The 72089-nt window shown below is 44.8% G+C and overlaps 1 protein-coding gene across 1 annotated transcript; it reads left to right on the forward strand.

The window, feature by feature from the left end:
* The first annotated feature begins 70267 nt into the window (after positions 1-70267).
* On the forward strand, positions 70268-71984 carry LOC123159204 (polyubiquitin). The gene is made up of 2 exons (XM_044577034.1): positions 70268-70450; positions 71327-71984. The coding sequence occupies exon 2, from the start codon at positions 71327-71329 to the stop codon at positions 71786-71788; it is 462 nt and encodes a 153-aa protein (XP_044432969.1). The 5' UTR covers positions 70268-70450; the 3' UTR covers positions 71789-71984.
* Positions 71985-72089: the final 105 nt, after the last annotated feature.

Raw genomic sequence — 72089 nt, forward strand, 5'->3', positions numbered from 1 at the left:
GTTGTTGAAGATTTCTGCTTCTTCTTTGCTTTTGATCAATTGCTCAAGGGCATCATCAGCAAGATCTTCATCACTTGAAAGATCAATGGGATCATCGCGCAGAATTGCGGCAGGAGTCAAGGCTCTTTGATCAGATGGTCTAACAAGTTGCTTCTTCTTGTCCGTTCTCTTGGAGACACGGGACATATCTTCAGATTGCACACTAGCTTTAGGAGGTGCAGTGGCCAGTGGCTTCGCACGAGAAGTCTTTGGAGGTGTAGCTGAGGTTGAAGCCTTTAGTTTCTTTTGCTTCTGCGCCTTTGGAGGAGGAGCAGGGGCTTCATCAGTATCAGCATCATGATTAGAATGATCAACTTTGGCACCTTGGACCATGATGTAAGTGATGAGGCCGTCAAGGTTGGCGAAGGGGCCAATGACATTTGGTTCTGCATCACGAGAGCCGTCAGCACGAGGAGTAGAGGGACCAGGGTTGAAGTCTAATCCCAATGATTTCTTGTTTTCCTTTGCCGAAGCCTTTGCATGCTGGAAGTTGCGCTTGAAGAGGGAATCATCACGACACCAGAGTAATGAGGTGGGATTGGCACTCTTAGGCTGAGGTCCACGGACCAAGCAAGGATAGAAGCCTTGATTAACAGCTTCAACTCTGTTCTTGGGTTGAAGGCCTCGATAGAGAATATCGCCCCAAGGACTTTTGATAGCATACTTCTCTGCATATTCCTTGGTCACGAATTTGTACTTGAACCATTGTTCAGCCCAATAGCGCCGAATCCATTGGATTCGCGTCTTCCTCTGATGATAATTCTCTTCTGGATCTGTCTTGTAGAGTTCTGCTAAGTCTTCAGGCAGATCTTTGGATGTTCCTTCTCTGCGCTGTCTGCCACCCTTCCTTGCAGATTTTTCTGAAGCCATGAATTTCAAACTGAAAGGCTTCAAAACATTCAAAGGCTTCAGAGACTTTCGCTTGCTGGTCAAGCAGGAACTGGCTTCAGGAGAATTTATATGATGCTGTAAGTATTCTGCAAACGAATGCAGACTATGAGAACCAAGGGATTCTCCCACGGACATGTACCTGTGACAGCATTAGAGATGCGAGGGATGGGGAAGAGGTCATATGCATTCTCAGAAGATTTTGAAGATAAATCAGTTTGAAGACATTGACCTCATGATGCGAAGACATTCACTTATCTAGGTGAGTTGGTTCCAGATTTGTACCAATCCGTGAACAAGTACAAGTGAGGAATCAACCTAGATAAGAAATCTAAGTGAATCAACTAAGCAGTATGAGATGCAGACGAAATAGATCTAGATTTGAATAGACAAAAACTACTTTCGGTAAACAGGATGAATCTTGAAGATCAAAAAGGTGGTAAAAATAGAGTTATAATTACCACACGACGAACTGCTAGATGGGAAGAGTGGGAGACCGAGCAATTCAGCCCACTGTGCCCTAACTTGGCGACAGAGGACACCTACGGCGACTGCGGAGAGGACGATGTCCACGGCCGGCGTGAGGACGGCGTTGGAGAAGTTGCGGCAGCTAAGCGCTTCGTCGCCGGCGTCGTCGCGAGCTAGCGGTGGCGCTAGGGTTTTGACGGAGGTGGAGAGGTGGAAGAAGAATTTCTTTACCGCAGGGGACAGGTATTTATAAGTAGGTGAGAGACCCAGCGCAATTACGCAGGTGCCCCTGGCGGTTCACATCTGAGAGGCACGTGGCAAGCATGCAACATACTCAGAGTAGTCCCACGTTCCCACGGCCTCTAGGCATGTCGGAGAGTTGTTCCGGCTTCTCTGGGTTTCAACAGTAAAGATAAGCCATTTAAAACAGATTTAATGTTTGTCTCTTTGCCTTCTGCTGACTAGGACGCAGAGAAGACATTCAACAGTTTCAATAGAATGCATATGATTTGGATAGATAGATTTGAGATAGGAAGCATAGAGAGGTTAGGGTCCGATCACATTCACTTAGTTCAAAAGATTCAATCTTGAAGACATAGCTATAAGTGAACGCTGTAGAGGACAGAACACTAGCGTATATATATTAGAAAGCAATCAAATCATCATAGTGCAGAAAGTCATGAAGACAAATTGAAACTGATGACAAACCAAATGCAAAGTCATTGCAATATAACGCCTTGAGTGAAACACTTCAAACAAGAAAAGTTGGTGGTGGCGTTACCCACCGTATAGGAAGTATTAGACCCAGACACGACACACAATTATCGTGGCGCTTCGAAGTCAAATTCCATGTTAATGTATTCACACTCAGAGTGTAAATCTTCATTGATTAAAGACATACATTTCTTTGTGTGTTGCACATCTAAGTCATCAACATGCATAAGTGTTAGGATGTGTGCCTGATAACAGGACATTAGAGGATTCCAAGATATTTAGCTCACATCGTAACTTGCAAGACCTTTTCTCATCCAAGGGCTTTGTGAAGATATCTGCCAGTTGCTCTTCAATGTTGACGTGAATGATATCGATATCTTTCTTCATAACATGATCTCTAAGAAAGTGATGACGAATTTCAATGTGCTTTGTCTTCGAGTGTTGGACTGGATTGTTGGCTATTTTGATGGCACTCTCGTTGTCACAGAAGAGTGGTACTTGTTTCAGGTTGATGCCATAATCCTTGAGAGTTTGCTTCATCCATAGAAGCTGAGCACAACAAGATCCAGCAGCAATGTATTCAGATTCAGCAGTTGAGAGTGATAAGCAGAACTGTGTATCACTCTCAACTGCTGAATCTGAATACATTGCTGCTGGATCTTGTTGTGCTCAGCTTCTATGGATGAAGCAAACTCTCAAGGATTATGGCATCAACCTGAAACAAGTACCACTCTTCTGTGACAACGAGAGTGCCATCAAAATAGCCAACAATCCAGTCCAACACTCGAAGACAAAGCACATTGAAATTCGTCATCACTTTCTCAGAGATCATGTTATGAAGAAAGATATCGATATCATTCACGTCAACACTGAAGAGCAACTGGCAGATATCTTCACAAAGCCCTTGGATGAGAAAAGGTTTTGCAAGTTACGGTGTGAGCTAAATATCTTGGAATCCTCGAATGTCCTGTGATTAGGCACACATCCTAACACTTATGCATGTTGATGACTTAGATGTGCAACACACAAAGTAATGTATGTCTTCAATCAATGAAGATTTACACTCTAAGTGTGAATACATTAACATGGAATTTGACTTCGGAGCGCCACGATAATTGTGCGCCGTGTCTGGGTCTAATACTTCCTATACGGTGGGTTATGCCACCACCAACTTTTCTTGTTTGAAGTGTTTCACTCAAGGCGTTATATTGCAATGACTTCGCATTTGGTTTGTCTTCAGTTTCAATTTGTCTTCATGACTTTCTGCACAATGATGATTTGATTACTTTCTAATATATATACGCTAGTGTTCTGTCCTCTACAGCGTTCACTTATAGCTATGTCTTCAAGATTGAATCTTTTGAACTAAGTGAATGTGATTGGAACCTAACCTCTCTATGCTTCTATCTCAACACTATCTGTCCAAATCATATGCATTCTATTGAAACTGTCGAATGTCTTCTCTGCGTCCTAGTCAGCAGAAGGCTAAGAGACAAACATTAAATCTGTTTTAAATGGCTTATCTTTACTGTTGAAATCCGTAGAAGCCGGAACAACTCTCCGACATGCCTGGTGGGCGTGGGAACGTGGGACTACTATGAGTATGTTGCATGCTTGCCACGTGCCTCTCAGATGTGAACCGCCAGGGGCACCTGCGTAATTGCACTGGGTCTCTCACCTACTTATAAATACCTGTCCCTTGCGGTAAAGAAATTCTTCTTCCACCTCTCCACCTCCGTCAAAACCCTAGTGCCACCGCTAGCTCGCGACGACGCCGGCGACGAAGCGCTTAGCTGCCGCAACTTCTCCGACGCCGTCCTCACGCCGGCTGCGGACATCGTTCTCTCCGCCGTCGCCGTAGGTGTCCTCCGTCGCCAAGTTAGGGCACGGTGGGCTGAACTACTCGGTCTCCCACTCTTCCCATCTAGCAGTTCTTCGTGCGGTAATTATAACTCTATTTTTACCACCTTTTTGATCTTCAAGATTCATCCTGTTTATCGGAAGTACTTTCTGTCTATTCAAATCTAGATCTATTTCGTCTGCATCTCATACTGCTTAGTCGATTCACTTAGATTTCCTATCTAGGTTGATTCCTCACTTGTACTTGTTCACGGATTGGTACAAATCTGGAACCAACTCACCTATATAAGTGAATGTCTTCGCATCATGAGGTCAATGTCTTCAAACTGATTTATCTTCAAAATCTTCTGAGAATGCATATGACCTCTTCCCCTTCCCTCGCATCTCTAATGCTGTCATAGGTACATGTCCGTGGGAGAATCCCTTGGTTCTCATAGTCTGCATTCGTTTGCAGAATACTTACATCATCATATAAATTCTCCTGAAGCCAGTTCCTGCTTGACCAGCAAGCGCAAGTCTCTGAAGCCTTTGAACATATTGAAGCCAGTTGCTGCATGACCAGCAAGCGCAAGTCTCTGAAGCCTTTGAACGTATTGAGGCCTTTCAGTTTGAAATTCATGGCTTCAGAAAAATCTGCAAGGAAGGGTGGCAGACAGCGTAGAGAAGGAACATCCAAAGATCTGCCTGAAGACTTAGCAGAACTCTACAAGATAGATCCAGAAGAGAATTATCATCAGAGGAAGACGCGAATCCAATGGATTCGACGCTATTGGGCTGAACAATGGTTCAAGTACAAATTCGTGACCAAGGAATATGCAGAGAAGTATGCTATCAAAAGTCCTTGGGGGGATATTCTCTATCGAGGCCTTAAACCCAAGAACAGAGCTGAAGCTGTTGATCAAGGGTTCTATCCTTGCATGGTCCGTGGACCTCAGCCTAAGATTGCCAATCCCACCTCATTACTTTGGTGTCATGATGATGCCCTCTTCAAGCGCAACTTCCAGCATGCAAAGGCTTCGGCCAAGGAAAACAAAAAATCATTGGGATTAGACTTCAACCCTGGTCCCTCTGCTCCTCGTGCTGACGGCTCTCGTGATGCAGAACCAAATGTCATTGGCCCCTTCACCAACCTTGACGGCCTCATCACTTACATCATGGTCCAAGGTGCCAAAGTTGATCATTCTGATCATGATGCTGATACTGATGAAGCCCCTGCTCCTCCTTCAAAGGCGCAGAAGCAAAAGAAAGTAAAGGCTTCAACATCAGCTACACCTCCAAAGACTTCTCGTGCGAAGCCACTGGCCACTGCACCTCCTGAAGCCAGTGTGCAATCTGAAGATCTGTCCCGTGTCTCCAAGAGAACGGACAAGAAGAAGCAGCTTGTTAGACCATCTGATCAAAGAGACTTGACTCCTGCCGCAATTCTGCGCGATGATCCCATTGATCTTTCAAGTGATGAAGATCTTGCTGATGATGCCCTTGAGCAATTGATCAAAAGCAAAGAAGAAGCAGAAATCTTCAACAACTTGCCTCTCTTTGATGTGGCAATTATTCACAACTTCGTTGATGAATGGTTCGACACCCCCAATGTTAGCTTTGATGACTTGCAGCTTCCCATTAGCCTCAGCATCGCCTTCAATGGCGCCATTGCTTCTGAGCTGGCTATCGCTCTGAGAATTGTTGATCTCAAGAACAAGATTGATTTTGAGAAGGCTCAATTCAAGAAGCATGTGGCCAGTCTAAGTGTTCAAGATGTCAAAAACTTCAAGGTCATGATGCATGAGCTCAAAGAAGCCTTTCTCAAGAAGCGTCAAGAAGCTCAAGGCTCTCGCGAGCGTATGAAGCTTTTGGCTGATAAGTGTGTGCTTGACTACAATGAGGCTGAGAAGCGAAAGTCACTTGGCCGTCCTGGCATTGACCCCAGGATGGCTGCAAAGAAAAAGAAGAAGCTTCCTGCTGACCAGCCTGCACCCTCAAGCCAAGAAGCCCCTCGCATTGTCTTCCCAACAGCATGACTGGCTCGAAGCCAAAGGTCACCACAACCGCTTCAGAACAGAAGAAGACGAGGGCTGCAGAGGCTGAAGCCGGAAAGAGAAAGAATACTGAAGCCTCTGATGCCGCTCCCCTCAAGAAGAAGCGCAAGACCAAGAAGACTAGGGCTACTTCCACAGAGCCCTTAGTTGTTGAACCCATCTCAATGGTTCGCCCTGCGTCTGAACATCAAGAAAGACAGATGATAGTTCATGACCCTGCTCTCACAGAGGATCATGAAGCTGAAGATATTCCAGCAGCTGAACCCACCGCTGCTGAAGACATTGGTCATCATGACAATGTTGATGATGATGAAGTCCTTCCTCAGATCGAAAATGACTTGGTATCATCGCCTGTTCATACGAACAGCGAACTCATCAGCATTGGTCGTCCATTGAGGCCAATTGCTCAGGATGCATCGTGGGCTGATCACCCACAACAACTCCAAGACTCCCCCAGTACTCCCCTACAACAACAACAAGCTACCCCCAATGTGCAAGAAGAGGATGAAGACGTTCAGGCTCAGCCAACTCCATCTCCTAAAGTGAAGCCAGCTCTTCGCAGGCTTCGCAGAGGACAAAGGCCTGAAGTCCCTCTGCCGAGCGTTCTAGAAGGAGAAGTGCAATGTTCACCTGTTGCACGACAAGTATTTTCTGAACCTGCTCCAACTGTGAATGTCTCCGAGTCTGAAGCACATGCTGCTGAAGACATTCCGGCTGCATCAGCCGAAGAAAATCAAGAAGAAGTGCATGTACCAACCCCCCAGTGATTGAAGAAGAAGCAGTTCATGATCTGAACATGTCTGTGCCCGACCCTCCTGTTCGTCAAGAGGAGGTTGAAAATGTTGAGGCTGCCACCACCAACGTTAGTACAGCTAGTGACGTAGTCATGGTTGATGCTAATGTGGAGCCTGCACTAACTGTGCCTGAAACCAATGAGGCCACTGTGCCTGAAGCAAATGTGGCTACTGAACCTGAAGTCAATGAGGATGATGCACCTGAAGCCAATGAGGATGCTGCACCTGAAGACAATATGGCTCCCGAAGCACCTGTCGTGCAGCCTACCTCCGATGTTGCCCCACACAATTGAGCAAGCATACAGTCATGGTCAGCTCACTACTGTCCGATGGCCTGTTCTGGTGCCACAACCCTCTGCCTTAGGACCGCAATTTGACTATCATGTTGAGCATAGGCCTCAAGTGCAGAAGCCAAAGCCCAGATTGCCAAGGTTTCCAGGTACTGCCAACTCCCCCGGGTCCTTCAATGCAAATGGCTTCAAAAGCCACAATACCTTCTTTGACAGCACCAAGAATCCCTACTCCAAGCCAAGAATATCATCAGATCGGTTCTGGAGCTACCAGCAAAGAAGCTATTACTCATGCGTGTTATATGATCAAGGGCGCATTTTCCCTCATATGCGCCTTGACACCGAAGCCATTGCTGGACTGCCGTGCTTAGAAGAAGCACTTGATTGCTTTCGAGATGCTTGTCTGCTCCATTTTGTGACAGACAAAGAATATTGGAATGAAGAGCTATTGCTTCAATTCTATGCCACTCTGCACATTCGCGATTACTACAGAGACATCAAGACTTGGGTTCTCGAGTGGATGACTGGAAATGTTCATCATGAAGCCAAAGCTATGGATATCATTGAGCTTACAGGGCTAGCCACTCTAGGAGAACTGTATGAGCCTAACTGTAAGCTACACCGCAATGCTGTGGAGAGCATCTTTCATAAGCCAGAACCCAATATGAGCCAAATGCTGAGCATGATGAAGCCTTTGCCATCTGACGCTGAGTATCCCACACATTTCTTTGTTGAAGACCTTGAGTATCTGCCTCGAACCATATATCATATCATCAGGCGGACTCTATGGCCAGTCAAGGGACACTCATCAGCGGCCAAGCTTGAAGGAGCTATGAAGACTTTGGTCTTTTATATTCTCAATGGCATTAGTTTCAACACTCAGGAATTCTTCATCAGGCAACTTGCTGCTTCCGGCTCTGACCTATTTGGTATGAAGTTTTATGCTCCATGGGTCATGCGCCTCATCAAGTGACACTCATCTGTCAATTATCAGCCCTCTGCTCGCAATCATATAATATTTTTACCAGAGGTTGATATGTCGGTTGAAGCCATATACCCTGATCCTGCCAAGAAGCCTCTTTGTCTTCAGAATGCCGAGCACCAAAGCTTCACTCAACCCATTGAAGGTGTTCAAGAAGCAACCAGAATCTATCCACTTGCTGGTAACACTCGTCTGCCTCATCGAGCACCCACTGAAGCCACTGAAAGCAGCATTGCCCAAAGGCATCCGAAGCATTCTCGTGTTCTGAATGACCGAGAACTTCTCGTGGCCCTTCATCAGAAACAGGATAAACATCACTTTTGGCTCAAGAGACAGATGCAAAGCCTCTTGGTGGATGTCAATCACATTCGCAACCTTGCCACCAAGAATGCCTTTGTTGCTCATGAAACTTCCCGGAGATCATGGAAGAGTTTGACCATGCTCAGTGCTGAAGCGGATCTTCAAGATGATGGCTTCAATGAACGATTTCAGTTCGACTCCACTCCTCCACGGACTGCTACCCTGCGTCGAACTCCATCTCTTGAAGACTCTGAATATTCCTCCTCCGCGGCAACAGTTAATGCCAGAGTGATCGATGATGAAGATGATTCTACTTCACCACCTCCAACTACTGCGCGCATCGACACTACACCAAATTCATCTGCACCGCCAACCAACAACAATGACCCAGCTACTCATGACGAGTAGATGCTCTATGTCTTCAAACCTTTTTGGCCATTACTGACAAAAGGGGGAGAAGTGTATGAGTTGATAGTCTTCAAGCGGGTTCATATGGGCGGTTGCATTATATTTTGCTGCGTGCTTACAACTCTTGCATTTTGATACTTTTGGTTCTTTGAGATGTAACACCTAAACTTGATGGTCGTCTTCTACTTCTGCTACGTGTTTGCTTTACTCTGATGCGATGATAAATTCCGCATGTGCGATGATAACTTCCGCACTTAGATCATTTTGCAAACATCCATTTTTCATTATGCATGTCATTCTACTTGTTATATCAGTTCATGCATGAAGAATTATCTTCATAAGTTGAAGTGGATCTCCATAAATAAAACCTGCCATGTGCATTTGCATTCCAAAAGCAAATTACTTATATGCACATCTTCAGGGGGAGCCCTTGCTCCTTATGAAGACAGTTCCCTATCCTTACAATTTCACATACTTTATCCCCGTTGAAGACTTAAACCAGTTTGTCATCAATCACCAAAAAGGGGGAGATTGTAAGTGCATCTAGTGCCACCCCTAGTTGGTTTTGGAGTATTGACGACAAAGTTGGTTGAGGGACTAATGCGTTTGTGAGAATTGCAGGATAACGCAGGTTGTATCCCTCATTGATTCGGTTTACCTACCGGGGATGACCCCTAAAAATGTATGAAGACATTGAAGACAATGGTGGTATGAGAAGATATTCATATTGAAGACTATGACATGAGAAGACATTACGTGAAGACAATGGAGCGTGAAGACTGTGTGGTTTCATCATTTCCTTTCTTCTTTGTTGAGTCATAGGAACCACCGTACTGTTAAGTGGGGTCCAAGTGAACTAAGTCAGAGTGACTGAAGTGATGCTCAACCCAAATCCTATGTCTTTGAGCGAAGACAATGAGAGCAAATCTTATCCAGAGCTGGATGAGTCAGCTTTGCTTGTAGCCCAAGTAAAGTTGTCGTGTGTGTTTGAAATCTGACCGTTGGAACACGTGTCAGTTCCTTAGTGACCCAGGGTCATTTTGGACAAATCAGGTCGGGTTGCCTAGTGGCTATAAATAGCCCACCCCCTACACCATAAATTGGTGGCTGCTCAGAGTTTGTGCACGGCTTTTGTCGTTTGAGAGCAACCCACCTCGAAGCATTTGAGAGAGAGAAATCCTTGCGAGGACAAAGCCCAAAACACCCAGAGCCAAAGAGTGTTAGGCATCACTGAAGTCTTTCTGTCTATGTGACCTGAAGACTTATTACACTTGAGGACTATGTATCCTCCAACCGGTTAGGCGTCGCGTTCTGAGCATCCAAGAGTCATTGTGGATTGCCGGTGAACGAAGTCTGTGAAGGTTTGGAAGTCTCCCTTGAAGACTTACCAGAGTGATTGAGCGAGGACTGGGTGTCCTTAGCTCAAGGGGAATAAGGTGAAGACACGGTCTTCTGAGTTAGATCTCAGCCTCCCTAACCAGACGTACAGTTGTCACAACATCTGGAACTGGTCCAACAAATCTTGTGTCTTCAACAAGCAACTGGTTCTATCCCTTCCAACCTTACTTAAGTTTGTCTTCATGAAGTCATTGCTTATCTGTATATCTGTTTAACTTCATTGCTTGACTACTATTATTGATTGGCTTCACACTATCTTCCATCTTGATCCTTACTACCTAACTGCTATTAGTCCTGTGCTTTCACATCATTACATACTTGACTATGGCTTGTTTAGGGTAGTTTATCTTCCGCTGCATATCAATTAGGTTGTTTCTGTTGTTTGTCTTCGAAACTTCCAAGTTTTGAAGACTTCCATAAAAATCGCCTATTCACCCCCCCTCTTGTCGATACTAGCACTTTCACTTAGCATGAAGATTTTTTATGTCATCAACTAAGGACTGTGAGCGTGTCATTTCAGCGTCCAACAGGTCATCGCTTTTGTCTAACAGTTTTTGAGTATGTTCCATAGCCTTTTGTTGTTCAGTTGCAATTTTAGCAAGTGTTTTGTAGCTGGGTTTGGATTCACAATCAGAGTCATCTTCACTTGACGTTTGAAAGTAAGCATCGCGGGATTTTACCTTGGCACCACGTGCCATGAAGCAGTAGGTGGTAGAAGGATCGTCTTCGTCATTGGCTTCAGCGTTGGTGCGGAAGTCATTGTCTTCAGTGTTGAAGATGGACTTGGCGACATAGGCTGTGGCTAAAGCCAAACTTGCAACGCCAGGGTCAGACTCCTCTCTAGATTCCACCTCCGCCTCCTCAGAAGCTGACTCCTCCTCTGAATCCATTTCCTTGCCAACAAAAGCACGAGCCTTGCCAGATGAGCTCTTCTTGTATGATGAAGACTTGGAAGACTTTGAGGATTTCTTCTTCTTCTTATCATCAGAATCATATTCCTTGCTTTTCTTCTTCTTCTTCTCATTGTCCCACTGTGGACACTCAGATATGTAGTGACCAGTTTTCTTGCACTTGTGGCAGGTTCTCTTCTTGTGGTCATGTGTGGAAGCTTCATCATTCTTGGAGCTGGATCGTGAAGACTTTCTGACGCCCCTTTTCTTGGCGAACCTCTGAAACTTCTTCACCAGCATGGCAAGTTCCTTTCCAATGTCTTCAGGATCATCAGAACCGTAGTCAGATTCTTCTTCAGATGAGGAAACAACTTTTGCCTTCGAAGCACAAGTTCGGCCATAGTTTGGACCATAGATATCTCTTTTCTCAGAAAGCTGGAACTCATGTGTGTTGAGCCTCTCAAGTATATCAGACGGATCAAGTGTCTTGAAGTCAGGACGTTCTTGTATCATGAGGGCAAGGGTGTCAAAGGAGCTGTCAAGTGATCTCAGCAGTGTCTTGACGATTTCATGCTTGGTGATCTCAGTGGCGCCAAGAGCTTGAAGCTCATTTGTGATGTCAGTCAGATGATCAAACGTGAGTTGGACATTTTCATTGTCATTCCTCTTGAAGCGGTTAAAGAGGTTGCGAAGAACACTGATCCTTTGATCTCTGGGTTGAGACGCCTTCATTGACCTTGGATAGCCAGTCCCAGACTAGCTTCGACGTTTCCAGAGCACTCACACGGCCATACTGTCCTTTGGTCAGATGACCACAGATGATGTTCTTTGTAGTGGAGTCCAGTTGAATGAACTTCTTGACATCAGTGGGGGTGACACCTTCACCAGTTTTGGGAACGCCGTTCTTGACGACATACCAGAGGTCAACATCAATGCTTCAAGATGCATGCGCATATTATTCTTCCAGTAGGGATATTCAGTTCCATCGAACACGGGGTAAGCAGCGGAGACCTTGATTAACCCTGCAGTCGACATAGCTGAAACTCCAGGTGGTTAAACCGAATCACACAGAACAAGGGAGTACCTTGCTCTGATACCAATTGAAAGTGCTAGTATCGACAAGAGGGGTGGTGAATAGGCAATTTTTATGAAAGTCTTCAAAACTTGGAAGTTTCGAAGACAAACAACAGAAACAACCCAATTGATATGCAGCGGAAGATAAACTACCCTAAACAAGCCATAGTCAAGTATGTAATGATGTGAAAGCACATGACTAATAGCAGTTAGATAGTAAGGATCAAGATGGAAGATAGTGTGAAGCCAATCAACAATAGTAGTCAAGCAATGAAATCAAACAGATATATAGATAAGCAATGACTTCATGAAGACAAACTTAAGTAAGGTTGGAAGGGATAGAACCAGTTGCTTGTTGAAGACACATGATTTGTTGGACCAGTTCCAGTTGCTGTGACAACTGTACGTCTGGTTAGGGAGGCTGAGATTTAACTCAGAAGACTGTGTCTTCACCTTATTCCCCTTGAGCTAAGGACACCCAGTCCTCGCCCAATCACTCTGGTAAGTCTTCAAGGGAGACTTCCAAACCTTCACAGACTTCGTTCACCGGCAATCCACAATGACTCTTGGATGCTCAGAACGCGACGCCTAACCGGTTGGAGGATACACAGTCCTCAAGTGTAATAAGTCTTCAGGTCACACAGACAGAAAGACTTCAATGATGCCTAACACTCTTGGGCTCAGGGTGTTTTGGGCTTTGTCCTCGCAAGGATTTCTCTCTCTCAAATGCTTCGAGGTGGGTTGCTCTCAAACGACAAAAGCCATGCACAAACTGTGAGCAGCCACCCATTTCTGGTGTAGGGGGTGGGCTATTTATAGCCACTAGGCAGTCCGACCTGATTTGTCCAGAATGACCCTGGGTCACTAAGGAACTGACACGTGTTCCAACGGTCATATTTCAAACACACGCGACAACTTTACTTGGGCTACAAGCAAAGCTGACTCATCCAGCTCTGGATAAGATTTGCTCTCATTGTCTTCGCTCAAAGACATAGGATTTGGGTTGAGCATCACTTCAGTCACTTTGACTTAGTTCACTTGGACCCCACTTAACAGTACGGTGGTTCCTATGACTCAACAAAGAAGAAAGGAAACAATGAAACCACACAGTCTTCGCGCTCCATTGTCTTCACGTAATGTCTTCTCATGTCATAGTATTCAATATGAATATCTTCTCATACCACCATTGTCTTCAATGTCTTCATACATTTTTAGGGGTCATCTCCGGTAGGTAAACCGAATCAATGAGGGACACTACCTGCGTTATCCTGCAATTCTCACAAACGCATTAGTCCCTCAACCAACTTTGTCGTCAATACTCCAAAACCAACTAGGGGTGGCACTAGATGCACTTACAAATATTATTTATCATCTCTATCAGATCTCACTCTCGTAAGTGACCATGAAGGGATTGACAGCCCCTAATCGCGTTGGTTGCGAGGAGCTATCGTTTTGTGTAGGTACAAGGGACTTGTGCGTGGTCTCCTACTGGATTGATACCTTGGTTCTCAAAAACTGAGGGAAATACTTACGCTAATTTGCTGCATCATCCTCTCCTCTTCGGGGAAATCCAACGCAGTGCTCAAGAGGTAGAAAGAAGAATTTCTGGCGCCGTTGCCGGGGAGGCTCACGCAAGCAAGTCAACCATACCAAGTACCCATCACAATCCCTATCTCTCGCATTACATTATTTGCCATTTGCCTCTCGTTTTCCTCTCCCCCACTTCACCCTTGCCATTTTATTCGCCCTCTCTTTCCCAATATCCTCCTCTTTTTCCCATTGCCTTTTTCTAGTCCGTTTGTTTGCTCGTGTGTTAGTTTGCTTGCTTGTCGTCATGACTAGTCTCATATTTTCTCCGTTATCTCCCGAGAATGAAGTTCTAAATTTTAAGCAAAGGGAGGGAGAAAATCTAAAAGACGCTTGGTATAGAATTTCCAATGCTCAAAATGAAGGAAATATGCCCTAGAGGCAATAATAAAGTTATTATTTATTTCCTCATATCATGATAAATGTTTATTATTGATGCTAGAATTGTATTAACCGGAAACATGATACATGTGTGAATACATAGACAAACATAACGTCACTAGTATGCCTCTACTTGACTAGCTCATTAATCAAAGATGGTTATGTTTCCTAAGCATAGACATGTGTTGTCATTTGATTAATGGGATCACATCATTAGGAGAATGATGTGATTGACATGACCCATTCCGTTAGCCTAGCACTTGATCATTTAGTATATTGCTATTGCTTTCTTCATGACTTATACATGTTCCTATAACTATGAGATTATGCAACTCCCGTTTACCGGAGGAACACTTTGTGTGCTACCAAATGTCACAACGTAACTGGGTGATTATAAAGGAGCTCTACAGGTGTCTCCGAAGGTACATGTTGGGTTGGCGTATTTCGAGATTAGGATTTATCACTCCGATTGTCGGAGAGGTATCTCTGGGCCCTCTCGGTAATGCACATCACTATAAGCCTTGCAAGCAATGTAACTAATGAGTTAGTTACAGAATGATGCATTACTTAACGAGTAAATAGACTTGCCGGTAACGAGATTGAACTAGGTATTGGATACCGACGATCAAATCTCGGGCAAGTAACATACCGATGACAAAGGGAACAACGTATGTTGTTATGCGGTTTGACCGATAAAGATCTTCGTAGAATATGTGGGAGCCAATATGAGCATCCAGGTTTCGCTATTGGTTATTGACCGGAGACCTGTCTCGGTCATGTCTACATTGTTCTCGAACCCGTAGGGTCCGCACGCTTAAGGTTTCGATGACAGTTATATTATGAGTTTATGAGTTTTGATGTACCGAAGGATTTTGGAGTCCCGTATGAGGTCGGGGACATGAAGAGGAGTCTCGAAATGGTCGAGACGTAAAGATCGATATATTGGACGACTATATTCGGAGTTCGGAAAGGTTCCGAGTGATTCGTGTATTTTCGGAGTACCGGAGAGTTACGGGAATTCTTCGGGGAGTATATGGGCCTTATTGGGCTTTAGGGGAAAGAGAGAGGAGATGTTGGGCGCCCCCCAAGGCCTAGTCCGAATTGGACTAGGGGGAGGGGCTGCGCCCCCTCCTTCCTTCTCTTCTCTTCCCCCTTTCCTTGACTCCTACTCCTACTACTTGGAAGGGGGGGAATCCTACTCCCGGTGGGAGTACGACTCCTCCTTGGCGCGCCTCCTCCTGGCCGGCCGCCCCCTCCCCCTTGATCCTTTATATACGGGGGCAGGGGGGCACCTCTAGGCACAACAACAATTGATCCCTTGGATCTCTTAGCCGTGTGCGGTGCCCCCTCCACCATAGTCCGCCTCGATAATATTGTAGCAGTGCTTAGGCAAAGCCCTGCGGCGGTAGAACATCAAGATCGTCACCACGCCGTCGTGCTGACGGAACTCTCCTTCGACACTCGGCTGGATCGGAGTTCGAGGGATGTCATCGAGCTGAACGTGCGCTAGAACTCGGAGGTGCCGTACGTTCGGTGCTTGGATCGGTCGGATCGTGAAGATGTACGACTACATCAACCACATTGTCATTACGCTTCCGCTTACGGTCTACGAGGGTACGTGGACAACACTCTCCCCTCTCGTTGCTATGCATCACCATGATCTTGCGTGTGTGTAGGATTTTTTTTGAAATTACTACGTTCCCCAACAGTGGCATCCGAGCCTAGGTTTTATGCCTTGATGTTATATGCACGAGTAGAACACAAGTGAGTTGTGGGCGATACAAGTCATACTGCTTACCAGCATGTCATACTTTGGTTCGGCGGTATTGTTGGATGAAGCGGCCTGGACCGACATTACGCGTAGGCTTACGCGAGACTGGTTTTACCGCCGTGCTTTGCACACAGGTGACTAGCGGGTGTCTGTTTCTCCAACTTTAGTTGAACCGAGTGTGGCTACGCCCGGTCCTTGCGAAGGTTAAAACATCACTAACTTTACGAACTATCGTTGTGGTTTTGATGCGTAGGTAAGAACGGTTCTTGCTCAGCCCGTAGCAGCCACGTAAAATTTGCAACAACAAAGTAGAGGACGTCTAACTTGTTTTTGCAGGGCATGTTGTGATGTGATATGGTCAAGACGTGATGGTATATTTTATTGTATGAGATGATCATGTTTTGTAACCGAAGTTATCAGCAACTGGCAGGAGCCATATGGTTGTCACTTTATCGTATGAAATGCAAACGCCCTGTAATTGCTTTACTTCATCACTAAGAGGTAGTGATAGTCGTAGACGCAATAGATGGCATAATGACAATGATGCTACGATGGAGATCAAGGTGTCGCGCCGGTGACGATGGTGATAACGACGGTGCTTCGGAGATGGAGATCACAAGCACAAGATGATGATGGCCATATCATATCACTTATATTGATTGCATGTGATGTTTATCCTTTATGCATCTTATCTTGCTTTGATTGACGATAGCATTTTAAGATGATCTCTCACTAAAAATTATCAAGAAGTGTTCTCCCTGAGTATGCACCGTTGCGAAAGTTCTTCGTGCTGAGACACCACGTGATGATCGGGTGTGATAGGCTCTACGTTCAAATACAACGGGTGCAAAACAGTTGCGCATGCGGAATACTCAGGTTAAACTTGACGAGCCTAGCATATAACAGATATGGCCTCGGAACACGGAGACCGAAAGGTCGAGCGTGAATCATGTAGTAGATATGATCAACATATTGATGTTCACCGTTGAAACTACTCCATCTCACGTGATGATCGGACATGGTGTAGTTGATATGGATCACGTAATCACTTAGAGGATTAGAGGGATGTCTATCTTAGTGGGAGTTCTTTAGTAATATGATTAATTGAACTTAAATTTATCATGAACTTAGTCCTGGTAGTATTTTGCAAATTATGTTGTAGATCAATAGCTTGCGTTGTTGCTTTCATATGTTTATTTTGATATGTTCCTAGAGAAAATTGTGTTGAAAGATGTTAGTAGCAATGATGCGGATTGGATCCGTGATCTGAGGTTTGTCCTCATTGCTCCATAGAAGAATTATGTCCTTAATGCACCGCTAGGCGACAGACCTATTACAGGAGCAGATGCAGACGTTATGAATGTTTAGCTAGCTCAATATGATGACTACTTGATAGTTTTGTGCACCATGCTTTATGGCTTAGAATTGGGACTTCAAAGACGGTTTTTGAACGTCATGGACCATATGAGATGTTCCAGGAATTGAAGTTAATATTTCAAGCAAATACCCGAGTTGAGAGATATGAAGTCTCCAACAAGTTCTATAGCTAAAAGATGGAGGAGAATCGCTCAACTAGTGAGCATGTGCTCAGATTGTCTGGGTACTTCAATCACTTGAATCAAGTGGGAGTTAATCTTCTAGATAAGATAGTGATTGACAGAATTCTCTAGTCACCATCACTAAGTTACTAGAACTTCGTGATGAACTATAGTATGCAAGGGATGACGAAAACGATTCCCGAGCTCTTCGTGATGTTGAAATTGACGAAGGTAGAAATCAAGAAAGAGCATCAAGTGTTGATGATTGACAAGACCGCTAGTTTCAAGAAAAGGGCAAAGGGAAAGAAAGGGAACTTCAAGTAGAATGACAAGCAAGTTGTCACTCCCGTGAAGAAGACCAAAGTTGGACCAAAGCCTGAAACTGAGTGCTTACACTGCAAAGGAAATGATCACTGGAAGCGGAAATGCCCTGAATATTTGGTGTATAAGAAGGATGGCAAAGAGAACAAGGGTATATTTGATATACATGTTATTGATGTGTGCCTTACTAGTGTTTACAGTAGCCCCTGAGTATTTGATACTTGTTCGGTTGCTAATATTAGTAACTCGAAACAGGAGTTATAGAATAAACAGAGACTAGTTGAAGGGGAAGTGACGATGAGTGTTGGAAGTAGTTCCTAGATTGATATGATCATCATCACACACTCCCTATATTTTCAAGATTAGTGTTAAACCTAAATAAATGTTATTTGGTGTTTGTGTTAAGCATAAATATGATAAGATCATGTTTATTGTGATACGATTATTCATCTAAGATAGAGAATAAATTGTTATTCCGTTTACATGAATAAAACCTTCTATGGTCATACACCCAATGGTGATGGTTTATTGAATCTTGATCATAGTGATACACATATTCATAATGTTGATGCCAAAAGATGCAAAGTTAATAATGATAGTGCAACTTATTTGTGGTACTGCCGTTTGGGTCATATCGGTGTAAAGCGCATGAAGAAACTCCATAAAGATGGATTTTCAAAATCACTTGGTTATGAACCAGTTGATACTTGCGAACCGTGCCTTTTGGGCAAGATGACTAAAACTCCGTTCTTCGGAACAATGGAACGAGCTACTAACTTATTGGAAATAATATATACCGATGTATGGAGTTCAATGAGTGTTGATGCTCGTGGTAGGGTATCATTATTTTCTAACCTTCACAGATGATTTGAGAAGATATGTGTATATCTACTTAATGAAGCACAAGTCTGAAACATTTGAAAAGTTCAAAGAATTTCAGAGTGAAGTGGAGAATCATCGTAACAAGAAAATAAAAGTTTCTACAATCTGATCATAGAGAAGAATATTTGAGTTACGAGTTTGGCCTTCATTTTAAATAATGTGGAATAGTTTCACAGCTCATGCCACATGGAACACCACAGCATAATGGTGTGTCCGAACGTCGTAACCGCACTTTATTGGATATGGTGCGATCTATGATGTCTCTTACCGATTTACCACTATCGTTTTCGGGTTATGCATTAGAGACAGCTGCATTCACTTTAAATAGGGCACCATCAAAATCCGTTGAGACGACGCCTTATGAACTGTGGTTTGGCAAGAAACCAAAGTTGTCGTTTCTTAAAGTTTAGGGCTGCGATGCTTATGTGAAAAAGTTTCAACCTGATAAGCTCGAACCCAAATCGGAGAAGTACGTCTTCATAGAATACCCAAAGGTAACTATTGGGTACACCTTCTATCACAGATCTGAAGGCAAGTTATTCGTTGCTAAAATGGATCCTTTCTAGAGAAGAAGTTTCTCTCGAAAGAAGTGAGTGGGAGGAAAGTAGAGCTTGATAAGGTAATTTGTACCTTCTCCCGAATTGGAAAGTAGTTCATCACAGAAATCAGTTCCAGTGATTCCTACACCAATTAGTGAGGAAGCTAATGATGATGATCATGAAACTTCAGATTAAGTTACTACAAAACCTCGTAGTTCTTCCAGAGTACGGTTCGCACCAGAGTGGTAAGGTAATCCTATTCTGAAAGTCATGTTACTAGACCATGATGAACCTACGAACTATGAGGAAGCGATGATGAGCCCAGATTCCGCAAAATGGCTTGAGGCCATGAAATCTGAGATGGGATCCATATATGAGAACAAAGTGTGGACTTTGGTGGAGTTGCCCGATGATCAGCAAGCCATATTGTATAAATGGATCTTCAAGAGGAAGACGGACGTTGATAGTAGTGTTACTATCTAGAAAGCTCAACTTGTCGCAAAAAGGTTTTCGACAAAAATTAAAAAGTTGACTACAATGAGATTTTCTCAACTGTAGCGACGCTTAAGTCTGTCCGAATCATGTTAGCAAATTGTCACATTTTATGAAATCTGGTAAATGGATAAACAAAACTGCATTCCTTAATGAATTTATGAAAAAAGAGTTGTATATGATACAACCATAAGGTTTTGTCAATCCAAAAGGTGCTAACAAAATGTGCAAGCTCCAGCAATCCATTAATGGACTGGTGCAAGCATCTCGGAGTTGGAATATACACTTTGATGAGTTGATCAAAGCATATGGTCTTATACAGACTTTTTGAGAAGCCTGTATTTACAAGAAAGTGAGTGGGAGCTCTGTAGCATTTCTAATATTATATGTGGATGACATATTGTTGATTGGAAATGATATAGAAATTCTGGATAGCATGAAAGGATACTTGAATAAGAGTTTTTAAAAGAAAGACCTCGGTGAAGCTGCTTACACATTGAGAATCAAGATCTATATAGATAGATCAAGACTCTTGATAAGATTTTTCAATGAATACATACCTTGATAAATTTTTGGAATAGTTCAAAATGGAACTGTCAAAGAAGGAGTTCTTGCCTGTGTTGCAAGGTGTGAAGTTGAGTAAGACTCAAGACCCGACCATGGCAGAAAATAGAAAGAGAATGAAAAGTCATTCCCTATGCCTCAGTCATAGGTTCTATAAAAGTATGCCATGCTATGGACCAGACCTATTGTATACTCTGCCTTAGTTTGGCAAGGGAGTACAATAGTGATCTAGGAGTAGATCACTGGACATTGGTCAAAATTATCCTTAGCGAAATAAGGATATGTTTCTCGATTATGGAGGTGACAAAAGGTTCATCGTAAAGGGTTACGTCGATACAAGTTTTGACACTGATCCAGATGACTCTAAATCTTAATCTGGATACATATTGAAAGTGGGAGCAATTAGCTAGAGTAGCTCCATGCGGAGCATTGTAGACATAGAATATTTGCAAAATACATACGGATCTAAATGTGACAGACCCATTGACTAAACTTCTCTCACGAGCAAAACATGATCATACCTTAGTACTCTTTGGGTGTTAATCACATAGCGATGTGAACTAGATTATTGACTCTAGTAAACCCTTTGGGTGTTGATCACATGACGATGTGAACTATGGGTATTAATCACGTACAGATGTGAATATTGGTGTTAAATCACATGGTGATGTGATCTAGATTATTGACTCTAGTGCAAGTGGGAGACTGAAGGAAATATGCCCTAGAGGCAAATAATAAAGTTATTGTTTATTTCCTCATATCATGATAAATGTTTATTATTCATGCTAGAATTGTATTAACCGGAAACATGATACATGTGTGAATACATAGACAAACATAACGTCACTAGTATGCCTCTACTTGACTAGCTCATTAATCAAAGATGGTGTTATGTTTCCTAACCATAGACATGTGTTGTCATTTGATTAACGGGATCACATCATTAGGAGAATGATGTGATTGACATGACCCATTTCGTTAGCCTAGCACTTAACCGTTTAGTATATTGCTATTGCTTTCTTCATGACTTATACATGTTCCTGTAACTATGAGATTATGCAACTCCCGTTTACTGGAGGAACACTTTGTGTGCCACCAAACGTCACAACGTAACTGGGTGATTATAAAGGAGCTCTACAGGTGTCTCCGAAGGTACATGTTGGGTTGGCGTATTTCGAGATTAGGATTTGTCACTCCGATTGTCGAAGAGGTATCTCTGGGCCCTCTCGGTAATGCACATCACTATAAGCCTTGCAAGCAATGTAACTAATGAGTTAGTTACAGAATGATGCATTACGTAACGAGTAAAGAGACTTGCCGGTAACGAGATTGAACTAGGTATTGGATACTGACGATCAAATCTCGGGCAAGTAACATACAGATGACAAAGGGAACAACGTATGTTGTTATGCGGTTTGACCGATAAAGATCTTCGTAGAATATGAGCATCCAGGTTCCGCTATTGGTTATTGACCGGAGATGTGTCTCGGTCATGCCTACATTGTTCTCGAACCCGTAGGGTCCGCATGCTTAAGGTTTCGATGACAGTTAAATTATGAGTTTATGAGTTTTGATGTACCGAAGGAGTTTGGAGTCCCGGATGAGGTCGGGGACATGACGAGGAGTCTCGAAATGGTCGAGACATAAAGATCGATATATTAGACGACTATTGTAGCGACCCGACCCGAATGGGTCAAGTCTCTGTGCTTAAGTGTCATCCCTGGATCGGTATGCTGACACACACAGTACTCAAGGATTTATAACAGAGGTAAATCACATGTATAAAGTAGCGTAAATACTATTACCTCAATCCAAAATAGCGGAAGTAACAAGGTTGTGGATTCCCATCAACACCAACGACAAAGTTGAGTGTAGAAATCGTAACCCTAACGTATCACTTACTTGTCGTAAGATCCTGCAACATGAGACGTTGCAGCCACAAAGGGTCAGTACATTGAATGTACTGGCAAATTCACACCATAGAGCAATGATGAATAAAGGCTATCACTACATGCATATTTGGCTGGTGGAGGCTCTATGGTTATAATATTTTTGCGAAAAGCCAATTTTCCCTACTACAAAGGAATAAATTTATTTAACTATCATGGTGGTTGTTAAACATTGAGAATGGTTGACATCATTCTCAATCCCAATTAAAAATCATCATTAAAAACCCAACATCATTAATTAAAGTCACATGATGAGATTCACATGATAATCCAAGTACTAGATACTCAAAGCATCCATAACCGGGGACACAACTAATCATGATTAGTTTATACACTCTACAGAGGTTGCGCACTTTTCCCCACATGACTCGATCTCCTCCGTTGGTTTTCTCGCACTACATGGTGTTTGAGAAATGGATGACCGGGACATAGTCTTTCAGAAGCGCTAGCACCTTACGATGGGTAGATCGGTACACCTACTTTCCCCTACATCTGCTAGTCTACCACTGTAAGAGTTCTCACGACTTAGTCAACTATGCTAGAGCCCATAATAGCATGTGGCTGCACACGGAAGTTTCTAGCATGAATAATCTTATGATCCCTTTGAGCCTGGGTGGCGGTCCATAAAAAAATAGGCAATCCTGGTGTACCCAGGTGCCTAGACAGGCAATCCTAGAATAACCAGGTACCTCAATCCACCCAGATGTATATTAATGTTGCCACCTTAAATAAACCATTAATTAACAATCTCACATATGTCATGGAAAAATCACTCACCCAATCCACGTCTACTTGCATAGCATGGCAAAATAAGCAAACGTAGAAGTACTCCCAAGGGTTTGATAATAAAACATGTAATAGGTACTACCTCAATCTACTTCCCAAAAACCCACAATTTAATTAGATCCTAATCATGCAATGTTTGAGGGTTGAAACTAATGCATAAAAACTGGGTATGAAAGGGATATGATCAAAGTGTGAACTTGCCTGTACTGTTGATGAAGATGATTCGCACTCAAAACTCTTGATAGTTCTATTCGTCACACTCCGGTCAATCTATCGTAAGCAAGCAATAGTAACCACACATAAGCAATCACTCAAAAGCATCGGAAAGAACGAAGAAAACAATTCGCAAAACTTCGAAAACAAGAAAATAACTCTTGCAACAGAAAACAATTTCTAACAGTACCAAAATTAAGTGAATTTGGCCTTATCAGAAAGTTTAGGTCAAGAGCTTCGATTTGCAAAAAGAATCAACTAAATTGGAGTTATAAAACTCAAGTTACGAGGAAACGAAGTTCAAATACAAATCTGTTTGAATTCAAATTTTAAAACTTTCAAAAATATGTTGAAGTTGTTTTGCTGGATAGAGGGGATCATAACAAAGAAGTGGGCGTTGGTTTCGTTGAAAACGGAGCTCCGGTTCAAAAGCTACGATCAAACGAAGGTTTGAACTAGATTTGAAGTTGAATAAATTTTTATTGGAAAAAATATGTCACAAGGAGTATTTTGCAAAAAGAATCGATTAAAACGGAGTTACGGATAAAAAGTTGGAGGGTTTTGAAGTTCAGGGACTGTTCTGAAAATTCCAGGGGCTAATCTGCAAAGGTAATAATCACAGACGGGTCCCTGAACTAAATAAACAGAAAAAGAAAAGACTAAATAGTGAATGTTCGCTGCCGAATGCTAACTAATGAAAAACCGTTCGCTGAAAAGATCTAAACGGAAAACATTCATTATCTAACAAAACCTAAAAAAAATATAAAACCGATCTGGAAGAAAAACTGATCTATATACAGAAAAACCGGCGGGTTTTCTCGGTTTATACCGGATCGGTGAGATGAACCGGCGGCGACGGCGGCTTTCTCCGGCGAGGCGGGGCAGTGGCGACGGCGAGCTCCGGCGTGGCGCGGCTTTGCGACGAGGGGCGAGGGCGGCGAGGTGGCGTGGGCGGAGTGCGGTGACGGCGGTGGTGCAGAGCAGCAGCGGCGGCGGCGGTTGCGGGCTCCGGCGGATGCAGCAGCGGCGGGCGGCAAGAAGAGAGGGGGCGGGGCGGCGCGTCGAGGAAAAAAAAGAGGGGGCGGGGCGGCGGCCTCGCCTTATAAAGGCCAGGGGAGGGCGCGGCTTGGAGGAGGGGCAGGAGGAGGCCGGAGGCGGTACGGCGGGAGCGGCCGGCGTACTCGGGCGGGACTCCGCACGGGGTCGGTGGTGACGGCGCGCATGGGCTGGGCCGTGGCCTTGCTTGAGAGCTGGGCCGGCCCAGTCGGAGGAGGGAGTTTTTTTTAATAAAATGTTTTCTCAAACAAATAAAAACAGAATAGAACAAATATATTATATAGGTATATAATATATCCAAATTTCCAGAAAAAGATTTTCTACAACATGAACATTATTCTAGCTTCAAATAAAATACACACAAATTCAAATAAAGCAAAGAGTGCTTCTGCCCTAGTAAAATCCAGTAAAAAAATCATTTTTAAAATACCAAAATTAATTCAAATTTATTTCTCTCCAATTTTTCTGATGTAGGGAATCATGTTACCCTATTTTCCATATATTTTATTTTTGGAGAAAAATAATTTTAAATAAAACTCAAATAACTCCAAATTAAAAATAAATTCAAAAGAACTTTGAATTTAATTCTTTGAAACTCCCAACTCATATTTCATATGTTTTGAAGAAGTCATTTTATCTTCGCTTGTGAAAATCATTGAGTTGCATAAAGTTCCTGGGTTGGAAATATTTTCCAAATGAAATTGAAATATTTTCAACACCCCTTGTCATTTAAATAAATGGAAGAAGTCATGTCCTCTTCTCTCCAGGGTTTTGTGGTGAAAAGAATTTGAATTCACGGAGATCAAAATGCAAAATGAAAGTTTGGGAAAGTCCTTTTATTCCCTCTCATTTAACTTTCAAACAGTTTCGAATTCACTCACTTTCAAACAATCAATCAAATCTATCTATTTGTTTATAACATTCCAAAATTTAGAATTTTGGGATGTTACAACTATATTTGGAGTTCGGAAAGGTTCTGAGTGATTCGGGTATTTTCGGAGTACCGGAGAGTTACGGGAATTCGCCGGGGAGTATATGGGCCTTATTGGGCTTTAGGGGAAAGAGAGAGGAGAGGTTGGGCGCCCCCAAGGCCTAGTCCAAATTGGACTAGGGGGAGGGGCTGCGCCCCCTCCTTCCTTCTCTTCTCTTCCTCCTTTCCTTGACTCCTACTCCTACTACTTGGAATGGGGGGAATCCTACTCCCGGTGGGACTAGGACTCCTCCTTGGCGCGCCTCCTCCTGGCCGACCGCCCCCTCCCCCTTGATCCTTTATATACGGGGGCATGGGGGCACCTATAGGCACAACAAAAATTGATCCCTTGGATCTCTTAGCCGTGTGCGGTGCCCCCCTCCACCATAGTCCACCTCGATAATACTGTAGCAGTGCTTAGGCGAAGCCCTGCGACGGTAGAACATCAAGATCGTCACCACGCCATCGTGCTGACGGAACTCTCCCTCAACACTCGGCTGGATCGGAGTTCGAGGGACATCATCGACCTGAACGTGTGCTAGAACTCGGAGGTACCGTATGTTCGGTGCTTGGATCGGTCGGATCGTGAAGACGTACGACTACATCAACCGCGTTGTCATAACGCTTCCGCTTACGGTCTACGAGGGTACGTGGACAACACTCTCCCCTCTCGTTGCTATGCATCACCATGATCTTGCGTGTGCGTAGGAATTTTTTTGAAATTACTACATTCCCCAACACAAAATAGATCTACCAGGAAGCAATCTACTTTAGTTCTTCTTCGTAACTTTTATGTAGGTGCTAATCCTTGGTATAGATATAGCCTTGATACCTTTACCGGAGGGAATTTCTTGGGTAGCCATACTTTTGATTCTTATAATGCTTTAATAGATTTATTTGGCTCACCACCTCTTTTGATTAATGGAACTACGTTAACTTTGGAGCATGTTATGCAAAGACTTGAAACTATTGAGAATAAAGTTGCTACCATTGAATCAATTGAAAATCTTGATAAAAAGATCCACAATCAAATTACCCAATATGGATCTAAGGTAGGAATGACTTTGAAAAATATTAAAGAAAAAGAACCCATAATTAATGAGAAAATAAATCTAGATTCCACAAGAATCGATAAACTTGAGGGTATCATTACCAACTTGGGAACCGCTTTTTCTTCCGTTCAAAACACTCCAAGTTCGTCTACTAAAAATACTAAGCTTATTTATGTTCCTAAGAATAAGGGTGAATCATCTAGTAAGGAAACTGCGGATCTTAAATCTATAAGTGTTCATCCCAATCTTTTTACCCACATTAAGGAACCATTTGCTATAAATGATTTTTTTGATCTTTTGCCTGAAAATTTGACAATTATTAGAGAGAAAGAAAATTATAAAAGAGGTATATACCTCATCGAAGAATTGCCTACCAAAGATGGCAATACCTAGATCTATCCTTGCTTTTATGCCTAGCTAGGGGCGTTAAACGATAGCGCTTGTTGGGAGGCAACCCAATTTTATTTTTGTTTTTTGTTTTTGCTTATGTTTAGGAATAAATAACCCATCTAGCCTCTGTTTGGATGTGGTTTTATCTTTTAATTAGTGTTTGTTCCAAGTAGAACCTATAGGATAACCTACGATGATAGTTGATTTGATTCTGATGAAAAACAGAAACTTTGCGCGCATGAATATAATTTTGTTAAATCACAGAAACGTGATTTTTCATTGATTCTTTTTGCTGCTGTTCAATAAACAAAATTTCCAGGAATTCCTAGTTTGGTAGAATTTTTATATTTCCAGAAGTTTGCGTTAGTTACAGATTACTACAGACTGTTCTGTTTTTGACAGATTCTGTTTTGCGTGTGTTGTTTGCTTATTTTGATGAATCTATGGCTAATAAAATAGTTTATAATCCATAGAGAAGTTGGAATACAGTAGGTTTAGCACCAATATAAATAAAGAATGAGTTCATTACAGTACCTTGAAGTAGTATTTTGTTTTCTTTCTCTAACGGAGCTCACGAGATTTCTATTGAGTTTTGTGTTGTGAGGTTTTCAAGTTTTGAGTGAATTCTTTTGATGGATTATGGAACAAGGAGTGGAAAGAGCCTAAGCTTGGGGATGCCAATGGCACCCCCAAGATAATCTAAGGACACCAAAAAGTCAAAGATTGGGGATTCCCCGGAAGGCATCCCCTCTTTCGTCTACTTCCATCGGTAATTTACTTGGAGCTATATTTTTATTCACCACATGATATGTGTTTTGCTTGGAGCGTCTTGTATTATTTGCGTCTTTGCTTGTTAGTTTACCACAATCATCCTTGCTGTACACACCTTTTGAGAGAGCCATACATGAATTGGAATTTGCTAGAATACTCTATGTGCTTCACTTATATCCTTTGAGCTTGATAGTTTTGCTGATAGTGCTTCACTTATATCTTTTGAGTGTGATAATTTTTGCTCTAGTGCTTCACTTAGATCTTTTAGAGCACAGTGGTGGATTTGTTTTAAAGAAACTATTGATCTCTCATGGCTCACTTAGATTATTTTGAGAGTCATTAATAGCATGGTAATTTGCTTAATGTTAATATACTTGGTATTCAAGATATGTGAAACTTTCTTTTGAGTGCGTTGAATACTAAGAAAAGTTTGATGCTTGATAATTGTTTTGATATATGAAGATGGTGATATTAGAGTCATGCTAGTTGAGTAGTTGTGAATTTAAAGAATACTTGTGTTGAAGTTTGTGATTCCTGTAGCATGCACATATGGTGAACCGTTATGTGATGAACTCGGAGCATGATTTATTTATTGATTGTCTTCCTTATGAGTGGCGGTCGGGAACGAGCGATCGTCTTTTCTTACCAATCTATCCCCCTAGGAGCATGCGCGTAATACTTTGCTTTGATAACTTCTAGATTTTTGCAATAAGTATATGAGTTCTTTGTGACTAATGTTGAGTCCATGGATTATACGCACTTTTTCCCATCCTTCCACCATTGCTAGCCTCTCTAATACCATGCACTTTTCGCCGGTATCATACACCCACCATATACCTTCCTCAAAACAGCCACCATACCTACCATCATGGCATTTCCATAGCCATTCCGAAATATATTTCCATGCAACTTTCCACCGTTCCGTTTATTATGACACGCTCCATCATTGTCATATTGCTAGCATGATCATGTAGTTGACATCGTATTTGTGGAAAAGCCACCGTTCATAATTCATACATGTCACTCTTGATTCATTGCATATCCCAGTACATCGCTGGAGGCATTCATATAGAGTCATACTTTGTTCTAAGTATCGAGTTATAATTGTTGAGTTGTAAGAAAAATAAAAGTGTGATGATCATCATTATTAGAGCATTGTCCCAAGTGAGGAAAGGATGATGGAGACTATGATTCCCCCACAAGTCGGGATGAGACTCCGGGCGAAAAATTAAAAAAAAGAGGCCATAAAAAAAGAGAAAGGCCCAAATAAAAAAATGAGAGAAAAAGAGAGAAGGGACAATGCTACTATCCTTTTACCACACTTGTGCTTCAAAGTAGCACCAAGATCTTCATGATAGAGAGTCTCTCATTTTGTCACTTTCATATACTAGTGGGAATTTTTCATTATAGAACTTGGCTTGTATATTCCAATGATGGGCTTCCTCAAAATGCCCTAGGTCTTCGTGAGCAAGCGAGTTGGATGCACACCCACTTAGTTTCTTTTGTTGAGATTTCATATACTTATAGCTCTAGTGCATCCGTTGCATGGCAATCCCTACTCACTCACATTGATATATATTGGTGGGCATCTCCATAGCCCGTTGATACGCCTAGTTGATGTGAGACTATCTTCCCTCTTTTTGTCTTCTCCACAACCACCATTCTATTTCACATATAGTGCTATGTCCATGGCTCACGCTCATGTATTGCGTAAAGATTGAAAAAGTTTTGAGAATGTCATAAGTATGAAACAATTGCTTGGCTTGTCATCGGGGTTGTGCATGATTTAAATATTTTGTGTGGGGAAGATGGAGCATAGCCAGACTATATGATTTTGTAGGGATGACTTTCTTTGGCCATGTTATTTTGAGAAGACATAATTGCTTTGATTAGTATGCTTGAAGTATCATTATTTTTATGTCAATATGAACTTTTGTCTTGAATCTTTTGGATCTGAATATTCATACCACAATTAAGAAGATTTACATTGAAATTATGCCAAAGTATCACTCCGCATCAAAAATTCTCTTTTTATCATTTACCTACTCGAGGACAAGCAGGAATTACGCTTGGGGATGCCTGATACGTCTCCAACATATCTATAATTTTTGATTGCTCCATGCTACTTTATCTACTGTTTTGGACTATATTGGGCTTTATTTTCCACTTTTATATTATTTTTGGGACTAACCTATTAACCGGAGGCCCAGCCCAGAATTGCTGTTTTTTTGCCTATTTTAGTGTTTCGAAGAAACAGAATATCAAAAAGAGTCCAAACGGAATAAAACCTTCGGGAACGTGATTTTCTCACCGAACGTGATCCAGGAGACTTGGACCCTACTCCAAGAAGAAGAAGAGTCGGTCACAAGGGTGGGGGGCGCGCCCCCTGCCTCGTGGCCCCCTTGTTGCTCCATCGACGTACTCCTTCCTCCTATATATACCTACGTATCCCCAAACGATCAGAACAAGAGCCAAAAACCTAATTCCACCGCTGCAACCTTCTGTATCCACGAGATCCCATCTTGTGGCCTGTTCCGGAGCTCCGTCAGAGGGGGCATCCACCACGGAGGGCTTCTACATCAACACCATAGCCCCTCCGATGAAGTGTGAGTAGTTTACTTTAGACCTTTGGGTCCATAGGTAGTAGCTAGATGGCTTCTTCCCTGTTTTTGGATCTCAATACAATGTTCTCCCCCTCTCTCTCATGGAGATCTATTCGATGTAATCTTCTTTTTGCGGTGTGTTTGTTGAGACCGATGAATTGTGGGTTTATGATCCAACTTATCTATGAATAATATTTGAATCTTCTCTGAATTCTTTTATGTATGATTGAGTTACCTTTGCAAGTCTATTCGAATTATCCTTTTGGTTTGGCCAACTAGATTGGTAGTTCTTGCAATGGGAGAAGTGCTTAGCTTTGGGTTCAATCTTGCGGTGTCCTTTCCCAGTGACAGAAGGGGCAGCAAGGCACGTATTGTATTGTTGCCATCGAGGATAACAAGATGGGTTTTTTTTATCATATTGCATGAATTTATCCCTCTACATCATGTCATCTTGCTTAAGGCGTTACTCTGTTTTTAACTTAATACTCTAGATGCATGCTGGATAGCGTTTGATGAGTGGAGTAATAGTAGTAGATGCAGAATTGTTTCGATCTACTTGTCTCGGACGTGATGCCTATATACACGATCATACCTAGATATACTCATAACTATGCTCAATTCTGTCAATTGCTCAACTGTAATTTGTTCACCCACCGTAGAATATCTATGCTCTTGAGAGAAGCCACTAGTGAAACCTATGGCCCCCGGGTCTATTCTCATCATATCAATCTCCATTACTTTATTACTTGCTTTGTTTTTACTTTGCCTTTTACTTTTCACTTTGCATCTATATACCAAAAATACCAAAAATATTATTTATCATCTCTATCAGATCTCACTCTCGTAAGTGACCGTGAAGGGATTGACAACTCCTAATCGTGTTGGTTGCGAGGATCTATTGTTTTGTGTAGGTACGAGGGACTTGTGTGTGGTCTCCTACTTGATTGATACCTTGGTTCTAAAAAACTGAGGGAAATACTTACGCTACTTTGCTGCATCATCCTCTCCTCTTCGGGGAAATCCAACGCAGTGCTCAAGAGGTAGCAGTCATGTCTGTGTGTCTCCCAAACCCGTAGGGTCTACACACTTAAGGTTCGGTGATGCTAGGGTTGTAGAGATATTAGTATGCGGTAACCCGAAAGTTGTTCGGAGTCCCGGATGAGATCCCGGACGTCACGAGGAGTTCCGGAATGGTCCGGAGGTGAAGAATTGTATATAGGAAGTCCAGTTTCGGCCACCGGGAGAGTTTCGGGGGTCACCGGTATTGTACCGGGACCCCCGGGAGGGTCCCGGGGGTCCACCGGGTGGGTCCACCTATCCCGAAGGGCCCCATGGGCTGAAGTGGGAGGGGAACCAGCCCCTGGTGGTCTGGTGCGCCCCCCTTGGGCCTCCCTCTGCGCCTAGGGTTGGAAACCCTAGGGGTGGGGGGCGCCCCACTTGGCTTGGGGGGCAAGTCCCCCCCTTGGCCACCGGCCCCCCTTGAGATTCAATCTCTAGGAGGCCGGCGCCCCCCAGGGCCCCTATATAAAGAGGGGGGAGGGAGAGATGTGCACCCCTGCTCCTGGCGCCTCCCTCTCCCATTGTAACACCTCTCCCTCTCGCTGAGCTTGGCGAAGCCCTGCCGAGATCGCCGCTACTTCCACCACCACGCCGTCGTGCTGCTGGATCTCCATCAACCTCTCCCTCCCCCTTGCTGGATCAAGAAGGAGGAGACGTCTTCCCCAACCGTACGTGTGTTGAACGCGGAGGTGCCGTCCGTTCGGCGCTAGGATCTTCGGTGATTTGGATCACGACGAGTACGACTCCCTCAACCCCGTTCTCTTGAACGCTTCCGCGTGTGATCTACAAGGGTATGTAGATGCACTCCTCTCTCTCGTTGCTAGATGACTCCATAGATTGATCTTGGTGAACCGTAGAATTTTTTTATTTTCTGCAACGTTCCCCAACAGTTTTGATGCGTAGGTAAGAACGGTTCTTGCGAGAAGCCCGTAACAGCCACGTAAAACTTGCAACAACAAAGTAGCGGATGTCGCTTTTATTGTATGAAATGCAATCACCATGTAATTGCTTTACTTTATCACTAAGCGGTAGCGATAGTCGTAGAAGCAATAGTTGGCGAGACAACAACGATGCTACGATGGAGATCAAGGTGTCAAGATGGTGACAATGGAGATCAGGACGGTGCTTTGGAGATGGAGATCAAAGGCACAAGATGATGATGGCCATATCATGTCACATATTTTGATTGCATGTGATGTTTATCTTTTATGCATCTTATTTTGCTTAGTACGGCGGTAGCATTATAAGATGACCCCTCACTGAATTTTAAGGTATAAGTGTTGTCCCTGAGTAAGCACCATTGCTACAGTTCGTCGTGCCAAGACACCACGTGATGGTCGGGTGTGATAAGCTCTACGTTCACATACAACGGGTGCAAGCCAGTTTTGCACATGCAGAATACTCGGGTTAAACTTGACGAGCCTAGCATATGTAGATATGGCCTCGAAACACTGAGACCGAAAGGTCGAACGTGAATTATATAGTAGATATGATCAACATAGAGATGTTCACCATTGAAAACTACTCCATCTCACGTGATGATCGGACATGGTTTAGTTGATATGGATCACATGATCATTTAGATGACTAGAGAGATGTCTATCTAAGTGGGAGTTCTTTAGTAATGATTAATTGAACTTTAATTTATCATGAACTTAGTCCTGATACTTTTTTGCATATCTATGTTATTGTAGATCAATGTCCCGTGCTACCGTTCCTTTGAATTTTAATGTGTTCCTAGAGAATGCTAAGTTGGAAGATGATGGTAGAACTACATGGACTGGGTCCGTAACTTGAGGATTATCCTCATTGCTGCACAGAAGAATTACGTCCTTGAAGAACCGCTAGGTGCAAGGCCTGCTGCAGGAGCAGATGCTGATGTTATGAACGTCTGGCAAGCTCGATCTGAAGGCTACTCGATAGTTCAGTGTGCCATGCTTTACGGCTTAGAATCGGGACTTCAAAGACATTTTGAATGTCATGGAGCATATGAGATGTTCCGAGAGTTGAAGTTAATATTTCAAGCAAATGCCCGAGTTGAGAGATATGAAGTCTCCAACAAGTTCTATAGCTGCAAGATGGAGGAGAATAGTTTTGTCAGTGAACACATACTCAGAATGTCTTGGTACCATAACCACTTGACTCAGCTGGGAGTTAATCTTCCTAATGATAGTGTCATTGACAGAGTTCTTCAATCACTTCCACCAAGCTATAAAGGGTTCATGATGAACTATAATATGCAAGGGATGGAAAAGACAATTCCCGAGCTCTTCGCAATGCTAAAAGACAATCAAGAAGGAGCATCAAGTGTTGATGGTTAACAAGACCACTAGTTTTAAAAAAAAGGGCAAAGGGAAGAAGGGGAACTTCAAGAAGAATATCAAGCAAGTTGCTACTCCCGGGAAGAAACCCAAGTCTGGACCTAAGCCTGAAACGGAGTGCTTCTACTACAAAGGGACTGGTCACTAGAATCGCAACTGCCCGAAGTATTTGGCGGATAAGAAGGATGGCAAAGTGAAAGGTATATTTGATATTCATGTTATTGATGTGTACCTTACTAATGCTCGTAGTAGCGCCTGGGTATTTGATACTGGTGTTGTTGCTCATATTTGCAACTCGAAACAGGAGCTACGGATTAAACGAAGATTGGCTAAGGACGAGGTGACGATGCACGTCGTAAATGGTTCCAAGGTTGGTGTGATCGCCGTTGGCACGCTACCTCTACATCTACCTTCGGATTAGTTTTATACCTGAATAATTGTTATTTGGTGCCAGCGTTGAGCATGAACATTATATCTGGATCTTGTTTGATGCGAGACGGTTATTCATTTAAATTAGAGAATAATGGTTGTTCTATTTATATGAGTAATATCTTTTATGGTCATGCACCCTTGATGAGTGGTCTATTTTTGTTGAATCTTGATCGTAGTGATACACATATTCATAATATTGAAGCCAAAACATACAAAGTTAGTAATGATAGTGCAAATTATGTGTGGCACTACCGTTTAGGTCATATTGGTGTAAAGCGCATGAAGAAACTCCATGCTGATGGGCTTTTAAAATCACTTGATTATGAATCACTTGATGCTTGTGAACCATGCCTCATGGGCAAGATGACTAAGACTCCGTTCTCCGGAACAATGGAGCGAGCCACTGACTTATTGGAAATAATACAAACCGATGTATACGGTCCGATTAGTGTTGAGGCTCGCGGCGGGTATCTTTATTTTCTGACCTTCACAGATGATTTGAGCAGATATGGGTATATCTACTTAATGAAACATAAGTGTGAAACATTTGGAAAGTTCAAAGAATTTCAGAGTGAAGTGGAAAATCATCGTAGCAAGAAAATAAAGTTTCTACGATCTGATCGCGGAGGCGAATATTTGAGTTACGAGTTTCGTCTTCATTTGAAACAATGTGGAATAGTTTTGCAACTCACGCCACCTGGAACACCACAGCGTAATGGTGTGTCCAAACGTCGTAACCATACTTTATTAGATATGGTGCGATCTATGATGTCTCTTACTGATTTACCGCTATCTATTTTTGGTTATGCTTTAGAGACTACTGCATTCACATTAAATAGGGCACCATCTAAATCCGTTGAGACGACACCATATGAATTGTGGTTTGGCAAGAAACCAAAGCTGTCGTTTCTTAAAGTTTGGGGCTGCGATGGTTCTGTGAAAAAGCTTTAACTTGATAACTCAAACCCAAATCAGAGAAATGCATCTTCATAGGATACCCAAAAGAAACTGTTGGGTACACCTTCTATCACAAATTTGAAGACAAGATATTCGTTGCTAAGAATGGATCCTTTCTAGAGAAGGAGTTTCTCTCGAAAGAAGTGAGTGGGAGGAAAGTAGAACTTGATGAGGTAATTGTACCTTCTCCCGAATTGGAAAGTAGTTCATCACAGAAATCAGTTCCAGTGATTCCTACACCAATTAATGAAGAAGCTAATGATGATGATCATGAAACTTCAGATGAAGTTACTACCGAACCTTGTAGGTCAACCAGAGTACGGTCTGCACCAGAGTGGTACGGTAATCCTATTCTGGACGTCATGTTACTAGACCATGATGAACCTACGAACTATGAGGAAGCGATGATGAGCCCAGATTCCGTGAAATGGCTTGAAGCCATGAAATCTGAGATGGGATCGATGTATGAGAACAAAGTGTGGACTTTGGTGGACTTTCCCAATGATCGACAAGCCATAGAAAATAAATGGATCTTCAAGAAGAAGACTGACACTGATGATAATGTTACTGTCTACAAATCTCGACTTGTTGTGAAAGGTTTTTGACAAGTTCAAGGATTTGACTACGATAAGACCTTCTCACCCATAGTGATGCTTAAGTCTGTCTGAATCATGTTAGCAGTTGTCGCATTTTATGATTATGAAATTTGGCAAATGGATGTCAAAACTACATTCCTTAATGGATTTCTTAAACAAGAGTTATATATGATGCAACCAGAAGGTTTTGTCGATCCAAAAGGTGCTAACAAAGTGTGCAAGCTCCAGCGATTTATTTATGGACTGGTGCAAGCCTCTCGGAGTTGGAATATACACTTTGATAATGTGATCAAAGCATATGTTTTTATCCAGACTTTTGGAGAAACCTGTATTTACAAGAAAGTGAGTGGGAGCTCTGTAGCATTTCTAATATTATGCGTGGATGACATATTGTTGATTGGAAATAATACAGAATTTCTGAATAGCATAAAAGGATACTTGAATAAGATTTTTTCAATGAAAGACCTCGGTGAAGCTGCTTATATATTGGGCATCAATATCTATAGAGATAGATCAAGACGCTTAATTGGAATTTCACAAAGCACATACCTTGATAAAGTTTTGAAGAAGTTCAAAATGGATCAGTCAAAGAAAGGGTTCTTACATGTGTTACAAGGTGTGAAGTTGAGTCAGACTCAATGTCCGACCACTCCAGAAGGTAGAGAGAAAATGAAAGTCATTCCCTATGCCTCAGCCATAGGTTATATCTTGTATGCAATGCTGTGTACGAGACCTGATGTGTGCCTTGCTATCAGTTTAGCAGGAAGGTACCAAAGTAATCCAGGAGTGGATCACTGGACAGCAGTCAAGATCATCCTAAAATACCTGAAAAGGACTAAGGAGATGTTTCTCGTTTTTGGAGGTGACAATGAGCTTGTCGTAAATGGTTACGTCGATGCAAGCTTTGACACTGATCTGGATGACTCTAAGTCGCAAACCGGATACGTATTTATATTGAATGGTGGAGCTGTCAGTTGGTGCAGTTCGAAACAGAGCGTCGTGGCAGGATCTACGTGTGAAGCGGAGTACATAGCTGCTTCGGAAGTAGCAAATGAAGGAGTCTGGGTGAAGGAGTTCATATCCAATCTAGGTGTAATACCTAGTGCATCGGGTCCAATGAAAATCTTTTGTGACAACACTGGAGGAATTACCTTGGTGAAGGAATCCAAATTTCACAAGAGAACCAAACACATCGAGAGACGCTTCAACTCCATCCGCGATCAAGTCAAGGAGGGAGACATAGAGGTTTGCAAGATCCATACGGATCTGAATGTTGCAGACCCGTTGACTAAGCCTCTTCCACGAGCAAAACATGATCAGCACCAAGACTCCATGGGTGTTAAAATCATTACTATGTAATCTAGATTATTGACTCTAGTGCAAGTGGGAGACTGAAGGAAATATGCCCTAGAGGCAATAATAAAGTTGTTATTTATATTTCAATATATCACGATAAATGTTTATTATTCATGCTAGAATTGTATTAACCGGAAACTTAGTACATGTGTGAATACATTGACAAAACAAAGTGTTCCTAGTATGCCTCTACTTGACTAGCTCGTTAATCAAAGATGGTTATGTTTCCTGACCATAGACATGTGTTGTCATTTGATGAACGGTATTGATACGTCCATTTTGCATCATGCTTTTATATCAATATTTATTGCATTATGGGCTGTTATTTCACATTATGTCACAATACATATGGCTATTTTCTCTTAATTTACAAGGTTTACATGAAGAGGGAGAATGCCGGCAGCTAGAATTCTGGGCTGGAAAAGGAGCAAATATTGAAGGCCTATTCTACGCAATTCCAAAAGTCCTAAAACTCCACGGAATACCTTAAAATAAATAAAGAAAAATCGTCACCAAAGATGAAGGCCAGGGGGCCCACACCCTGCTCACGAGGGTGGGGGGCGCGCCCCCTACCTCGTGGGCCCCCTGATGGCTCTCCGACACCCATCTTCTCCTATATGAAGTCTTTCGATGAGAAAAATATAGAAGGCAACCTTTCGGGACGAGACTCCGCTGCCACGAGGCGGAACCTTGGCGGAACCAATCTAGGGCTTCGGCAGAGCTGTTCTGCCGGGGACACTTCCCTCCGGGAGGGGGAAATCATCACCATCGTCATCACCAACGCTCCACTCATCGGGAGAGGGCAATCTCCATCAACATCTTCACTAGCACCATCTCATCTCCAAACCCTAGTTCATCTCTTGTATCCAGTTCTTGTCTCCAAGTCCGGGATTGGTGCTAGTAGGTTGCTAGTAGTGTTGATTACTCCTTGTAGTTGATGCTAGTTGGTTTATTTGGTGGAAGATCATATGTTCAGATCCTTTATGCACATTATTACCCCTATGATTATGAACATGAATATGCTTTGTGAGTAGTTATGTTTGTTACTGAGGACAAGGGAGAAGTCTTGCTATTAGTAGTCATGTGAATTTGGTATTCGTTCGATATTTTGATAAGATGCCTCTAGTGGTGTTATGTGAACGTCGACTACATAACACTTCACCATTATTTGGGCCTATAGGAAGGCATTGGGAAATAATAAATAGATGATGGGTTGCTAGAGTGACAGAAGCTTAAACCCTAGTTTATGCGTTGCTTCATAAGGGGCTGATTTGGATCCATATGTTTCATGCTATGGTTAGGTTTACCTTAATACTTTTGTTGTAGTTGCGGATGCTTGCAATGGAGGTTAATCATAAGTGGGATGCTTGTTCAAGTAAGAACAGCAACCAAGCACCAGTCCACCCACATATCAAATTATCAAAGTACCGAACGCGAATCATATGAGCGTGATGAAAACTAGCTTGACGATATTCCCATGTGTCCTTGGGAGCGCTTTTCCTATCATAAGAGTTTGTCCAGGCTTGTCCTTTGCTACAAAAAGGATTGGGCCACCTTGCTGCACTTTATTTACTTTTGTTACTTGTTGCTCGTTACCATTTATCTTATTACAAAACTATCTGTTACCACTTATTTCAGTACTTGCAGAGAATACCTTGCTGAAAACCGCTTATCATTTCCTTCTGCTCCTCGTTGGGTTCGACACTCTTACTTATCAAAAGGACTACGATAGATCCCCTATACTTGTGGGTCATCAAGACTCTTTTCTGGCGCCGTTGCCGGGGAGTGAAGCGCCTTTGGTAGGTGGAATTTGGTAAGGAAAAATTTATTTAGTGTGCTGAAATTTTCTGTCACTTGTTACTATGAAAAGTAATTGTCTGAGGGGCTTGTTCGGGGTATCTTCACCCCGCCCAGTAGAGCAAAGAGTTGCTCCTCAACCTACTCAACCTATTGAAAATGAAACTCCTTTTGAGATTCCTTCGGGTTTGATGGAAAAACTGCTAGCTAACACTTTTACAGGAGATGGAACAAAGCATCCTGATGAACATCTACGCTATGTGGATGATGCTTGTGGACTATTCAAGCTTGCAGGTATACCCGATTATATTGTTAAGAAGAAGGCATTCCCTTTATCTTTGAAGGGAGACACATTGACATGGTATAGGCTATGTGATGATATGAGATCATGGAACTATAAAAGATTGAAATTGGAATTTCATCAAAAGTATTACCCTATGCATCTTGTTCATCGTGATCGCAATTATATATATAATTTCTGGCCTCGTGAAGGAGAAAGCATCGAGCTTGGGGGAGGCTTAAATCAATGTTATATTCATGCCCCAATCAGGAGCTCGCAACAGAAGTGATTATGCAAAGTTTTTATGCTCGGCTTTCTGATAACAATCGCACCATGCTCGATACTTCTTATGCTGGCTCTTTTATGATGAAGACTATTGAATTTAGATGGAATTTATTGGATAGAATTAAATGCAACTCTGAAGATTGGGACCTCGACGAAGGTAAGGAGTCAGGTATGACACCTAAGTTTGATTGTGTTAAATCTTTTATGGATACAGATATTTTCCGTAAGTTTAGCACTAAATATGGACTTGACTCTGAGATAGTAGCTTCTTTCTATGAATCTTTTGCTACTTATGTTGATCTCCCCAAGGAGAAGTGGTTTAAATATCATCCTCCCATAGAAGTAAAAGTAGCTGCACCTATTAAAGTTGAAGAAAAGATTGTCACTTATAATGATCCTATTGTTCCCACTTCTTATGTTGAGAAACCACCTTTCCCTGTTAGAATGAAGGATCATGCTAAAGCTTCAACTGTTGTTCGTAAAAGCAATACTAGGACTTATACACCTCCTGAGCAAGTCAAATTAGAACCCAATATTTCTATTGTTAAAGATCTCTTGTATGATAATATTGATGGGCATGTTATTCAAGTCCAGGGTGAAACTGCCAGAATTGCTAAACCTTGTGATAGAGATAAACAAAGACCTGTAGTAGGCATGCCTGTTATTTCTGTTAAAATAGGAGATCATTGTTATCATGGCTTATGTGATATGGGTGCTAGTGCTAGTGTAATACCCATTGACTTATACAAAGAAATTATGCATGATATTGCAACGGCTGAGTTAGAAGAAATTGATGTCACAATTAAACTTGCCAATAGAGATACTATTTCACCAGTGGGAATTGTTAGAGATGTTGAAGTCTTGTGTGGAAAAACCAAATATCCCACTGATTTTCTTGTTCTTGGTTCTCCACAAGATAGTTTTTGTCCCATTATATTTGGTAGACCCTTCTTGAATACTGTTAATGCTAAGATAGACTGCAAAAAGAATGTTGTTACTATTGGCTTGGATGATATGGTTCATGAGTTTAATTTCTCTAAATTTAGTAAACAACATCGTGAGGAAGAATTGCCTAGTAAGGATGAAATTATTGGTCTTGCTTCTATTGCCGTACCTCCTAGTGATCCTTTAGAACACTATTTGCTAGACCATGAAAATGATATGTTCATGAATGAAAGAAGGGAAATAGATGAAGTTTTCTTTAAACAAGAACCTATTCTGCAACACAATTTGCCTATTGAAATCCTTGGGGATCCTCCTCCACCCAAGGGTGATCCCATGTTTGAGCTTAAACCGTTGCCTAATAATCTTAAATATGCTTATCTTGATGAAAAGAAAATATATCCTGTCATTATTAGCGCTAACCTTTTAGAGCATGAAGAAGAAAGATTATTGAAAACTCTGAAGAAGCACCGTGCTGCTATTGGATATACTTTGGATGATCTTAAGGGCATCAGTCCCACCCTATGTCAACATAAAATAAATTTGGAAGCTGATGCCAAACCAGTTTGTGATCCTCAACGACGTTTGAATCCTAAAATGAAAGAAGTGGTAAGAAAGGAAATACTCAAGCTTCTGGAGGCAGGTATAATTTATCCTGTTGCTGATAATCAGTGGGTAAGTCCTGTCCATTGTGTGCCTAAGAAGGGAGGTATTACTGTTGTCCCTAATGATAAAGATGAATTGATTCCGCAAAGAATTATCACAAGTTATAGGATGGTAATTGATTTCCGTAAATTAAATAAAGCTACTAAGAAAGATCATTACCCCTTACCTTTTATTGATCAAATGCTAGAAAGATTATGCAAACATACACATTATTGCTTTCTAGATGGTTATTCCGGGTTTTCTCAAATACCAGTGTCGGCTAAAGATCAATCAAAGACTACTTTTACATGCCCTTTTGGTACTTTTGCTTATAGACGTATGCCTTTCGGTTTATGTAATGCACGTGCTACCTTTCAAAGATGCATGATGGCTATATTCTCTGGCTTTTGCGAAATTTTTTGTGAGGTTTTCATGGACGACTTTTCCGTCAATGGTTCCTCTTTTGATGATTGCTTGAGCAATCTTGCTCGAGTTTTGCAGAGATGTGAAGAAACTAATCTTGTCTTGAATTGGGAAAAGTGCCACTTTATGGTTAATGAAGGTATTGTCTTGGGGCATAAAGTTTCTGAAAGAGGTATTATAGTTGATAAAGCCAAGGTTGATGCTATTGAAAAGATGCCATGTCGCAAGGACATCAAAGGTATAAGAAGTTTCCTTGGTCACGCCGGATTTTATAGGAGGTTCATTAAGGACTTCTCAAAAATCTCTCGGCCTCTGACTAATTTATTACAAAAAGATGTACCATTTGTCTTTGATGATGATTGTGTAGAAGCATTTGAAATACTTAAGAAAGCATTAGTCTCTCCACCTGTTGTTCAGCCACCTGATTGGAATTTACCCTTTGAAATTATGTGTGATGCTAGTGATTATGTTGTAGGTGTTGTTCTAGGGAAAAGAGTCGATAAGAAATTAAATGGTATCCATTATGCTAGTAAAACTCTAGACAATGCTTAAAGAAATTATGCTACTACCGAAAAGGAACTTTTAGCAGTTGTATTTGCTTGTGATAAATTCGGACCCTATATTGTTGATTCTAAAGTAACTATTCACACAGATCATGCTGCTATTAAATATCTTATGGAAAAGAAAGATGCAAAACCTAGACTTATTAGATGGGTTCTCCTGCTGTAAGAATTTGATTTACATATTGTTGATAGAAAAGAAGCTGAGAACCCCGTTGCAGACAACTTATCTAGGTTAGAGAATGTTCTTGATGACCCACTACCTATTGATGATAGCTTTCCTGATGAACAATTAAATGTCATAAGCACTTCTCGTGGCACTCCATGGTATGTTGATTATGCTAATTATATTGTTGCTAGTTTATACCACCTAGCTTCACATACCAACAAAAGAAAAAGGTTTTCTATGACTTGCAACATTACTTTTAGGATGACCCACATCTTTATAAAGAAGGAGTAGATGGTGTTATTAGACGTTGTGTACCTGAGCATGAACAGGAACAGATCCTACACAAGTGTCACTCCAAAGCTTATGGAGGACACCACGCTGGAGATAGAACTGCACATAAGGTATTGCAATTCGGTTTTTATTGGCCTACTCTCTTCAAGGATGCCCGTAAGTTTGTGTTGTCTTGCGATGAATGTCAAAGAATTGGTATTGTTAGTAGACGTCAAGAAATGCCTATGAATTATTCACTTGTTATTGAACCATTTGATGTTTGGGCCTTTGATTATATGGGACCTTTTCCTGCCTCTAATGGATATACTCATATTTTAGTTGCTGTTGATTACGTTACTAAGTGGGTAGAAGCTATGCCAACTAGTAGTGCTGATCATAACACTTGTATTAAAATGCTTAAGGAAGTTATTTTTCCGAGGTTTGGAGTCCCTAGATATTAATGACTGATGGTGGTTCACACTTTATTCATGGTGCTTTCCGTAAGATGCTTGCTAAATATGACGTTAATCATAGGATTGCATCTCCATATCACCCGCAGTCTAGTGGTCAGGTAGAATTGAGAAATAGAGAGCTCAAATTAATTTTGCAAAAGACTGTCAATAGGTCTAGAAAGAATTGGTCCAAGAAACTTGATGATGCAATATGGGCCTATAGAACCGCATACAAAAATCCTATGGGTATGTCTCCGTATAAAATGGTTTATGGAAAAGCTTGTCACTTACCTCTCAAACTAGAACATAAGGCATACTGGGCTATTAAAGAGCTCAACTATGATTTCAAACTTGCCCGGCGAGAAAAGGTTATTTGATATTAGCTCACTTGATGAATGGAGAACCCAAGCTTATGAAAATGCCAAGTTGTTTAAAGACAAGGTTAAAAGATGGCATGACAAAAGGATACAAAAGCGTGAGTTTAATGTAGGTGATTATGTATTGCTATACAACTCTTGTTTGAGATTTTTTGCAGGAAAACTTCTCTCTAAATCGGAAGGTCCCTACGTTATCGAGGAGGTCTATCGTTCTGGTGCCATAAAAATCAACAACTTCGCAGGCACAAATCCGAAGGTGGTAAATGGTCAAAGGATCAAACACTATATCTCAGGTAATCCTATAAATGTTGAAACCAATATTATTGAAACCGTAACCCCGGAGGAATACATAAGGGACACTTTCTAGAACGTTCCAGACTCCAAAAAGGAATAGGTATGAGGTACGGTAAGTAAACCGACTCCAAAACAATTTTTAAGGCAATATTTCTCCGTTTTGGAATATTTAGAAAAATAGAAAAATAAGTAGCAGTCCGGGGAGGACACGAGGCCTCCACGAGGGTGGAGGGCGCACCCTACCCCCTGGGCGCGCCGCCTACCTCGTGAGCACCTCGTGTGCCCTCCAGACTCCGTTTCCTTGCACGATACGTATTTTGGTCGGTAAAACTTCATTATATATAATCCCGAAGGTTTTGACTCCCGTATCACGCAAATATCCTCTGTTTTTGTTTCGAGCTGTTGCTGCTGCAGATTGGAGCAAGATGTCTTCTCAAGAGTCAGTCGGGGAGAGTCGGGTATCTAACCCGACACTGGAACCAAGGGCAAACAGCGACGCTGAGCACTTTGGGCCGGCAACGGAGGAAGAGATGGAGGCTGACCTGATGAGAGTTGATGCCATGGAAGATCAAGAAGTCACCTCTCGCCTCCGAGCTGGGTTTACGATGGGGGAACTACAGAGCTCAGCTATTCCAAACTCGGTGATCCCTTCCAATGTTAAATTTCTTTCCTATGAAAATATGAGGAGGAGTGTCTCTTGTTCTCCCGTAGCTATCCAACACCCTTGGGTACAAGGAGCTTTAGCCGTTACAGGAAAGCTTCGCAAGGAAATAATGGACCTCAAGCAGCAAGTCAATAAGCTCGAGGAGAAGAACCGTATTCTAAGGGGAATCATCGCCAAGAATATTACGCCAACAACAAAGAAGGAGAAATAATCACATGGGTATGGGCACTCCCCTTGGAAACTGCCAAGCTTGGGGGAGGTGCCCTGGTATTGTATCACCATCACAACACCTATCTTTACCATTTTTCTTAGTTTGATCATATTAGTAGTATCTTGATTTAGTAGAATAAAGTCATGGCATGATCTAGTTTTGAGTTTTGCTTTATGATCCGTCTTTGTAATCGAGTCCGTGAGCTATATAATAAAGATTAGTGTTGAGTCAAGGGCTTGAGTATTTTGCCATGATCCTGGGTTATTAGAAGAAGAAAAATAAAAAGAATCAAAGAGTTCATATTGATCTTATTGAAAGTAATGGCTCCACATAGAAAGAGTATGATGATTAAAAGTTGTTGGGAGTTGGCAAATATAGCTTTGGTCATCGTTGCAATTTATAGGAAGTAATAAGGAAAGAGAGGTTTCACATATAGATATATTATCATTGACATCTTTTATGATTGGGAGCACTCATTAAAATATGACATGCTAAAGAGTTGATGTTGGACAAGGAAGACAACATAATGAGTTATGTTTTCTTACATCCGAGATAAAGTATGGTGTCATGGATCCTCTACCGTGTTGAGCTTGCCTTTCCCCCTCATGCTAGCCAAATTCTTAGCACCAAGTAGAAATACTACTTGTGCTTCCAATTACCCTTAAACCAGTTTTGCCATGAGAGTCCACCATACCTACCTATGGATTGAGTAAGATCCTTCAAGTAAGTTGTCATCGGTGCAAGCAATAAAAATTGCTCTCTAAATATGCATGACTTATTAGTGCAGAGAAATAAGCTTTGTACGAACTTGTTGTGGACGCAACAAAAGCGATGGACTGCATAATAAAGGTTCACATACAAGGGGCAATATAAAGTGACATTCTTTTGCATTAAGATTTTGTGCATCAACCCTAAACGCGCATGACAACCTCTGCTTCCCTCTGCGAAGAGACTATATTTTATTATTACCCTCTACCTTATGCAAGAGTCACGGTGATCTTCACCTTTCCCTTTTGATTTTATCCTTTGGCAAGCTCAGCATGTTGGAAAGAACCTGGTATATATATCTAATTGGATGTGGGGGAGCATGAATTATTATTGTTGACATTACCCTTGAGGTAAAAAGTTGTGGGGCAAAACTATAAGCCCCTAACTTTCTCTGTGTCCGATTAAAACTCTGTAACCAAAAGTATTGCGTGAGTGTTACCAATTATAAAGGACTAAGTGATAGTTGAGTATGTGGACTTGCTTTTAAGCTCTGACATGGACTCTTTCCGATGTTATGATAAATTGCAATTGCTTCAATGACTGAGGTTATAATTTGTTGGTGCTCAATAAGGTTTCTGATTCATACTTTGGCTTTGTGAAAAGATCATCACTTGAACATGAGTAATCATATGACAAAATCTATTTATCTTGCTGTTATGGAAATAATCATGATGCCTTCATGCCCGTATTTTATTTTTATCGACGCCTCTACCTGTAAACATGAGGACATATTTATTGTTATCGGCTTTTCGCTTGAGGACAAGCGAGGTCTAAGCTTGGGGGAGTTGATACGTCCATTTTGCATCATACTTTTATATCAATATTTATTGCATTATGGGCTGTTATTTCACGTTATGTCACAATACTTATGGCTATTTTCTCTTAATTTACAAGGTTTACATGAAGAGGGAGAATGCCGACAGCTAGAATTCTGGGCTGGAAAAGGAGCAAATATTGAAGGCCTATTCTGTGCAACTCCAAAAGTCCTAAAACTCCACGGAATACCTTAAAATAAATAAAGAAAAATCATCGCCAAAGATGAAGGCCAGGGGGCCCACACGCTGCTCACGAGGGTGGGGGCGCGCCCTCCCCCTGGGCACGCCCCCCTACCTCGTGGGCCCCCTGGTGGCTCTCCGACGCCCATCTTCTCCTATATGAAGTCTTTCGATGAGAAAAAAATAGAAGGCAACCTTTCGGGATGACACTCCGCCGCCACGAGGCAGAACCTTGGCGGAACCAATCTTGGGCTCCGGCAGAGCTGTTCTGCCGGGGACACTTCCCTCCAAGAGGGGGAAACCATCACCATCATCATCACCAACGCTCCTCTCATAGGGAGAGGGCAATCTCTATCAACTTATTCACCAACACCATCTCATCTCCAAACCCTAGTTCATCTCTTGTATCCAATTCTTGTCTCCAGGTCCGGGATTGGTGCTAGTAGGTTGCCAGTAGTGTTGATTACTCCTTGTAGTTGATGCTAGTTGGTTTATTTGGTGGAAGATCATATGTTCAGATCCTTTATGCACATTATTGCCCCTCTGATTATGAACATGAATATGCTTTGTGAGTAGTTACGTTTGTTCCTGAGGACAAGGGAGAAGTCTTGCTATTAGTAGTCATGTGAATTTGGTATTCGTTCGATATTTTGATAAGATGTATGTTGTCTAACCTCTAGTGGTGTTATGTGAACGTGGACTACATAACACTTCACCATTATTTGGGCCTAGAGGAAGGCACTGGGAAGTAATAAATAGATGATGGATTGCTATAGTGACAGAAGCTTAAACCCTAGTTTATGCGTTGCTTCATAAGGGGCTGATTTGGATCCATATGTTTCATGCTATGGTTAGGTTTACCTTAATACTTTTGTTGTAGTTGCGGATGCTTCCAATAGAGGTTAATCATAAGTGGGATGCTTGTTCAAGTAAGAATAGCACCCAAGCACCGGTCCACCCACATATCAAATTATCAAAGTACCGAACGCGAATCATATGAGCGTGATGAAAACTAGCTTGACGATATTCCCATGTGTCCTCGGGAGCACTTTTCCTATCATAAGAGTTTGTCCAGGCTTGTCCTTTTCTACAAAAAGGATTGGGACACCTTGTTGTACTTTATTTACTTTTGTTACTTGTTGCTCATTACCATTTATCTAATCACAAAACTATCTGTTACCACTTATTTCAGTACTTGCAGAGAATACTTTGCTGAAAACCGCTTATCATTTCCTTCTGCTCCTCGTTGGGTTTGACACTCTTACTTATCGAAAGGACTATGATAGATCCCCTATACTTGTGGGTCATCAGGTATCACATCGTTAGAGAATGATGTGATGGACAAGACCTATCCATTAGCTTAGCATAATGATCGTTAAGTTTTATTTCTATTGCTTTCTTCATGACTTATACCTGTTCCTCTGACTATGAGATTATGAAACTCCCGAATACCGGAGGAAGAACTTGTGTTCTATCAAACATCACAACGTAACTGGGTGATTATAAAGATGCTCTACAGGTGTCTCCGAAGGTATTTGTTGGGTTGGCATAGGTCGAGATTAGGATTTGTCACTCCGTGTATCGGAGAGGTATCTCTGGGCCCTCTCGGTAATGCACATCACTATAAGCCTTGCAAGCAATGTGACTAATGATTTAGTTACGACATGATGAATTACGGAACGAGTAAAGAGACTTGCCGGTAACATGATTGAACTAGGTATGAAGATACCGACGATCGAATCTCGGGCAAGTAACATATCAATGACAAAGGGAACAATGTATGTTGTTATGCGTTTGACCGATAAAGATCTTCGTAGAATATGTAGGAACCAATATGCGCATCGAGGTTCCACTATTGGTTATTGATCGGAGATGTGTCTCGATCATGTCTACATAGTTCTCGAACCCACAGGGTCCGCACGCTTAACGTTCAATGACGATTTGTATTATGAGTTATGTGTTTTGGTGACCGAAGTTTGTTCGGAGTCCCGGATGAGATCACGGACATGACGAGGAGTCTCGAAATGGTTGAGAGGTAAATATTCATATGTTGGAAGGTAGTATTCAGACATTGGAATGGTTTCGAGTGTTTTGGGTATTTTACCGGAGTATCGAGGGGTTATTGGAACCCCCCGGGGAAGTATTGGGCCTACATGGGCCTTAGTGGAGAGAGAGGAGGGCCGCAAGGGGTGGCCGCCCCCCCATGCTAGTCCAAATTGGACTAGGGGAGGGTGAGGGAGTCCTGGATTAGGGGGTGCTCGGACAGCCAGACTGTATACTTTGGCCGGACTGTTGGACTATGAAGATACAAGATTAAGACTTCGTCCCATGTCCGGGTGGGGCTCTCCTTTGTGTGGAAGGCAAGCTTGGCAATTCGGATATGTAGATCTCCTTCTCTATAACCGACTCTGTGTAACCCTAGCCCCCTCCGGTGTCTATATAAACCGGAGGGTTTAGTTCGTAGGACGAGAACAATCATAATCATAGGCTAGCTTCTAGGGTTTAGCCTCTACGATCTCGTGGTAGTTCAACTCTTGTAATACTCATATCATCAAGATCAATCAAGCAGGAAGTAGGGTATTACCTCCATCGAGAATGCCCGAACCTGGGTAAACATTGTGTCCCCCGCCTCCTGTTACCATTAGCCTTAGACGCACAGTTCGAGACCCCCTACCCGAGATCCGCCGGCTTTGACACCGACAATGGTGCTTTCATTGAGAGTTCCACTGTGTTGTCATGATAAGGCTTGATGGCTCCTTCAATCCTCTGCAACGATGCAATCTAGGGTGAGGTATTCCTCCTTGGTTAGGTCTTCGTGTTCGGCGGCTTCGTATTGCGGGCCAACTTGCTTGGCCATCTGGAGCAGATTGATAGCTACGCCCCTGGTGGACACCCCCAACGAAAGCGATAGCGATGAGGCAACGGAGGATAACCCCCTTGAGAAGCAATCTAAGCACCGGCGTCATCGGCGTCGCTATAAGCCTCGCCATCGCAAAAATAGCGATACCGGCACAAGAGATAATAACGAGGACGAAAACAATCCTGCCCAGCCAGGCTTTGAGCAGGCCGAAAGGGAGGATGGGCAAGCTAGCCCCAAGGAACAGGCAATGGATGGAGAATCAAAGGATGCCAATTACATGCCCCTCTCCGAAGACGAGTTGAGCCTCGGTGACGAGGAATTCGTCGTGCCTGAGGATCCCGTCGAGAAGGAGTGCTTCAAGCGCCGGCTTATAGCCACTGCAAAAAGCCTGAAGAAAAAGCAGCAGCAGCTTCAAGCTGATCAAGATCTGCTAACTGATAGATGGACTGAGGTCCTGGTAGCCGAGGAATACGGACTCGAATGCCCAACCAAAAGTGACCCAAAGTGCAGGTTGCTACCTCAACTCGAGGAGGAGGCATTAAAGCCTACACTACCAGCTCATGATGCGGCTGACCCACCACCTCTTGGCCGAGACAAAGCGCGTATCAGCCCGAAATCCAGCCTGCACCCCGCCGCCAAACAAGTAAAAACACGAAGGCCCGAGACTCCACACATGACGTGCGAGACAAATTGAAAAACAAAGCAGGACAGTCAAGATCGACCTACGGATAACGGGGGCGCCCCCCAACACGTGACGTTGGCCGTCACGCTGGATATAATAAAAACAAATCCGGCCGAGCCGAATACAACAAACCAGACTCATTTGAACTACATCGTGATGTAGCCTGGCATATAGGCGCCGCACACCCCCTATGTGTGACGCCCCCGATTCAATCGTACACTAATCATGCACGCAAACGTGTACGATCAAGATCAGGGACTCACGGGAAGATATCACAACACAACTCTAAAACATAAATAAGTCATACAAGCATCATAATACAAGCCAGGGGCCTCGAGGGCTCGAATACAAGTGCTCGATCATAGACGAGTCAGCGGAAGCAACAATAACTGAGTACAGACATAAGTTAAACAAGTTGCCATAAGATGGCTAACACAAACTGGGATACAGATCGAAAGAGGCGCATGCCTCCTGCCTGGGATCCTCCTAACTACTCCTGGACGTCGTCAGCGGGCTGCACGTAGTAGTAGGCACCTCCGGTGTAGTAGGGTCGTCGTCGACGGTGGCGTCTGGCTCCAGGGCTCCAGCATCTGGTTGCGACAACCAGGTAGAAGGGAAAGGGGAAAAGAGGGAGAAAAGCAACCGTGAGTACTCATCCAAAGTACTCGCAAGCAAGGAGCTACACTACATATGCATGGGTATATGTGTAAAGGGCCATATCGGTGGACTGAACTGCAGAATGCCAGAATAAGAGGGGGATAGCTAATCCTGTCGAAGACTACGCTTCTGGCAGCCTCCGTCTTGCAGCATGTAGAAGAGAGTAGATTGAAGTCCTCCAAGTAGCATCTCCAAGTAGCATCTCCAAGTAGCATCTCCAGTAGCATCGCATAGCATAATCCTACCCGGCGATCCTCTCCTCGTCGCCCTGTGGAAAAGCGATCACCGGGTTGTCTGTGGAACTTGGAAGGGTGTGTTTTATTAAGTATCCGGTTCTAGTTGTCATAAGGTCAAGGTACAACTCCAAGTCGTCCTGTTACCGAAGATCACGGCTATTCGAATCGATAAACTTCCCTGCAGGGGTGCACCACATAACCCAATGCGCTCGATCCCATTTGGCCGGACACACTTTCCTGGGTCATGCCCGGCCTCGGAAGATCAACACGTCGCAGCCCCACCTAGGCACAACAGAGAGGTCAGCACGCCGGTCTAAACCTAAGCGCACAGGGGTCTGGGCCCATCGCCCTTAGCACACCTGCATGTTGCGTACGCGGCCGGTGAGCAGACCTAGCAACCTCCATTACAAAGGAAGTTGCGTTAACGCAGTCCAACCCGGCGCGCGCCACTCAGTCGCTGACGTCAAGAAGGCTTCGGCTGATACCACGACGCCGGGATACCCATAACTACTCCCGCGTAGATGGTTAGTGCATATAGGCTCGTAGCCGACTCAGATCAAATACCAAGATCTCCTTAAGCGTGTTAAGTATCCGCGAACGCCGAACAGGGCCAGGCCCACCTGTCTCCTAGGTGGTCTCAACCTGCCCTGCCGCTCCGCCACAATAACAGTCGGGGGGCCGTCGGGAACCCAGGCCCACCTCTACCAGGATGGAGCCACCTGCCCTTTCAGCCCCCATCTCCGAACAGTATCACAGGTAATGTAACAGTGTAAAGTATATAGTATATGCCTGTGATCACCTCCCGAAGTGATCACAGCCCAGTAGTATAGCATGGCAGACGGACAAGAATGTAGGGCCACTGATGGAACACTAGCATCCTATACTAAGCAGTAGGATAGCAGGTAATGGTAACAACAGTAGTAGCAAGGACAGGCCATGCAGCAGTATAGGATTAACTGAGAACAGTAACATGCTACACTACTCTAATGCAAGCAGTATAGAGAAGAGTAGGCGATATCTGGTGATCAAAGGGGGGGCTTGCCTGGTTGCTCAGATAAGGAGGGGTCGTCGGTGACGTAGTCGTACTCGGTGGCATCAGCGTCGGTCTCGTAGTCTACCGGAGAGAAGAGGGGGAAGAAACAATAATTACAATGCAAACATAAGCATGGCGGTGCATGACAAGACAAGTAACGATGCTAGGGGTGCCCTAGCGTGGTATGAGGTGGTACCGGTTAAGGGGGGAAACATCCGGGAAAATATCCCCGGTGTTTTCGTGTTTTCGGGCAGAGGAGCCGGAGGGGGGAAAGTTGCGGGTTCGATAGGTTAGGGGGTGTGGGCGGACGAACGGGCTGCGTATCCGGGTTCGTCACGTCGTTCTGAGCAACTTTCATGTTGAAAATATTTTAATCCGAGTTACGAATTAAAAGATATGATTTTTTTAAAGATTTTATTAATTTCTGGAATTTAATCAATTAATTATTAAATTCGAAAAATGGAATTATGACGTCAGCATAATGCCATGCTGACGTCAGCAGTCAACAAGGTTGACTAGGTCAACCCTGACATGTGGGTCCCGTTCGTCATACATTGTTAACTAATTATCTTAGTTAAGTTTAATTAACAGTAGTTAATTAGGTTAATTAGTCATTAGGTTTAATTAATAAGGATTAATTAAATTAATTATTTAATTAATTAATTAATTAATTAATTAATTAATTTTATTCATTATTATTTTTATTAATTATATTTATGTAAATTCCTTTTCCCTTTTTTATTTTAAAAACGTCCTGGGGGTGGGGCCCCCATGTCATAGGCAGGGGCCGGTCCAGTCAGCCTGGCTGACCGAGTCAACAGACCGGTCGGGCCCCTAGGGCCCATGGTTCAGTGACCCAGGGGTGGCCCCGGGTCGGCCACGTCGGCGGCCGGCGTTGGGGAACTTCGGTGGCCGTTCCGCGGCGGAGGGGGCGCCGGACCTCGCCGGAATTCGTCGTCCGACGGCCAAAATGGGTGTGGCTACTCCCGTTCAAAAGTTGGCGACGTCGCGCGTCACGTGGAGCTACGGGTTGGCCCCGGGGATGACCGGAACCACGCCGGCGACGAGATCCGCGAAGGGGGGGGGGCGCTCGGGTGCTGCGGCGTGCTCGCCGGGGCCGCGGTTCGGGCGAGGAGAAGAGAGCGGAGAGGGCCGGGGAGCATGTTCCCGTGCTCGGGCGAGGAAGAGAGAGGGAGGCCGGGGCGGAACGGCCCGGCGCGGCGGCGGGGGAAGGGCCTCGTCCGAGCGGAGGAGGCGCGAGGGGAGGGGTGTACGCGGGGCGGCCGGAACCGGCGACGGGGAGCGGTGGTGGCGCTCGGGAGGGAGACGAGGGGAGAGAGGGGATCGATGGGGGGGGGAAGAGCTCACGGGGGGATGCGTAGGGTCTCTGTAGTGCGCTCGGGGGCGGTCGGGGGCGACCGGCGAGGAGGAGGGCGGGGAGGCGCTCGGCGGCGATGCGGATCCGGCGAGGTGGGGTGGGAGTCGGGGACGGCCCCGAGGCGACGAGGGGGGGGTCGGGCGCCCTGCGCGGCCGGTCGGGGAGGAGAGGAGGAGGTGAGGACGGGGCGGTGGGGCGCCGGCGTCGGAGGGGCGACGGGATCGGGCGGACCCCGATCCAGATCGGCGGGGAGGGAGGAGAAGGGGATCGGGGGGGGGAATGGGGTGGTCGGCTAGGGTTTGCCGACCGGGGGAGGGGGGATATGGGAGTGAGGGGGGTGGGCCGGGCCAGGGGGCTGGCCGGCTGGGCCAGGTGGGCTTGGCCCAGTTGGGCCAGGGGGGGGGGTTCCCCTTTTCTCCTTTTGTTTTATTTTTCTTTTCTTATTTTTCCTTTTCTGTTTTAAATTTTTGACCCACATTATTTTTACTTAGTAAAATATGACAACAACTCCTAAAATAACGTTTCAAAATAACCCTCAGCCACAAAAGGTTTTAACCCAAAATAAATTAGTTTTGTGTTTTATAAAATACCAAAGGCATTTAAAAAATGTTTTTGCTACCGTTTAAATCATTTTAGTGCATTTATACATTATATAAAAATGTGGATTATTCATCATAGTCATCTGTGCAATAACTGACACAACCCGGACATTTTGGTTTTTAATATTTGAAAACTTTTGATGTTTGCCTAATTTTGAATTTGAATTAGAATCGGTTTCGAACTAACGCAAGATTAGCATCAGTAATCAAGGTGACGTGGCATCATTAGTAGATGGTTGCTGTAGCTTAATTATCCGGGCGTCACAATTCTCCTCCACTACAAGAAATCTCGTCCCGAGATTTAAGAGGGGAGTAAGGGGGAAGGTTTGGTAACGAATATAGCGGGTCTTCTCATCCTGGCTTGCTCTTCTCGAAGAGGTCAATCCAATATATTGATGCCTTCATACTTCTGCTTCAGGTCAAAATGATGAAGTCGTCATCCTTTCTTCGGGATCTTCATCGTACTTACGAAAAGGATATGGGGGAAGACTCGGGAAGGGCGGGCCTTACTAGGTTGACTATCTGGTACATAACTCAGGGAATGGGGTAGGAAGTAACTCTCGAATTGAACTTAAGAAAATATCGAGAGTAAAGTAAGAAGGTACCATGAGAAGTTTCAAACGGATAGGCCATTGTTCGATGTCTGAAACAACATGCGAAAGGGGTCCAGAGCAATGAGATTGAGTATTGCGTCTGCTACCAAAATAGATCACTTGGGACGGTGGCCCGTGAATTACATACGAGGCCGCACGCGAGGAACAACCTTGGGAAGAGGGGGTGCAGGAGAGTCAGGTTTCGATCCTGTGGAACTGTGGGTTATGGGCCCACCATGTGGTTGAAAGTAGGAAGGGGGCCGACATTTTGCACGGTCATGATAGTAAGGCGTGTCAAAGGGTAGCCTGTCAGATATGTCGGCAACAACATCGATACCAAGGGCGAGGGACGAAGAGAACCATTTCCTGCTCGTTGAACGAGGCGGACCAATAGGCAAAGTTCTCGTCCATCGGTGGCTACCGGAATGTCATCAAAATAGTAACAGGGTTACACCAGACAGGAAGGTACACCGAGGTGTTTACCTAAGCAGGGGATTACCACTGCTCGGTTAAGTAGTTTACAAGAAAGTTTGAACAAAACAACGGGAAGGAAGATGTGCTTAAAACACGTATATCAGGGGTATATCCTTCCCCAGGACAAGCAGAGCAAGATATCCATGACAGGATATTATGTAGAAAACTCTTTAGGTAGGGGAGAGAATTTTCGTGACATTGCCCATACAACGGTGTTTGGGTAATTGAGCAAGAAACATTTAGCATTGGGCTTCAAATGGTCTTGTTGAAAATCGGAGTACCATAGACATGCTTCGAGATAGCATTGACATGGTCATCAGGTGAAGATCAGACTTTGGAAACACGAAGGATTCATCAGGAATAACTTGTAGAATAAGTCTTACAGTTTCCTCATGGAAGAATGGATAACCTTGTTGGAAAGGAATCTATAACAACATGGCCTCCGGCCAGGTGTGCTAGGCACGACAGCACCTTACCGGGTCACATAAATACCATTCTTATAACTCTTGGAAATATGTTCCAACCATCATATCTGACCGAGATTCAGATCCGATTGGTGTCAGGATACCTCAGACTTAGGATATCTGGGAAGAAAAGGTGTAACGCAAGTTGACGAGATGACATTGTAAGATTCTCGGGGAAATGAACTATGTAGTGATTTCCGTTATCAGGAGTCCATCATTAACCCAAGGAGAGGACAAGGAGGTGTCTGGTGAACTCAACGGCAATTCACCGAGATTCCCAAAAGATGGATGTCCACAATTAAGTGAACAAGGAGATAACATTGGTCAGATCAAATGATATAAGGAAATATGCTCGAGGAAAACATACATAATTAAACATTGGTTGAAAGGTGCGCCCGAAATATGGGTTGGGTTGCACGTCCAATGTCAGAATGGTGATTCAATAGTCAATAGCCTAAGAAGGAACTTCCGACCATTAACTTCAAAAAAAATTAGGGTTGCTAGAAGGAAAGAATCCAAACAACACCGTTCACTTGTTGGAATTAACACGGGGACCAAGAAAGAATGGTGATGGTGAGAAGTATTTCTATGTCAAGAATTCTCAAGAGGTGGAACAAATCTCAGAACATTCTTGACATAAAGGATGGTAATACTCCAAGGTAAAGAAGAACAACTGCTGGATAGCAAGGAACTCAAGGTATAACACCAAACATGAACAAGCTTGTGTTGGTGGGAGGGCAATAAAGTGGTCGACGATAATACAATTCATCGAGGGCAAGGATGGTATTTCTCATCATGAATTCAATTGATATCCTGGATGAGCTCAGAATGTTGATGATCACGACACCTTTGTCGCGAGAGTTCATGAAGATGTAATCGATCGGTGACGACATCAAGTCAAGTAATGATGAAGTGAAAGGTTATTGGAACCAAAGGTACGACACAAACTCGAAACCAAGCTTGTTGTTCAAGGCGAATTGATATGACGATTAGGATCGACGTAAGGTTAGTTCATCGTCGAAAATTGGTGCTCCGAGAATAAGGACCAGGTAGCATAGTTAGAATCGTCACGACAATGATATAGCCAAACAGGCTAGGAATGGCGTGATCGGGTACAAACTCGTACTTATAGAAGCTTACTGAAGAGTTGTTGAACCGTAGAGCGGACTCAGTTCAGTTATCGGTGTCTTTGAGTGTTCAATAACTCAGAGCCCGCGAAAAATTGGAATCAGTGGGAAGGTAGCACTTGATGAAGAACTCATAAAAAGTTATGCAGTTCCATGATAATCTCGCGATACCAGGGGGTAATACTCGACACAAGATCAAAGTAAAGGTTGGTCTGGTGTATTGATCCATAGAAGACAATTGTTTTAACTTGTCCGAGAAATGAGATCAAAGAAGAACAATCATGGTCGGAACCACGATTGCAAAAGGCCAGATCCTAGATATAAGATGAACTTATACCAAAGGAATAATTCATTTAAGAGCAGCTTTAATGATAAGATCTACATCGTGTCCATGGGCATGAACACAAGTTCAAGGTCGACTCCCACTTCTCCAATGCATAACCTTTCATTCACTTCTCACGTTCGATGAAGTTGCAGTGTTGAAATTTTATCTGGTGAAGCACCAGAAGAGTATGACTCGTGAAAACTTTCGGGTTCACACGGTTTAGAGAAGGCATATGTTAAACCCATAGGGGCTTCTTAGAAACATATACCACAAGTTTCAAGAGTAATTAACACAAGCCCGAAAGTAGAGCATGGTTGGCCAAGCAGAGGATACAACTTAACAAAGGCATTATGTATCGGGGGAAGAACTCATAAAGTGATCAAATGTGAAGGACATTGTCGGATAACAATCCAACAAAGGACTTGATGGTCCACAAAGGATCTGATACGAGTATCGGTACTCAACTAGAGGAAGAAGAATGCAAGGAGATCAGATTATAGAAACAACTGACTAACTCAATTGTCAAATGCAAAGGAATTATGATTTCCAAATCAAGGGATCAGAAGCAATGCTCTGATTAGGGATGGATAAGTTGAATAGCCTTAGGGTACAATCAACGACAATTGGATTGGTCGAGAACCAATTCCAGTTAAAAGAATGGAAGCTCAGCCGGAAAGGTAATTTATAAGGATCAATGATGATTGCGTGTATTCGCAGCATATTGAGTCAACAGACTCAAAATGATAATGACAAGGAATGTCAATAAGATTTCTATACTTATGGGATTAATCATAATGAAAGCAAACAAGAAATTCCAGAGCAATAGGTTGCTGAGGATTTTCGGAATATCGGGTGGTATTTCGAAGACTTTTGTGTAACACATGAACAACTGGGGGATGAGCGGATACTCGATAAGTGCGAGAATTAACCGTAGGGGTATTCAAGTGACAAAGAACATCAAGGCAGTAAGCTCAAGGGATTATTGAAACAACGACGAGTTTTTCAGGGTATCTTGTAATAACAAGACCACTGGGGATGAATGTAAGAATAACAAATGCAAGTAGTTATCCATAAGGGTTTGCGGTGGAAGGTGAATTGCAAACGCGATGAACACAAGTTCTCGGGTTAACAGTGGAGAGTATCTTCAGGGTCTTCTGGTGCAGCAGACGATCATTAGTAATAAGGGGCTCTCCGGGTGAAAGTGATAACGAGATCCTAATGTTAGATTTAGTAAACTTCATTTAACCCGAATAGAGGAGAGATCAGAGTCCCAGAGTAAAGGTCGAGGAGTAAAAGATCCTAGTACCACCCAATGGCGACGTGGGCCCATGGGCCGCACAGCCATGTTAGTAAAAGTTTTGTAAAGTCTAGACTCGACTTCGGCCAAGGAGTTGGAAGGGGGATTCCTACAGGCAGTCGGCTCTGATACCAACTTGTGACGCCCCCGATTCAATCGTACACTAATCATGCACGCAAACGTGTACGATCAAGATCAGGGACTCACGGGAAGATATCACAACACAACTCTAAAACATAAATAAGTCATACAAGCATCATAATACATGCCAGGGGCCTCGAGGGCTCGAATACAAGTGCTCGATCATAGACGAGTCAGCGGAAGCAACAATAACTGAGTACAGACATAAGTTAAACAAGTTGCCATAAGATGGCTAACACAAACTGGGATACAGATCGAAAGAGGCGCAGGCCTCCTGCCTGGGATCCTCCTAACTACTCCTGGACGTCGTCAGCGGGCTGCACGTAGTAGTAGGCACCTCCGGTGTAGTAGGGGTCGTCGTCGTCGGTGGCGTCTGGCTCCAGGGCTCCAGCATCTGGTTGCGACAACCAGGTAGAAGGGAAAGGGGAAAAGAGGGAGAAAAGCAACCGTGAGTACTCATCCAAAGTACTCGCAAGCAAGGAGCTACACTACATATGCATGGGTATATGTGTAAAGGGCCATATCGGTGGACTGAACTGCAGAATGCCAGAATAAGAGGGGGATAGCTAATCCTGTCGAAGACTACGCTTCTGGCAGCCTCCGTCTTGCAGCATGTAGAAGAGAGTAGATTGAAGTCCCCCAAGTAGCATCTCCAAGTAGCATCTCCAAGTAGCATCTCCAGTAGCATCGCAGTAGCATAATCCTACCCGGCGATCCTCCCCTCGTCGCCCTGTGGAAAAGCGATCACCGGGTTGTCTGTGGAACTTGGAAGGGTGTGTTTTATTAAGTATCCGGTTCTAGTTGTCATAAGGTCAAGGTACAACTCCAAGTCGTCCTGTTACCGAAGATCACGGCTATTCGAATAGATTAACTTCCCTGCAGGGGTGCACCACATAACCCAACACGCTCGATCCCATTTGGCCGGACACACTTTCCTGGGTCATGCCCGGCCTCGGAAGATCAACACGTCACAGCCCCACCTAGGCACAACAGAGAGGTCAGCACGCCGGTCTAAACCTAAGCGCACAGGGGTCTGGGCCCATCGCCCTTAGCACACCTGCACGTTGCGTACGCGGCCGGTGAGCAGACCTAGCAACCTCCATTACAAAGGAAGTTGCGTTAAGGCAGTCCAACCCGGCGCGCGCCACTCAGTCGCTGACGTCAAGAAGGCTTCGGCTGATACCACGACGCCGGGATACCCATAACTACTCCCGCGTAGATGGTTAGTGCGTATAGGCTCGTAGCCGACTCAGATCAAATACCAAGATCTCCTTAAGCGTGTTAAGTATCCGCGAACGCCGAACAGGGCCAGGCCCACCTGTCTCCTAGGTGGTCTCAACCTGCCCTGCCGCTCCGCCACAGTAACAGTCGGGGGGCCGTCGGGAACCCAGGCCCACCTCTACCGGGATGGAGCCACCTGCCCTTTCAGCCCCCCATCTCCGAACAGTATCACAGGTAATGTAACAGTGTAAAGTATATAGTATATGCCCGTGATCACCTCCCGAAGTGATCACAGCCCAGTAGTATAGCATGGCAGACGGACAAGAATGTAGGGCCACTGATGGAACACTAGCATCCTATACTAAGCAGTAGGATAGCAGGTAATGGTAACAACAGTAGTAGCAAGGACAGGCCATGCAGCAGTATAGGATTAACTGAGAACAGTAACATGCTACACTACTCTAATGCAAGCAGTATAGAGAAGAGTAGGCGATATCTGGTGATCAAAGGGGGGGCTTGCCTGGTTGCTCAGATAAGGAGGGGTCGTCGGTGACGTAGTCGTACTCGGTGGCATCAGCGTCGGTCTCGTAGTCTACCGGAGAGAAGAGGGGGAAGAAACAATAATTACAATGCAAACATAAGCATGGCGGTGCATGACAAGACAAGTAACGATGCTAGGGGTGCCCTAGCGTGGTATGAGGTGGTACCGGTTAAGGGGGGAAACATCCGGGAAAATATCCCTGGTGTTTTCGTGTTTTCGGGCAGAGGAGCCGGAGGGGGGAAAGTTGCGGGTTCGATAGGTTAGGGGGGTGTGGCGGACGAACGGGTTGCGTATCCGGGTTCGTCACGTCGTTCTGAGCAACCTTCATGTTGAAAATATTTTAATCCGAGTTACGAATTAAAAGATATGATTTTTTAAAGATTTTATTAATTTCTGGAATTTAATCAATTAATTATTAAATTCGAAAAATGGAATTATGACGTCAGCATGATGCCATGCTGACGTCAGCAGTCAACAGGGTTGACTAGGTCAACCCTGACGTGTGGGTCCCGTTCGTCATACACTGTTAACTAATTATCTTAGTTAAGTTTAATTAACAGTAGTTAATTAGGTTAATTAGTCATTAGGTTTAATTAATCGGGATTAATTAAATTAATTATTTACTTAATTAATTAATTAATTTTATTCATTATTATTTTTATTAATTATATTTATCTAAATTCCTTTTCCCTTTTTTTTATTTTAAAAACGTCCTGGGGGTGGGGCCCCCATGTCATAGGCAGGGGCCGGTCCAGTCAGCCTGGCTGACCGAGTCAACAGACCGGCCGGGCCCCTAGGGCCCACGGTTCAGTGACCCACGGGTGGCCCCGGGACGGCCACGTCGGCGGCTGGCGTTGGGGAACTCCGGTGGCCGTTCCGCGGCGGAGGGGGCGCCGGACCTCGCCGAAATTCGTCGTCCGGCGGCCAAAATGGGTGTGGCTACTCCCGTTCAAAAGCTGGCAACGTCGCGCGTCACGTGGAGCTACGGGTTGGCCCCGGGGATGACCGGGACCACGCCGGCGACGAGATCCGCGACGGGGGGGGGGGGGGGCGCTCGGGTGCTGCAGCGTGCTCGCCGGGGCCGCGGTTCGGGCGAGGAGAAGAGAGCGGAGAGGGCCGGGGAGCATGTTCCCATTCTCGGGCGAGGAAGAGAGATGGAGGCCGGGGCGGAACGGCCCGGCGCGGCGGCGGGGGAAGGGCCTCGTCCGAGCGGAGGAGGCGCGAGGGGAGGGGTGTACGCGGGGCGGCCGGAACCGGCGACGGGGAGCGTGGTGGCGCTCGGGAGGGAGACGAGGGGAGAGAGGGGATCGATGGGGGGGGAAGAGCTCACGGGGGGGATGCGTAGGGTCTCTGTAGTGCGCTCGGGGGCGGTCGGGGGCGACCGGCGAGGAGGAGGGCGGGGAGGCGCTCGGCGGCAATGCGGATCCGGCGAGGTGGGGTGGGAGTCGGGGACGGCCCCGAGGCGACGAGGGGGGTCGGGCGCCCTGCGCGGCCGGTCGGGGAGGAGAGGAGGAGGTGAGGACGGGGCGGTGGGGCGCCGACGTCGGAGGGGCGACGGGATCGGGCGGACCCCGATCAAGATCGGCGGGGAGGGAGGAGAAGGGGATCGGGGGGGGGGAATGGGGTGGTCGGCTAGGGTTTGCCGACCGGGGGAGGGGGGATATGGGAGTGAGGGGGTGGGCCGGGCCAGGGGGCTGGCCGGCTGGGCCAGGTGGGCTTGGCCCAGTTGGGCCAGGGGGGGGGGGGGTTTCCCCTTTTCTCCTTTTGTTTTATTTTTCTTTTCTTATTTTTCCTTTTCTGTTTTATATTTTTGACCCACATTATTTTTACTTAGTAAAATATGACAACAACTCCTAAAATAACGTTTCAAAATAACCCTCAGCCACAAAAGGTTTTAACCCAAAATAAATTAGTTTTGTGTTTTATAAAATACCAAAGGCATTTAAAAAATGTTTTTGCTACCGTTTAAATCATTTTAGTGCATTTATACATTATATAAAAATGTGGATTATTCATCATAGTCATCTGTGCAATAACTGACACAACCCGGACATTTTGGTTTTTAATATTTGAAAACTTTTGATGTTTGCCTAATTTTGAATTTGAATTAGAATCGGTTTCGAACTAACGCAAGATTAGCATCAGTAATCAAGGTGACGTGGCATCTTTAGTAGATGGTTGTTGTAGCTTAATTATCCGGGCGTCACACTATGCTTCCCTGATGAAGTAATGGATCATGAATTCCCAGAAGGGTTTAAACCCGTGAACATTGAATCATATGATGGCACTACATACCTAGCGGTATGGATAGAAAATTTCTTCCTCCACATTCACATGGCCCGCGGGGATGAACTACATGCCATCAAGTACTTCCCACTAAAACTCAAGGGACCGGCTCAGCAATGGCTGAATAGCTTGCTGGCAAACTCCATTGGAAGTTGAGAATACCTGGCAGACGCATTCTTGGATAACTTCCATGGCACTTATGTGCGACCATCGGATGCTGATGATTTAAGTCACATAACTCAACAGCCCGGAGAGTCAGCCAGGAAATTCTAGACTCGGTTCCTAACTAAAAAGAACCAAATTGTCGACTGTCCGGATGCCGAAGCCCTAGCGGCCTTTAAGCATAACATCCATGACGAGTGGCTTGCCCGACATCTCGGCCAAGAAAAGCCAAAGTCCATGGCAGCCCTCACGACACCCATGACCCGCTTTTGTGCGGGCGAGGATAGCTGGTTGGCCCATAGCAACAACACAACAAGCAATCCTAGCACATTAGAGGCCAGAGATAGCAACGGCAAGCCCTGACGCAACAAACACAAGCGTCGCAAAAATGGTGATAACACCGAAGACATGGCAGTCAACGCTGGATTCAGTGTCTCTAAGTCCGGTCAGCGGAAAAAGCCATTCAAAACTGACAATTCGGGCCCGTCCAGTCTGGACCGCATACTCGACCGTCCATGCCAAATTCATGGCACCCCAGGAACACCAGCCAATCATACCAACAGAGAATGCTTGGTCTTCAAACAAGCCGGCAGGTCAGGTGCCGAAAGCAAGGAGCCCCGATCACCGAATACAGGAGGGCAAAAGAAATTTCCCCCGCAAATCAAAACGGTGAACATGATAAACGCTACCCACATTCCCAAGATGGAACGGATGTGCACTCTTAGGGATGTTGACTTAATGGAACCAGTCGCCCCACAATATAAACTATGGCCGATCACCTTCGACCGCACAGATCGTCCGGTTAATACCAATCAGGGCAATTCATCCGCACTAGTCCTCGACCCAATAATTGACGGGTTCCGCCTCACACGAGTCCTTATGGATGGAGGCAACAGTCTAAACCTGCTGTATCAGGACACAGTGCGCAAGATGGGTATTGATCTTTCGATAGTCAAGCCCACTCAAACCACCTTTAAGGGTATTATACCAGGTATGGAGGCCCGTTGTACAGGCTCCACCGCTCTCCAGGTAGTCTTCGGATCACCGGACAATTACCGTACCGAAGAGTTAATCTTCGACATCGTCCCCTTTCGCAGTGATTATCAGGCACTGCTCGGACGAGCCGCATTCGCTCGATTCAACACGGCGCCACATTATGCCTACCATAAGCTCAAGATGCCCGGTCCGCGCGGTGTCATCACGGTTAATGGCAGGGCCGAACTCCCCCTCGGTACCGACAAATATACCACCGCTTTAACAGCAGAAGCAACGAGTGGCATCTTTCAATCGAACCTCGAATCGACGGCCAAGCTCCCGGACACCGCCAAAGGAGTCCGAATTACTTTGCGGTAGGATAGCCCGGCTCGCCCGGAGCTCAATTAAAACACTCCGGCAAAAGCTAGGACAAGCCACACACTGCGGCTCAACTGCACTGTGGCACACAAACATTTCTTGCATTTTCTTTGCAGGGTCACCTTTGCATAGGCCAGGACTGGCGACATGGAAACAACTTGAATGCGCAAGGGAATCCTTAGATATTCCCCTCGATGACCATCCGACTACACTCCCGATCCGCACACAGCTTCCCCCCGCCTGGTCTCAGCAGGTTCCGCATTCATTTTTATTTTTATCACATTACATATACTCATACGCATCGACGTACTATTCAAACACAACATGTGGCTTTATATGACTCTTATCTGTTGTTACTTCTTATTGAAACTCTTTTGTCGAATGGCACCCGTACACCGCGATATGCCCTAATACGCCAGGGGCTTCATTGTACCCATAATACGGCAATAAAGTCCGAACACCTTCATAGACGTTCGGCACCCCGAACTTATAGCATTATATGCATCAGCTCTGAATCATGTCTTGGGTCAATAGTTGGGTTTGCCCGACTCCCATGTTTTGCTGCCTTACGTTCCGCTATATCGGCTAAGGCGGCACAGGGAGAACTACTGTGATTGTGTCCCGGTTCTTCCGGACAAGCGCCTCAGTAGAGAAAGCCGAAAACTGACTGTCATGATACAGCGAGAGCTGGTCAGCTGTTCAATAGGTTATAAAATCTTTAAGGATTTCTTCCGCATAATGCCATAACTAATGCAGCGTGCGATGAACACAAGGGGTTGCGCCTACCTTCCTTTTGACAAACTCCTATGGCTAAGTGAGAGTGATAAAGCCCTATAGTCCGATTGCCTGGTTTGTTGTGCTGAACACCTCCTTCAAGGACCCAAAACTGGGATAAAGAGTGCTCAGGTTTATCCCGAACACCCACTAATTCCTACGTGGGGGCAGAAGCCGACGACTGGCCAACTCTCAGGATTAATATATAAAACGGCCGCGCAGGAGGAAAAACTTTCACATAACAGGCAATAACTAATAGAAATATTACCTTGTTCAACATTACAAAATACAACATGACTGTATTCATGGAAATATAATGTCCTTGGTGCATTGCTCCGCCGCAAGGCGGGCTCCTTTCAGGACACTATCATAATATAATTCGGGCTTGCGGTGCTCCTTCCCCTCCGATGGTCCCTCGTTCATCAGCTTTTCAGCATCCATCTTCCCCCAGTGCACCTTTGCGGGGGCGAAGGCCATTCGCGCACCCTCAATACAGACCGACTACTTGATGACATCAAGTCGAGGGCAGGCACTCACAAGCCGCTTCACGAGCCCGAAGTAGCTGCTTGGAATCGGCTTGGCGGGCCATAGCCGGATAATTAAATCCTTCCTGGATCGTTCGGCCGCCTTATGCAGTTCGATCAACTGCTTCAGCTGATCGGCAAGTGGCACTGGATACACCGGCGCCTGATACTGCGACCAGAAGAGCTTCTCCTTAGTGCTCCTTTCTTCAGATTGATAGAATTGTGCGGCATCAGATATGTTGCGTGGCAGCTCCGCAAATACCCCTGGAGAAATCAGAATTCAAATTATCAACTTGATTTTCTCCTTTCAAATACCCGCTTTGTATAGAAAAAGCCTTACCAGCCGCAATCTTCCTCACCTCCTGGATTTCCTTCAGGGCACCTTGGGCTTCCCCCCGGGCCTCACTTGCGGCTTGGCGAGCTTGGGAGAGTTCGGATTCTTTCCCTGATAAACTCTGCTCCAAGGTCTCACATTTCTTCACGGCCTCCTGAAGCTCTCGCTCAGCTTCAATAACCCTGGCCTCGTGCTTTTCGCGAAGATCTTGCTCTGCGGATGCCTTCTTCTCGGCTTCGGCCACAACCTTCTTAAGAGCCTCAATTTCGGCCATCGCCCCTAGAGCACATCATAAAAATATTTTCATCATGCAAACTTATTCATTTGTGCTGAATGCGAACAAGGTTTCCGCATAACTTTGTTATCCTTCAGCTGCTTCTTCACTCGGCCGAGTACTCCTTCGGCCCGCTCCAGACTCTGCCTCAGTCTAGAGACTTCCGCAGTTTGAGAGGCGGCGGTTGCTACAGACGCCTGCTTTTGAATAAAAGAGAGATGCCATAAAGTGAGTCTCCTCCGAACATTTATTTGATCCTCTGTTCGGTTCTTTCTTTCACCGAACAGTGTATCAGGGGCTACTACCTATACTATGACACTCTTCGAAACCTCACAAAACATACCTCAAAGCCCGTTATATGGCTGATGCAGGCTTCATTCAGTCCACTCTCAGCGGACCGAATCTTCTCAATCACCGCACCCATAAGGGCACGGTGTTCATCGCTGATGGAGGCGCTTTTCAGGGCCACGGATAAAGTATCAGGCACCTCTCATTGGACAGAGGTTGCCGGTGGAACAGGCACACCCCCTCTAGCTGAGGGAGGTCACCTGCCTGCTTCTGGAGCCGTATTGGTCTCCGGAATTGCGTCCGACTGGGGGTCGAATTCAAGATAGCCCCCACTGTCGACGTCCGTGGGAGGATTCTCTCCCATGTGTCCGGCCGCGAAGTTTGACCTCGCGGCGCCATCTTTACGATCTTTCCCCCCCTCCTTGGCCTGGGTCCTTCTAGGGGTGAAACCTCGGTCTCATTCACATTTTTTGGGGGAAGGGGCCTTCGGGGGTGTCCTGCTCTCCATAGCATCCGAGCCCAGTAAATCCTCCGACGAGGATTGTTCGGTGCGGGACCTCGCCGGACTGTAAAAAAGTATGGCTCAGATTAAAATATTATGCCATGATGAGTCTGGATGCATAAACGTATTCGGATTTTATATACTCAAGAGTTCACCAGGGGCTGGGCCCTAGGATCCCACTCCGGGCTGCTGTCGGCAGCAGCAGTGGACTCCTCTGGAAGGAGAGTTTTTCCCTTCTTAGGCGATTCGGCCTCCAAAGATGTGGAGGCCGTTCTTTTCTTTCCTCCCCTCGCCGGGGACGGGTCTTCCTCCTCTTCCTCGTCCTCTCCGGAGGAAGATCGAGCATCGGAGTCTTCGAATATTGTGTCCGAAGTGCCACGGCGACGAAGGCTGCCCCTGGTCTTTTTGGCCTCCTTCTCAGCCTTCTTCTTCGGCGCCTTGTAAGGTGCCGGGACTAGCATCTTTGTCAGAAGTGGGCCGGCCGGTTCTTCTGGCAGTCGGGCCGGATAGTAGATCCGCCCTGCCTTCTTCGTCCAGCCCTATAAGAAAACACATCAAGCATTTCCCTCGGGTTATGCGAATAAAACGTATGAATTGCCAACATACAATGACTTACCGAACTTGCAGGGTGGGACAGTTGGTACCCGCGGTCCTCGGCGGAGTCCGGCCACGATTTGCCGGACTTAAAGAGCACCTTCCAAATGTCCTTGTGCGAGGAGCCAAAGAGCTCTAGCAGGGTCTGGTGCTTGGCCGGGTCGAATTCCCATAAATTGCAAGCCCTGTGTTGGCAAGGAAGAATCCGGCGAACTAACATCACCTGGACTACATTGACAAGTTTGATATTCTTGTCTTCCATATCCTTGACGCGCGTCTGAAGCACCAACAGTTCGTCGGACGAAGACCAGTTCAGACCCTTTTTGGGCCAGGACATAAGCCGCAGGGGGGCTCCGGATCCGAATTCGAGAGTAGCGGCCCATTCCGTGCCGCGCGGCTCAGTGATGTAAAACCACTGCTGCTGCCACTCTTTGAAGGAATCGTTGAAAGTACCTGTTGGCCATGTGACGTTGGGCATCTTGCTCACCATGGCGCCTCCTCACTCAGCATGCTCGCCGCTCACTACCTTGGGCTTCACATTATCTTCAGCCATAAGCCAAAGTGTGGTGAGATGCGGAGAAAGGCCTCGCACACGACGATGAACGTCGAGATGTTGAGGAAGGAATTGGGGGATAGATCATGAAAATCGATCCCGTAATAATACATGATGCTGCAAACGAATGGGTGGAGGGGAAACCCTAGCCCACAGACAAAATGAGGGAGGAATACAACCTCTTGGGGGGTTCCGGAGTAGGGACGATCTATCCCGCCGTCGGAAGACGGTGGCTGATTTTCTTGGCCAGATACCCGGCCTCCCGAAGCTTTTTGATATCCTTCTCCCGGACGGTGGAGGCCATCCACTTGCCTCGTGCTCTGGATCCGGACATTTTTGGAGGGCCTTTGTGGGCGGAGAAGACGAACGCTTGGGCGCTGGAGCTCGAGCGAAAGGGGGAATGGATAAACAGAGTGATAGGAAGGCGTAGGTGAAAAGGGGAGCCCTTATCTCCTTATAAAGGCAGCAGGGATCCTGCGCCTCCCCACTTGCCCGGTAAACTCGCTTATTCCCCAAGCGCCGCGATTGATGGCGTGGTTGGGTTACCCACACCCGTATTGATGAGAATCCCGTGATAAGGGGATATGATCTCTGCTTCGACAAGACGTGCCAATAAAACCGCCTCGCGATACGTGCGGTAGAAGGTTGAGAAAAACGGTTCGCATAATGACCGGGCCGCAGCGTGATGTCACGCTATGAAAAGTTGTTAGCAGATTAGATTTGTGGAGTATTGTGCTCTCTACGGTGGTATGTGGAAATTGTTTTGCAGAGCCGGACACAATCATTGTGTTCAAGATCTTCTATGGAGTATTCGGAGAAGGAACCCGCCTTGCAATGCCGAAGACAATCTGCGCGCCATACTCATCGTCATTGAAGCCTGGTTCAGGGGCTACTGAGGGAGTCCTGGATTAGGGGGTCCTCGGACAGCTGGACTGTATACTTTGGCCGGACTGTTGGACTATGAAGATACAAGATTAAAGACTTCGTCCCGTGTCCGGGTGGGACTCTCTTTTGCATGGAAGGCAAGCTTGGCAATTCGGATATGTAGATCTCCTTCTCTGTAACCGACTCTGTGTAACCCTAGCCCCCTCCGGTGTCTATATAAACCGGAGGGTTTAGTCCGTAGGACGAGAACAATCATAATCATAGGCTAGCTTCTAGGGTTTAGCCTCTACGATCTCGTGGTAGATCAACTCTTGTAATACTCATATCATCAAGATCAATCAAGCAGGAAGTAGGGTATTACCTCCATCGAGAGGGCCCGAACCTGGGTAAACATTGTGTCCCCCGCCTCCTGTTACCATTAGCCTTAGACTCACAGTTCGAGACCCCCTACCCGAGATCCGCCGGCTTTGACACCGACATTGGTGCTTTCATTGAGAGTTCCACTGTGTTGTCATGATAAGGCTTGATGGCTCCTTCAATCCTCTGCAACGATGCAATCTAGGGTGAGGTATTCCTCCTTGGTTAGGTCTTCGTGTTCGGCGGCTTCGTATTGCGGGCCAACTTGCTTGGCCATCTGGAGCAGATTGATAGCTACGCCCCTGGTGGACTCTACGTATTTAGCCTCTACGATCTTGTGGTAGATCAACTCTTGTAATACTTATATCATCAAGATCAATCAAGCAGGAAGTAGGGTATTACCTCCATTGAGAGGGCCCGAACCTGGGTAAACATTGTGTCCCCCGCCTCTTGTTACCATTAACCTTAGACGCACAGTTTGGGACCCCCTACCAGAGATCCGCCAGTTTTGACACCGATAGAGGGGGCGGCGCCCCCTTTCCCTCTCCATCTCCCACTCCTTCCTTTTCCCTCCGGTCAAAGAAAGGAAAGGGGGGGGGCGAATCCTACTAGGAATGGAGTCTTAGTAGGACTCCCCCATGGCGCGACCCTCCTGGCCGCCGGCCTCCTCATCCCCTCCTTTATATATGGGGGCTGGGGGGGCACCCCAAAGGCACATCAATTGTTCTCTTAGCCATGTGCGGTGCCCCCTCCACAGTTTACACCTCCGGTCATAGCATTGTAGTGCTTAGGCGAAGCCGTGCGCAGATCACATCGCCATCACCGTCATCACGCCGTTGTGCTGACGAAACTCTCCCTCAACCCTCTGCTGGATCAACAGTTTGAGGGGCGTCATCGAGCTGAACGTATTCTGAACTCGGAGGTGTCGTACGTTCAGTACTAGATCGGTTGGATCGTGAAGACGTTCGACTACATCAACCGCGTTAACCTAACGCTTCTGCTTTCAGTCTACGAGGGTACGTGGACACACTCTCCCCCTCTCGTTGCTATGCATCTCCTAGATAGATCTTGCGTGAGCGTAGGAAATTTTTGAAATTGCATGCTACGTTTCCCAACACATGACAGCTCCAAGGTGACGGTCATGGCAGCAATTGGTGTAGGCGGTTCCAACAAAAACCGTCGCTGGTTGCAACACTGAGCGGCCATCTGTGGTGACGGCCATGGCAGCTCCAAGGTGACGACCGTGGCAGCAATTGGTGTGGTCTCTGCCCTCGAAGCTAACTGTGGTGATAGCGATGGAAGCCCTGATGGTGGCATGTTGCAGCACTGAGCGGAGGGTTTGGAGAGGGACAGGGGTGGGGGAGGGTCGGGGTCGCGCCGCCGGTGGTTCGGGGCATGGGATCGGAGCTATGGCAACATGCGGCGACGCCGGTTGTGCGGGACAGTACGATGCGGTCGGTGTGAGCACTAACAAGGAAAAGAAAGGGGATAAGGAAGAGAGCGGCGTGTGGTCACCCCATGCCACGTGATATGGCGGGTGGCTACTCACGCGGGCTGTGAAACGCACGATCTAAAGGGATCGGAGGGAGCCCGTGCGACCAGTTGAAGTTTCAGCCGGCGCACCGGCTGAAAACGTTTCCCTTTTCTTTTTTGAGGGTTCCTTGTTCTGTGGTGAAGATGCCCAGATTCGTACTGCTTGGGTTGGGCTGCCCCATTGCACAGCAGACCAGGCCAAATGGGCTCCTTTTCCGGGCTTAGTGGGCCATATTGAAAGCCGATCTCTCTCAGTTGCAATTCTCGTTTTTTCTTAAAAAAACTGCAATCCGCAGAACGGGGCTCCGGAACCGCCTCTCTCCCCGCTCGAGACGCTTCGAGAGACTGCGTGGTAGGGACGGGCTCCGGAACCGCCTGTGTCTCCGGTCGTTCCGTTCCAACCGAGCCGTGACGTAACCGAGCCGGCCTCCTTGCCCCAACTATATAATTCTCTCGCAGCCCCCTCGATTCCAATCGAAAAATCCATCCGCAGAACAGGCGATCGATCTTTAGCTGTTGCGAGTCGCGAACCTCCCCCTTCGTCAAGGTATGCGCCCGCTATCGGTTCCCTGTTCCCCAAGCCGGCTGTTCATGCCGTGAGATTGGTCTAGATCTGCAGTTTCTGTAGATTTGTGTAGATCGATTAATTTGTTTGTAGACCGGTGGATTTACAAAGATCGAGTTATTGTTGGGCACGAGTGGCTGTATTATCTGGGTATATTTATTCTAAGTAGATTTCATGTATCCTGATGGTCCATGTAGAGTTGTTGGTTAGAATTTTTACCGATAGTCTCGCACATGGTCATCCTCACTAAATCTCCGTACTTTCTGCTAATTTGGATTGCCGAAGTACCGATAGCCTTACATTGGAAATAGATCATCGCCGTCCAGTCCATGTCTTTGTCTCTTTATGTACTCATACACACATCTAGACATGGTTGCTCTGCTCATCTTATTTGGAAGTACTAACATTCAACTGCAGATTTACTATTTATCATAAGATTTAGACCATCTCACTCCACGCTTCATGACTCAGTTGATCTCTTCATATAGACATATACCATGTTGAGCTGACTTATTGCTTTGTTGTTTCCAACTATAAAAAACTGCTTCATTTAATCTGGAATTAGACCATAAGAGTTACATTCTTGCCTTCCAGTTCATTATCATTGGTCTTATATATGCTTTCTGTTCATGGTTGCTCTTAGGTTGTTATTTGTTAGACTTGCTATCTATCAGAAATTTAGATGGCCGTAGTCTGTGTTTCATTGCTTTGTTTGTACTGTTTGTATAATTTCTCACTATGCATATTGATTACAGGATTAGATTACCAGAGTCTTCGTCTCACGACTTTGTTTATCTCTTGAATATACGCCTGACTAGCTTACTCATCTTGTTTTATTTGCATTTATGAACTGCGCAGATGCAGATCTTTGTGAAGACCTTGACCGGCAAGACCATCACCCTCGAGGTTGAGTCTTCTGACACAATTGACAATGTGAAGGCCAAGATCCAGGATAAGGAGGGCATTCCACCGGACCAGCAGCGCCTGATCTTTGCAGGCAAACAGCTTGAGGATGGACGCACCCTTGCTGATTACAATATCCAGAAGGAATCCACCTTGCACCTGGTGCTTCGCCTACGTGGTGGCATGCAGATTTTCGTCAAGACCCTTACTGGCAAGACCATCACCCTGGAGGTTGAATCGTCAGACACCATTGACAATGTGAAGGCGAAGATCCAGGACAAGGAGGGTATCCCCCCGGACCAGCAGCGCCTGATCTTCGCTGGTAAGCAGCTTGAGGATGGTCGCACTCTGGCTGATTACAACATTCAGAAGGAGTCTACTCTCCACCTGGTGCTCCGCCTTCGTGGTGGCCAGTGAGTCCTTCGTGCTTTGGAAGTTTGATTTGCAAGTCTGTTGCGTCTGGGGGCTTCTTCCCCTGTTACGATTTACATAGTCCTTATGTTTGTTTTCGCTCAAACTCGTCCTGTGCCATTTGTGAGAACATCTGATGCTGCCTTGTGCAGCTTGATCTCTTCTATGAATAAGTGACCCTGAGTGTTCTTATCCTTGGTAACCCGATCCTCGTTGTGATAATAATTTAACTGTCATTCCAGGTTGCCGTACTAATCAGTTGATCTAGCAAGCCACCAAAACTGAGGGGACTGACACAAGTAAAAGT

Source organism: Triticum aestivum, chromosome 7B (genome assembly GCF_018294505.1).
Source record: "Triticum aestivum cultivar Chinese Spring chromosome 7B, IWGSC CS RefSeq v2.1, whole genome shotgun sequence".
NCBI lineage: Eukaryota > Viridiplantae > Streptophyta > Magnoliopsida > Poales > Poaceae > Triticum > Triticum aestivum.

What these genes read in the sequence shown, in the direction of transcription:
- LOC123159204 (XM_044577034.1), top strand. Translation starts at nt 71,327, where the DNA reads ATGCAGATCTTTGTGAAGACCTTGACCGGCAAGACCATCACCCTCGAG.